Below are 71,265 nucleotides of genomic sequence, written 5' to 3'. Positions count from 1 at the left end.
AAAAAAAAAAGAGCCCTAGCTGGGTGGATCATTTTGTTGGAGCATCATCCTATATACCAAAAGGTGGCAGATTTGATCCCAGGTTGGAGCACGTACAGGAGGCAACCAATTGATGTTTCTCTCTCTTTCTGTTTCGCTTCCTCTCACTAAAAAATCAATAAACTTACTCTCAGGTGAGGATTAAAAAAAAACAGCAAGAAACAGGGGTCCAAGATGCTGAACTCACCTCCTCCCAAGGACACACCAAACCTACAGCTATCTATGGGTCATTTCCCTCTGAAAAAGATCTGAAAAGTAGGTGAACTGCTCCTCCATGACAGAAGATAAAAGGGCCACATCAAGATGGGTGGGAGAGTCAGAGATATGCTGTTGCCCCCAAAACCCCAACAGTGTGGTGTTTCCACACTGTTAGAGGAGCAATGGGTTTGTGCCCCACATCTGGCCCCACCCTTGGGATCTGCAATGAAGAGATGAGCTCCAAAATATCTGGCTTAGAAAACCAATGGGGCTGATGTCCAAGAGGCCCAAAGAATTATAGGGAACTGAGATTCTCCTTTCAGGGGACTTACCTATGGTCTCACTCTCCCCAGGACCCAGCGCAAAAGCAGAAGTTTGAAAAGCACTTAGGCAGTATGTGAAGGAGGCTCATTTGTTAAACTTAAAGCATCTGCTGAACCAGGGGACAGTTGTTACTCTTCTGAGACAGAGGTGCTTGTAGATGTCAATTTTTATACTTTCCACCTGCCCTCCTGACACAGGCACCCTCTCACTGCCTTGCTAGGGCAGATGGGGATGTGTGGTTGTGACACTTTCCCACTGCCTTGAGGAAACCAGAGCATGCATATTGTTGTGGTACTCTCCTGCTCCCTTGCCAGTGTTGGTGGGTAAGGGCAATCACAGCACTTCCCCACTTGCTGGCTGGCACCTGAGAGCACAAGTGATTACAACATTCTGTGGCTCCCTTCCTGAAGCTAGCAGGCAGGAGAGGAGACATTCCTGGTGCATCACTGAAACCTGAGGGTGTGTGTAGTCAAGGCATTATTCTGCTATCTTTCTGGAGACTGCAAGTTTACTCTACCCCCTGCACTCTCTAGCTACTTTGCTAAAATCAGTGGGCATATGCAGCCCGCACAGGAAGTACCCCTTGATCACCTGCCCCTGGTGGCTGATGGGTCTGGTGCTCTCAGGCTCCACAGAATGGTAATAATCAGGAAGACAGTTCTTGTCAGGCTACCAAACAGCAGACTGAAACACTCCCAAATCTCCCTGTGAAAAAAGCTTATCGACTTACTCTGGAGCTTCAGCCTGAGGGAAAGGCTTCTTGTTTCCCACACATCTAGAGGCTACAGAGGTGCTCCTAGGAAACATACCATATTCCCTAAGGAGTGCAGGGAGATACCATATTGCACACCATCTTGGCCTTGCTACAGTCTGATGATACCTCCCAGAAAGGAGCTTACAGACTCATCTGGAGCCCCGGTTTTTGTAACCATCACCCAGGGGATACCTCCAGATCTCCTGGTCTGGAGACTAGCAGGGTTTCTGATTGAAGCCCCACATAAATGAGCTGCTGCCTGAGGGTCTAGCTTCCACTCAGCCTGGAACTATGAACTAAATGAGATTCCTCCCCTTGGAATCCTGATAAGTCTTGCTTGGCACGTTTTCAACAATGGGGACCTATTAAGAATAAATCAAGCTGTTTAGACAATCAAAAAGCCTGGAGACATAACCAAGAGCTAGAACAAGGTTGAATGATAAATTTCATCACCTGCACAAGGCCACTTCAAGACAGAGGGGCAGCTGTTTCACCTAACACATAGAAACAATCTTGGATATCCACACCAAGACATAATATAATTAAAATGTCAAAAGTTAAAGGTAGAGAATCATAAAAGCATTAAGAGAAACACAACTTGTTACATGCAGGGGAAACCCCATAATGCTATAGCAGATTTTTTCAGGCAAAAAAATTTTTATATTCTCACCGGAGGACATTTTTTCATTGCTCTTTTAGAGAGAAGGGATGGGAGAGAGAAACATCAATTGGTTGCTTTCTCATATGAACCCTGACCGAGCTATGGGCCCTGACCAGGAATCAAACCCATGACCTTTTGATCTATAGGACAATGCTCCAACCAACTCAGCCACACTGGCCAGGGCTTAGCAAAAGTGTTGAAGGTCAGAAGGAGTGTCATTGCAAATTCAAAGTGCTGAAAGGAGAAAACTTCTACCAAGACTACTCTACCTAGAAAAAATGCCATTCAGAATTGAAGGAAACAGAGTTTTCCAGACAAGCAAAAGCTAAAGGAGTTAATCAGCACTAAACCAGCTATACAAGAAATGTTAAAGGAACTTCTTTAAGCTAAAAAAAAGTGGCACTAATTAAAGACAAAGAAAACATGCAAAAGTAAATTCTCTCTGGTAAAGGTAATATGTAGTAAAAGTAGTGAAATAATCACGTATAAAGCTAGTTTAAAGGTTACAAGACAAAAGTAGTAAATTTAACTAAATCTACAATAATTACTCAAAGGATACATAAAGAGATGTAAAATGTGACATCAAAAACATAAAACTTGAAGAAGAAGAGTAAAAAGATAGAGCTTTAAGGTGTGTTCAAATTTAAATTGCTATTAACTTAAAATAAAATAGCCTAAGTGCCCATCAATAGATAAACAGATAAAGAAAATGTAGTATACACACACATACACACACACAATCTAATATTGCTCAACCATAAAAAAGAATGAAATCTTGCCTTTTGTGACAACATAGATGAACCTGGAGGGCACCGTGCTAAGTGAAATATGTCAGTCAGGGGAAGATAAATACTGCATGATTTCACTTACATTGAAATAAAAAAAAAAAACAAGACAAACAAAACCGACTCATAAAGAGAATAGATTGGTGTTTACCGGGGGGGGGGGGGGGGGCAAACCAGGTGATGGGAATTAAGAGCTAAAAACTTCCAGATATAAAGTAAATAAGTCATGGGGAAATAATATACAGCATGGGGAATATGGTCAATAACAATATTAACTTTGTATGGTGACAGACAGTAACTAGACCGATTGTGGTGATCTTTAGCAGTGTATACAAATATTGAATTGCTGTTATACAATATACTACTACTGTATGCCATTATACTTCAATTTAAAAAAAAAGAGCAAGAAACAGTTTTAAATCCATACATCTCACCCATTTGAAACTGGTGACTTTCACAGAAATTCTGTTTTATTTATATTTAATAATTGTGTTCTTAAAGGTTGACCATGAATTTCAAGGACTGCAGTGGGCTCTTGTCTAGTATGCAGATAACAGGTGCTATTTTCACATAATTTTCCATTATGTGCAATTGCTTACATTCTTGATATTTGCATTTTTCAGGGCTCTATTGTGTTGTATTTTGTGATCTCCAAATCACAAAATTAATCAATGGCTCAAAAATTATTCATTAAAGCATGAAAGTTGTGATAAAAATAAAACCACTACTGCATCTTAGATCTGGACATTCATGAAGATCAATACTAAATGAGATTTGAGCACACATTTAGTACAGGGATGTAGGAATGCTGGGATTATTGTTTGTGAGCCAGATTGTTAAAATATATCAGGAAAATATTATGTCATCTGAAAATTGGGTTTTATTGAATCAGATATCTGTTCTTAGGCTGTTGTCCACTAGAAAACTTTATCAGTTGAGATCCAAGATGGTGGAGGAGTGAGTGGAAGCTACACTAACCACCTCCCAGGACCAATCTGGAATTACAACTAAATTGTAGAGAAACCATCCAGAATAACCAATGGAACATTGGCTAGAGAAAAGCCCTATAATCATGGACAGACAGAAGAAACCACTTCACCACAACGAGATTGGTAGGAGATGCAGAGGAGATATGAAAGGGCTGGCTAGGCTCCCACAGATGGCAGCTGAGATGCTGGAGGGAAATTCAGTGGTTGGGGGCTCACCATGAAAAGTGTGGGGTCTAAACCCCAAATGGGGGTCCCCAGCCTATAGCACCAGAGCCATAAAAGAACCCAGATAATACCCAGCTGTGAAAAGTGGCAGGGTTTCTGTCTGCTAGGAAGAGACACCTGGAATCAAGCCTTTTAAACGGCCAACACATATAATTTTGTTTGCAACCACTTACCCTGGGCTCTAATAAAGGGGGTGGGAAGAATGGACTAGAGATTCTGAAGGAGAGTCTGGAGATAGAGAACTGAGGGGGCAGTTGCCAGGACCCCTGTGGTAAGTCTTTCCCCATACTGCAGGAGCCATCTTGCTCAGGCAGAGCACTCTCTTCCAAATGGCATCAGTCTGAGGGGAAACAATAGCCCTGCCCACAGGAGTTACTCTGCCCCACCCTGTGGTGGGTAAGCCTGACTGTGGGTTACAGATTGGCTAGATTAAAAACAGAAGGAGACAGCCACAGACTGTGGATCACTGTAGCCTCAACAAGCTGCCTAGGGCCAGACTGGGACTCCATCTGACATCACCAAGGGTGGATCCAGAAAGAGAAAATAGTGAGACAAATTCCACCACGGTCTTCTTCATGATTTGTGCTATTTTCTCTTCTGCATGGCTTTTTATTTCTTGTCCTTTAAGTTTGTGCATATTAAGTTACTAGTTCTTATAGTTTATTTCAAATCTCATGTTTTGCTCCTCCCTTCTCTTACTCCATTTTACTTTCTTCTTTCCTCTTCCTATTTTTATTTTAAATTTTACTTTCTCTCTTGCTAAGACTTGTTTCCATTCCACACTCTATCTATTTCTCTCTGCTCCAGTCTCTCAAAACCATTTTTCTTGTCATTAGCCATCTCACATTCTTTTTCCCATTCTTAAAATACAATTATTCTATTTCCATCTTTAACAATCTTTGCTAATCAGTTGTGGATATGGTGGTTGTTGTTGCATTCTTCTATTTCCTTTCTAGATCATCAATATTTTTGTATTTCAAATCTCAAATTTTACTATTCCCCTCTCCTACTCCATTTTCCCTTCCTCCTGCCCTTTCTCTTTTTTGTTTTACATTTTAATTTTTCCCTGTCTCAGCCTGGTTTTCATTCATCACTCTCAGTATTCCTTCTCCCTCTATCATCTCAAAATCACTTCTCTTTCCTCTAGATATCTCTTAAGCTTTTCTTTCTGTTTTCCATCTTATTCACCTCCCACCATTATTAATCTTTGCTCACTGTTGTTGATAGCACTGTGGTGTATTTCACCAACTTGGTTTCTATTTTTTTCTATTCTCTCTCTCACTACTTTTTAATTTTTTATTCGTATTTATATTTTTAAATTTATGTTTAAACATAATACTATATGCTTCTTACTCCATTCAGTCTTCTTCCCTCCTTTTTTTTTTTGATGTAAAGGACAGTAGTTTATTGAGATGCCAGCCCTCTGGAAGATGGGGGACTCGTGCCACAAAGCCTCTTTCCTGGGAAGACGGAGGAGTCATGTCTCAAAGCCCATCTCCCAGGAAGATGGTGCACTTGTCACAAAGCCCATCTCCACCTTTCGGTGGAGGCAGGGGTTTTTATAAATAGGGAACAGAACAAAGAGATCAAGGAAGGGGATTGAGGAGTTCTTTAGGTGCACAGGCCATTCCAATAAGGGAAGTGATGGGTCAGTGTGCATCAGCCTGGTTTAGTCATCCTGGATTTACATCATCCTGGCTCCATGGTTGAAGGTCAGCGAGACTTCCAGAGCTGGGATGCCTGAAGGTTGGAGTCTGTATCTTTTTAAATTAGTTCCTTGCTCTGGCTGGTGTAGCTCAGTGGATTGAGTGCCAGCCTGCAAACTGAAGGGTCGCTGTTTTGATTCCCAGTCAAAACACATGCCTGGGTTGCAGGCCAGGTCCCCAGTAGGGAGTGAGTGAGAAGCAACCACACATCGATGTTTCTCTCCCTCTCTTTCTACCTTCCTTTGCCTCTGTCTAAAAATAAATAAAATCTTTAAAAAATGAGTTAGTTCCTAGGAATCTTATACAAGAATGCTGTTCACCTACAAGCTACATATGAGTCAGAGCCAGCACTTACCAGAAACAATGTCAGAAGAATGGTGAAGTGGGTTATAATTTCCCACTGTTATCACTCCAAACTTCAAACAAAAGCAAACTGATACAGTATTGGATGTGTTTTCCATTTAATTAGAAGTACATATATATTTTTGGCTTGGGCATGGGCTATATTTTGTTTGTTGGTGGGTATGTGCTTATATATTTACTTTATTGAATATGAAATACATTCACATGTCTTAAAATTCTTTTAATATATTTTATTGATAATGCTATTACAGTTGTCCCATTTTCCCCCTTCACTCCCCTCCACCCTGTACACCCTCTCCTGCCTATATCCCCCCTTTAGTCATGTCCATGTGTCATAAGTTCTTTAGCTTCTACATTTCCCATACTATTCTTACCCTCCCCCTATCTATTTTCAACCTACAATCTATACGACTTATTCTCTGTACCTTTTCCCCCTCTCTCCTCCTCCCACGCCCCTGTTGATAACCCTCCATGTGATCTCCATTTCTGTGGTTCTGTTCCTGTTCTAGTTGTTTGCTTAGTTTCTTTTGGTTTTGCTTTAGGTGTGGTTAATAATTGTGAGTTTGCTGTCCTTATACTGTACATGTTTTTTCTTTATCTTCTTTTCTTAGATAAGTCACTTTAACATTTCATAAAGTAAGGGCTTGGTGATGATGAACATCTTTAACTTGACCTTATCTGAGAAGCACTTGATCTACCCTTCCATTCTAAATGAAAGCATTGCTGGATAGAGTAATCTGGGATATAGGTCCTTGTCTTTCATGACTTGGAATATTTCTTTCCAGCCCCTTCTTGCCTGCAAGATCTCTTTTGAGAAATCAATGGACAGTCTGATGGGAACTCCTTTGTAGGTTACTGTCCCCTTATCTCTTGCTGCTTCTAGGATTCTCTCCTTCATTTTTACCTTGGCTAATGTAATTATGATGTGCCTTGGTGTGTTTCTTCTTGTCCAACTTCTTTGGGACTCTGTGAGCTTCCTGGACTTCCTGGAAGTCCATTTCCTTTGCCAGAATGGGGAAGTTCTCCTTTATTATTTGTTCAAATACGTGTTCAATCTGTTGCTTTTTCTCTTCCCCTTCTGGTACCCCTATAATTCAGATGTTGGAACATTTAAAGATACCTTGGAGGTTCCTAAGCTTCTCCTCGTTTTTTTGAATTCTTATTTCTTCATTCTTCCCTGTTTGGTTGTTTTTTTCTTCCTTCTGGTCCACTCTATTGTTTTGAGTCCCAGTTTCCTTCCCATCACTATTGGTTCTCTGTGCATCTTCCTTCATCTCTTTTATGGTAACCTGCATTTTTTCATGTAATTTGCACTCAAAATCAACCAATTCTGTGAGCTTCCTGATCACCAGTGTTTTGAACTGTGCATCTGATAGATTGGCTATCTCTTGGTCACTCAAAAGGATGAGCCCTGGGGCATTGATCTGTCTGTTTGAGACATCTCTCTCTCTCTCTCTCTCTCTCTCTCTCTCTCTCTCTTTCTTGGGGTCTGGTCGCTCCTGTTACTGTGAGGGGCAGAGCCTTAGGTGTTCACTGGGGCTGGGCACCCCAGTCGCAAGATTGTGATGTTGTATGTGGGGGCTTGGGCAGGGGCAGGAGGGAACAATGGCAGTAGCTCAGTTCTCCTGGGACCTCGGTCCCTTCCCTGGGATCCTGGGCCATGTGCTCTTCCCTGGTCCACAATCGCTGCCCCACTGGATCTACCAGCTGCCACCTGTGCACTCAGGGTCCACCCGCTGCGATCTTGTGCGACCCGGATGCCTTACGCACTCCCGGTGGCCTTATGCGCCCAGTTCTCCCTGTTCTCTGTGTGCCCAGCTGCTCCTTTCTGCCCCTCCTACCCGTCTGGATGAATGGGTCTACTTCAACTTCTTGGCTGTCTGACTTCCATTCAGATAAATTCTCTGTCAGTTCTGCGTGTTATTCTGCCTCTAAATTGTTGATGTTCTAACCTTGGTTGTGCGTGGAGGTATGGTGCGACCACCTATGCCTCCATCTTGCTGGAAGTCCTCCCTTCCTTTTTTTTTACAATGTAAATTTTTCTTTCTCCTTTCACCTTATTCCCTACTCTTATTATTGTTTCTCTCTCTACCTTCTCAAAATCATTTTTATTTCAGCTAGCCACTCATATTCATTTTTCCTTTCTTATAATAGTCTTAATCTCTTTACACCTTTATGAATACTGGCTCATTTGCTGTTGATAGTGTGATTGTGGATGGGGGCTAATTTTGTGGGTGTTGGTTTGTATCCTGGGCTGTTTGGTTTTGTTCTGACAGTACCTGTGCAACAGCATACAAGACGTGATGGGTGAAGTGACTCTTAGTCAGCCAGCCAGAGGGAAAGACCCATCAAAGAATGACCCAACAATAACCAAAACCCTATTACAACCACAGAGCCCACATAAATGGCATAAAGGGCATCTTAAGAGCATCATTCAGGAGATTAAAGAGGCTGAACCACTGGATCCCACAGGTCTCCTACCACAGAAGATCACACCATGAAGACAGGGAATCAAAGCAGACCAATCTAAGAAGCAGAAACAAACAAAAAGAGTCACCTAAAATGGGGAGACAAAGAAACAACTTCCAGTTGAAAGGACAGGAGGAATCCCCAGATAGAGTGCTAAACGAAATTGAGGCAAGCAAACGATCACATAATGAGTTCAAAATAATGGTTCTAAGGATGTTCAATGAGCTCAGTGAGAACTACAAAGAACTCCAGGGAAGCTACATGGAACTTACTGTGAAGTATACTACCATAAAAAAAGGATATAGAAACAATCAATAAAAGCCAGTAGGAAATGAAGAATACAATAACTGAAATAAAGAACACAATACGAGGAATTAAAAGCAGGCTAGATGAAACAGAGGATTGAATCAGTGAGTTGGAGGACAAGGGAGAAAAAAATTCTCAGACAGGAAAACAAAATTAATAAAGACTCAAAAACATGCAGGGCAACATGAAACATAATAACATCCACATAATAGGATACCAGAAGGAGAAGAGGATCAAGGGATAGAAAACCTGTTTGAAAAAGTTATGATAGAAAACTTCCCTAACTTGATGAGGGAAAAGTCACTTAAGCCCAGGAAACACAGAGGGTCCCAATCAAGATGAATCCAAAGAGGCCCACTCCAAGACACATCATAATCAAAATGGCAAATTTTAAAGACAAAGAGAGAGTCTTAAAGGCAGCAGGGAAGGAACAGCTAGTAACATACAAGGCAGCTCGGATAAGGCTATCATCTGATTACTCATCGGAAAACCACAAGCCAGAAGGGGATGGCAAGAAATATTCCAAGTAATGAAAAGCAAAGGCCTGCAACCAAAACTGCTCTACCAAGCAAGGCTCTGATTTAAAATGGAAGGTAAAATAAGGAGTTTCCCAGATGCCCCCAAAAAAGGTTAAAAGAATATATCTCCACCAAACCAGCATTGCAAGAAATGCTAATGAGTTTGCTTTAAGAAAATGAAGAGAGAGAAAGGGGGGAGGGTGAATACAGGAACAAAGGAAAAAAATGGCAATGAATAAGTACCTATCAATAATAACGTTAATTGTGAATGGATTATATGCTCCAGTCAAAAGACATAGGGTAGCTAAATGGATAAGAAAACAGGACCCAGGCCTGGCTGGTATGGCTCAGTGGATTGAGTGTCAGCTTGTGAACCAAAGGGTTGCTGGTTCAATTCCTAGTTGGAGCACATGCCTGGGTTTCAGGTCAGGTCCCCAGTAGGGGGCGCACGAGAGGCAATTGCACATCGATGTCTCTCTCCTTCCTCCTCCCTCCCATCCCCTCTCTAAAAATAAATAAATAAATAAATAGATAGATAGATAGATAAATAAATAAAACATTCATGGCATATTCCACAGATCTAGAACAAATATTCAAAACTTTATATGGAACCAATAAAGACTCTGAATAGCCTCAGCAATCTTGAAGAAGTACGACAAAGTAGGAGAGATCACAATACCTGGTATTAAATCATACTACAAGGCCACTATAATCAAAACAATCTGGTACTGGTATAAGAACAGACACATAGATCAATGGAACAGAGTAGAGAGCCCAGAAATAAATCTATGTCTCTTTGATCAATTAATATGTGACAAAAGGGGCATGAGCATACAATGGAGTAAAAATAGTCTCTTCAATAAATGATGTTGGGACTGGTACATGCAAAAAAAAAAAAAAAAGAAAAGAAACTAGACCACCAACTTACACCATAACTAGAATAAATTCAAAATGTATAAAAGAAAAGTACAAGTTATGATACCATAAATGTCCTCACAGAAAACATAGGCAGTAAAATTTCAGACATCCCTTGTAGCAATATTTTTGTCCATACATCTCCTAGAGCAAGGAAAATAAAGGAAAAATAAACATATGGGACTACATCAAATTAAAATTGTCTGCACAGCTAAAGAAACCATCATGAAAATGAAAAGGGAACCTACTGTAAGGGAGAACATATTTGCTAATGATACATAAGACAAGGGGTTAATCTCCAAAATATATAAAGAACTCATACAACTCAACACCAGGAAGGCAAATGATCCACTTAAAAAGTGGGCAAAGGTAATGAATAGACACTTCTCCAAAGGGTACATACAGATGGCCCATAGACATATTAAAAAACACTCAATATCACTAGCCATCAGATAGATGCAAATAAAAACCACAATGAAATACCATCTCACACTGGTCAGAATGGCTGTCATTAATAAATCAACAAATAACAAGTGCTGGTTGTTGGAAACCTAAACCTAAAAAAAGGGAACCTTAGTGCACTGTTGGTGAGAATGCAGACTGGTGCAACCACTGTGGAAAACAGTATGGAATTTTCCCCCCAAATTAAAAATGGAACTGCCTTTTGGCCCAGCAATTCCACCTCTGGGAATGCATGCTAAGAAGCCTCAAACACCAATTCAAAAGAACTTATGCACCCCTATGTTCATAGTAGCTCTATTTACAATAGTCAAGTGTTAGAAACAGCCTTAATGCCCATCAGTAAATGAGTGGATCAAAAAACTGTGGTACATTTACACAATGGAATACTATGCAGCAGAAAGAAAGAGGAAGGAATTCCTACCTTTTGTGACAGCATGGATGGAACTGGAGACTATCATGCCAAGTGAAATAAACCAGTTGGTGAAGGATAAATACCATATGACCTCAATTATAAGAGGAATCTAATGAACAAAATAAACTAATGAGCAAAACAGGACCAGAGACGGGAACAGACTGATAGCTGCCAGTAGAAAGCGGGGAGAGGTGGAAAGAAGGGGAATGGATCAGTCAAAGAACATGTATGACTAACCCATGGACATGGACAACAGGGCAAGAATGGACTGTGAGAGTGGGTGTGGGCTAGGAAAAGAAGGGCAAAGGGGAAAAATTGGGACAGCTGTAATAGAATAAATGAAACTAAAAAATAATGAAAATACAGAAAATTTTTAAAAATCCCATTTATAATTGCATCAAAAATAAGATAAAATGCCTAGGAATAAATTTAACCAAGTATCTAAAAACAGCCATACTTGCAAAATTGTAAGACACTGAAGAAAGAAATTGAGGAAGATACATATAAGTAGAAATATATACCAGGTTCATGGATATGAGGAATTAACATCGCTAAAATGTCCTTACTACCCAAAGCAATCTATAGATTCAATGCAATTCGTATCAAGATACCAATGGCATCCTGGCTGGTGTGGCTCAGTGGACCGAGTGCTGGCCTGTAAACCAAATCATCACCAGCTCAATTCACAGCCAGAGCACATACCTGGATTGCAGGCCAAGTCCCCAGTAGGGGGTGCATGAGAAAGAACCATACATTGATGTTTCTTTCCTCTTTCTCCCTCTTTTCCTCCTCTCTAAAAATAAATAAGTAAAATCATTTTAAAAACAATACCAATGGCATATTTCACAGAACTGGAACAAATATTCCAAAATTTTATATGGAACCAAAAAAGACTCTGAATAGCCTCAGCAATCTTGAGAAAGAACAACAAAGTTGGAGGAATCACAGTACCTGATATCAAACTATTCCACAAGATCATAGTAATCAAAACAGCATGGTACTGGCATAAAAACAGACACACGGATCAATGGGACAGAATGGAGAGCCCAGAAATAAACTCATGTTTTATGGTCAAGTAATATTTGACAAAGAAGACAAAAACATACAGTGGGGGAAAATAGTCTATTCAATAAATGGTGTTGGTAAAATCAGATAGATATGTGCAAAAGAATAAAACTAGACCACTTTCTTACACCATACACAAGAATAAACTGAAAAGGAATTAAAGACTTAAATATTAGACTCAACACCATAAAAATCCTAGAAGAAAACAAAGGCAGTAAAATTTTGGACATTTCTCATGACAATATTTTTTCTGATACATCACTTCAGACAAGAAAAGCAAAAGGAAAAAATGAACAAACTGGACTACATCAATCTAAAAAGTGTTTGCATAGCTAAGGAAACATCAACAAAATGAAAAGAAAACCCATTAAATGGGTGAACATATTTGCCAATGATACATCTGTTACTGGGTTAATATCCAAATATAAAGAACTTATACCAGTCAACACCAAAAAACAAACAACCTAATTTAAAAATGGGCAAAGGACCTGAATAGACATTTCTCCAAAGAGGACATACAGGTGGCCCATAGAATAGACATATGAAAAGATGCTCAACATCACTAATTGTCAGAGAAATGTAAATTCAAACCATAATGAGATATCACCTGATATCTGTCAGAATGGCTATTATTAATAAATTAACAAGTATGGGCAATAATGTGGAGAAAAGGGAACCCTTGCACGCTGTTGGTGCGAAAAAAGATTGGTGCAGCCACTGTGGATAGCAGTATGGAGTCACCCCCCAAAAATTAAAAATGGAACTGCTTTACAACACAGTGATTCCACTTCTGGGAATATATCTAAAGAAACCCAAAACACTAGTTTGAAAGAAGATATGTACCCCTATGTTCTTTGCAGCATTAATTACAATAGCCAAGATTTGGAAGAAGCCCAAGTAAGTGCCAATCACTAAATGAATGGATACAAAAGCTGTGGAACATTTACACAGAGGAATACTACTTAGCTGTGAAAAGGAAGAAAATCTTATTCTTTTTTTGGATAGATGGATGGACCTGGAGAGTATTATGCTAAGTGAAAAAAGCAAGTCAGAAAAAGACTACTACCATCTGATTTAACTCATACGTGGAATCTAATGAACAAAATAAATAAAATAGAAATAGATTCATAAATAGATAACAGACTAACAGCACTCAGAGGGGAGGGGGTGGGGGAGCTGGGTGAAAACGGTGAAGGGGTTAAGCTAAAAAAAAAACCCAAAACCTAACCTCATAGAACAGACAACAGTGTGATGATTATCAGAGGGAAAGTGGGGAGGTAGAAGAGGGTAAAGGGGGATAAATGGTGATGGAGGGAGACTTGACTTTGGGTGGTGAACATATAATGCAATATGCAGATGATGTATTATAGAATTGTACACCTGAAACCTACATAGTTTGATTAACTAATGTCACCCCAAGAAATTCAATAAAAATAAAAACCTTCACACAAGATGTCTAGTATAACCCTGGCCACTGTGTCATGAGGCAATTTGCCTTCACATGAGAGGGGCAACAATGAAACTTCCTAGTGCTTCCCCAAGGCTACTTGCACAGTTGCATGATATGTCATATGTCAGGTCTGTTCCTGTTCTCCTGCACATCAGTAAAACAGGCCCATTACACTGATGACACCATGTTAATATGTGAAGACTCGCCTCTGCTGCAGGAAACTTGGCAGGCTTTGCTGGGGCATTTGTGAGGGAGAGGATGAGCAGTGAACCCACAGGAAATTCAAGGCCCAGGCATTGCCCTAAAGGTTTTGGTGGTTTAAGCCACACATTGTCACAAAAGCTGTGCTTGATAAGGTACAGCCATCTCAACCCTCTGAGAATGTGTGAAAGGTGTAAGTAACCCTTCATAGGGATTTGGGGGTTTGGAGGACTTGTAGTCCCCACCTGGCACAGTGCCTCCATCCTTTATACTGCTGGTAAAGAAAGGGCAGGTGTGGGACTGGGGATCAGAGCAAGAAGTGTCTTTGGGAAGGCAAAAATACTTGCGAAGCCGATTGAAGCTCTGGCGTCTCCCAGGCAGGTCTACCATTTGAGTTAGCTGTGCCTGTGACTCCAGAAGGTATGGGTTACGCAATGTGGCAGAGACAACAGGAGAGAGTACCCCCAGGATTTTGGTCCCAGCTCTGGAAGGGGCAGAAATGGGATACACCCCCATAGAGCAGTAGCTTTGAGCCGTGTACACAGTGCTCCTCCAGGCAGAGCCTCTCACAAAGGAGCTTCATGGAAAGAACTTCCCTCCCTACCCAGGGGTGGGTTGAGAATATGTTTCATTGACCACCTCTGCAATGGCTCAAACTCCCACTTTGACTACAAGTGGCATTCCTATCCCTAGTAGAGGAGAACCCTGTCCACCAGTTTACTGACTCTAGAAATGCAGGGGCTGCTAGGTCCTGGAGAGTATGTAGATCCTCCAAATGCCCCCCCCGCCTCATTCCTGTGGCAGCCCCTGCAGCCAGCAGAGAGGGTGTGAAGGAAATTCCCCCTAAAGCTTGCTACACCTGTGGCAACAAGTCCACAGGGAATGCAGCTGCTATTCAGCACAACACTGACACCATCTGGATGAAAACAGAACAAACCACAGAGGCTGAACAGTTGGGCTGTTCTAAGGGAATTGACCCTATGGCTTGGACTATTGGAAGGTGAGGGGTGGATGATCAAGGTGAGGGGTAGATGATCATGAATAAGCTCTTGTAAGGTCAAGGTTTGTGAAAAGATATTTGGGTTCACCTGTGAGAGTCTGAGGTTGTCCTCTCTGACTTTTCTGTCCCAGATCATGAGGAGCTGACACTTTGGAAGGCAGGAAGCTGTTGCCCTAGCTCAGGTATAAGCCCAAACACTGGACTCTTCAGTAGACACAACAGATTGGGCACGTAGGAAGAGTGGCCACCAGAGCACCCAGGTAGGGTGGCATACTGCCACGGGTGCTGGATGGCCCTTGAAATACAGTGACTTGGGTAGTGTAGTAGTAGCATGTCCTGTGTTTTCTAAACAAGCCCAAAGCAACTGCCAAAGGAGTCCAGGACTGTCCACTGGAGTTCTCAACAGGTTAGTGGTCGGAAAATGGATTATATTGCCCTGCTGCCTGTGAGTGAGGGTTCTAAATACACCTTGGGTTGTGGGGACACTGCCCCTGGCCTAACTCAAGCTTTCCTCTGTCACCATGCAAAGCAGGCTGCCACCATTATGGTGTGAGAGAAACTGAGTATCATATATGGATACCCTTTTCGAATAGACAGTACTCCAGGGTCACACTTCAAAGGTCATGATATGCAAGACTGGGCAAAAGAATATAACATTGAAGGGAGAGTCTATGTTTTCTATGACCTGCAAGCAACAGGGTGGGCAGAAAGGAATAATGGAATATCAATGCATCAGGTTAAATTATCAACAGTTAAAACCACCTTGGCTGGATGAATTAAAAGAACTGTCCATTTGAATGGTCAAGCAGTAGGGCCTGTTGCCCCATATGCCAGGTTGGGATCCCTGTTGAGACACCCAACACCATACAGGTATGGAAGTTGCTGGATACAGCCATTGCTCCCTCTCACAGTGAATCAACATGCTGTGCGCTGATAACACCAATCCCCATCATACCCGGGAAAGGCATTATCTACAGCAATTTGCGATGGATGTCCTGCAAGGATCGGTGAGTTGCTTCACACCCCTGGGTAAAAGGGTGCAAACTGCCATTTTCCAGATCATTTCCTCAATGCATTGAGGTTTTGAATCCTGGCAATTATTGTCAGTTTGGCTCAAATAAACTCCTAATAATTCTTACAGGCTTGAACATTTTTTTATGTTGACAGCATTAAACCCTAGGATTACATCTAGGCCTCAGTTGTTTCTCAGCTCCAGGCCCAGAAAAGCAGCAAAACCAGACAAGCAATGCTGTGGCTGACATCTGTACCAGCTGCATTGACTCATGACCCCCTGCCCTGGTGCTGACTAGTCACTGGAGACCACAACCTTGAAAGGATGCACCTGGAAATCTGATGACTATCCATCCTATTGAGATCCTCCTCTGAGGCCTCCCCTAAAATCTCCACCTTTAAAAGCCCAGAGGACAGAGGACCCAGTAGCTCTCCCTTTCAGGAGCACGCCGGTGCCTTCCTGATCCCCCTTTTCCCCCAGGTGCATTCCTTTGGCTTTCTCTCTCTCCTAAACTCTGAGGACTCCATTCATTGCCTCTGTAACTTGTTTCCTGATCCCATTTCTTCTACCACTGTGACTTTATGAATAAACTTTCTTTTTATAGTTTGAGTCTTGCCTTTGAATTCTTTCTTAGCTAGACCTCAAGTACTGAGGTTGCTGAACTGAGGTCCATTTTGACCTCACCAGTCTAATATCTGGTACCATCATCACCACCAACGAAGAGTCCATTGTCCAGAAAGATCCAGTGCTGAAGCCCGTTTATCATAAGTGGCCAAGTCCCAAAGCTCTTATCAAAACCTACCCTGACAGCACTTCCACACACTATCCTGTTCCCCCAAGCCCCTTCAAATTCATCTAAACTCTGGATCAGGGAGACAGAATTGAGTCTTGTCTCCTTTCTCCTTGGTGGTCAACTTAGCAATAAGAGCGTTCCCCCCACCCCCCAAAAGCCAGTGCCATAGTATTGGCTCCTATAAATGTCAAGCAGCAGGCCCTTGTTCTGTAATGAGAGCAATAAATATATCTCTTGTTACATTAATGAGGTGACTGAAGAAAATACCTAACCATGTGATTAGAGGGTTGGATCTTTCAATCCTGCCCCCAATCTCCAGGAGGGAGGGGCTGAAGATTGAGTTCAATTGCCAATGGTTATTTTTTTAATATATATTTTATTTATTTATTTTTAGAGAGAGGAAACTTGAGGGAGAAAGAGAGGCAGAGAAACATCAATGTGTGGTTGCTTCTCACACGCCCCCTACTGGGGACCTGGTCCACAACCAGGCATGTGCTCTGGTGGGGAATGGAACTGGTGACCCTTCGGTTCACAGGCTGACACTCAATCCACTGAGCCACACCAGCCAGGGCACCAATAGTTACTAATTTAATTAGTCATGCCTGTGTAATGAAGCCTCAATAAAACTCAGTAGAATAGGGTTCAGAGAGTTACCACTTTGGTGAATACATACAGATTTGTGGCAAGTGGCTCACTCAGAGAGGGCATGGAAGCTCCAGGTCTTTTCCACATACCTTGCCCCAGCATCTCTTCCATGTGGCTGTTCCTGAGTTACACTAAACAGATAACCTAAAGTAATGTTTCTCTGAGTTCTGTCAGTCATTCTGGCTAAATTAACCAAATCTAAGGAGCATGGGTCATTGGAACTATCAGTCTATATAGCCAATGTCACAAACACAGGTGATATAACCCAGGCTTGCAATTGGCACTGACTGTGGGTGCGGAGGCAGTCTGGCAAGACTGAGCCCTTAACCTGTAGAATGTGACGGTGTGTCTGGGTAGATAGCGTCACAATTGAGTTGAATTGTAGAACACCCAGCTGGTGTTGAAGAATTGTTTGGTGGTAGAAAAAACACTCCCCTATTGTAATTTGGGTGCTTGGAACCATTAAAGTTACAATACATGTAATGATTTTTTCATATCAGTGTGAAGAAAGATATTTTTGCAAACTTTCATCAGGATGATCCATGCCTGCCTCAGTAATAAAAGGCATAAGTACAGCTCCTCCCAGCTTAATTTCTACACCCAGTGGTTTTTTTTCTTTCTACTCCTTATTTTGATTAAACAAGAAAATTCTAACTCAAGATAACAGGTCAACGGAATGGCAGCATGTGTTGACAGCTGTGTATGATAGTTCTGGATGTTCAGATAAAACATGAAACTGTGAGTGGTGGAGAAGTATCTCAGATTGCTTTCAGAATTTCATCAGGTGCTAAGTCAATGAACATTCCAAAGAGGGGAGCTTGAATGCTGAGATTCAGGGAGAGTAGCAAATGGATTCCTAGTCCTTTCTTTAATTGCATTTGATCAGAGGCTCAATACGCCATGCAGTTTTAAGATGTGGTTTTCAATTATGCCTATCATTTGTTATTTGTTTTTCTCTGATGAATAAAGAACATCTTAAAGTCAGAGAGAAAAATTGTAACACAATATGGTCTTAAGAAATCCCAATAGCTTTTCCTTAATATTTAAAATTGTAATATTTTGGCCCTATAGAGACATGTTTAAGCTACTTAAGATGCTGAAAAATTTATTGTTGAGATGTGAAGTTGAACAAACCATTTAACATTTAAAAACTGCATTTATGGTCATGATCAGAGTCTGATAAAGTGTTTTAAATCTCATTAGTCATTTTAAATTCTATGTGATTTGCATGAAATACTACTCAGCAATAAAAAGGAAAGAAGTATTGGTGCCCTAAACAGTATGAATGAATCTCAAAAGAATGATCCTGAATGAAAGAAGCCTAACCAAAAGGTAGCATATACTGTATGATTCCATTTGTAGAAAATCTTTTAAAATGTCAACTAACCTATGGTAACAGCAAGAAGACCCATGAATGCCTGATGATGGGGAGAAGAGGGATTAAAAAGAGGTACAAGGATGGGAAAACTGGACATCCACAGGCCAGGGAGTGAAGTTGGACCCTTACTATATACCATACACAGAAATGAACTCAAAATGTATCAAAGACCTAACCAAAAGTACTAAACTATGAAACTCTTATAAGAAAAATAGGAGAAATTGGATTTGGCAAAAACACAGACAACAAAAGAAAATATAGATAAACTGAACTACATCAAAATTAACTTCTGTGCCTCAAAGGACATAATAAACAGAGTGAAAAGATGGAATGGGAGAAAATATTTGCAAATCATATATCTGATAGGTGGTTAATATCCAGAATACATAAAGAACTCCTATAAATCAACAACAAAATCAAAATTTTTAAATGGGCCAAGGGCTCATTTAAATGAATGGGAAATATATTAAATGAATATATGTATATATATATATTCAAAGATATACAAATGGCTAACAAAAGATGCTCAACATCACCAATCATTAGGGAAATGAAAAGGCACATGAAAAGATGCTCAACATCACCAATCATTAGGGAAATGCAAATCAAAACCACAATAAGATACTACCTCATATCCAATAGGATGGATATTATATTTTTAAAAAGAACCCAAAACACACACACACACAGAAAACCTGAGAAAATAAGTGTTGGCAAGGATGGGGAGAAATTAGAATCCGTGGCTACTGTTGGTAAAAATGCAAAGGTGAAAGGATTAAGCAAAACAAAGAAACAAACAAACAAACAAAAAGCCCCAAAACTTATAGACACAGACAACAGTATGGTGATTACTAGAGGAAAAGTGTGGGCAGGGGAAAGTAGAAGAGAATAAAGGGAGGATCAGTGGTGATGGAAGGAGACTTGACTTCGGGTGGTGAACACACAATGCAACATACAGATGATGTTAAGGGGGGCCCCAGAAACCTGGAATTTATTTCTTTAAAAATGTGTATTTATTCTTAGATATTTAAACTTCAGTCACCTTCAAAGTACTCTCCATTTGATGTAATACAAATGTCAAGTCATTTTTTCCACTGCTCAGAACAGTTTTTGAATTCATTGAATTTGAAGCCTTTGAAGCCTTTTAGTGCTTCTGCCATTTGTTGTTGTTGTTGTTGTTGTTGTTGTTGTTTCACCTCTTCCACATCAGCAAAACATTTCCCTTTGAGGACTTTTTTCATCTGGGGAAACAAAAGAAAGTCACTTGGTGAGATCAGGTGAATATGGAGAGTGGGGCATGGGGTTCATGCCATTTTGGTCAAAAACTACTGAACACTCAGTGAGGTGTGGACAGGTGCACTCATAAATCACCCATCATGAAATGGGCAAACGTGTTGAAAGAGTTTTCAAAAAAATTCGCTGAAGCCGAATGCAGCCTCTCACAGCAACACCAGCTGGTACACTGATGGGTTCCTAGAACACACACCTATTGGGGGAACTACAGGGGGCCTCAACTCCAGAGGATAATTCTGCTTTTGGGGGGCAGTCCCCCATCATATTATAGAATTATACACCTGAAACCTGTACAATTTTATTAATCAATGTGACCCCAATAAATTCAATTTTAAAAATATTCAAGCCCGGGCCAGTGTGGCTCAGTTGGTTGGAGCATTGTCCCATGGACCAAACATTCAAAGTTTCAATTCCCGGTCAGGGCACATAGCCAGGTTACAGGTTTGATCCTCGGACAATGTGCTTACGAGAAGGCAACTGGTTGATGTTGCCTTCAGAGAGAGAGATGTTGCCTCTCTCTCTCTCTCTCTCTCTCTCTCTCTCTCTCTCTCCCTCTCTCAGCAACTAAAAAAGTGTCTTTGGGTGAGGATTTAAAAAGTTAAATTAAAATAAAAAAAAGAATATTGAGAAATTAGAATCTGTTGGTAAAAATGTAAAATAATGCAGCTACTATGAAAAACAGTATAGTGGTTCCTCAAATCATAAAATAGAATTACCATATGATCCAGCAACTCCATTCCTAGGTATATACCCCAAAAATATTGAAAGCAGGCTCTTGAAGAGATATTTGTACACCCATGTTAATAGCAGAATTATTCACAATAGCCAAAATTTAGATGCAACACAATGTCCATCAATGGATAAATAAAATGTACATAAATAAATTTAAAATTTATACAAATATAAATGTAAACATATATAATGAAATGTTATTCAACCTCAAAAAGGAAGAAAATTCTGAAACATGCTATGACATGGGTGGTCCTTGAGGTCATTGTGCTAAATGGAATAAGCCAGTCACAAAAAGACACACACTGTTGCCCTGGCTGGTGGCTTGGTTGGAGTGTCATCCTGTGCACCAAAATATTGCAGGTGCACTCCCAGGTGGGGTCACATATTAGGTTGCGGGTTTTTCCAGGTTGGGGCATGTGCAGGGTGGAGGGGCAGCCAATCAATGTTTCTCTCTCTCTCCCCCACCCCATTTCTCTCCCTCTAAAATAAATTACATATATATATATATGTAAATGCAAAGGGCATTTTACATATATGTAAATATATATAAATTTTATATATATGGAAAAGGGCATATATATGTATGCTCTTAAGTCAGGATTTAAATAAAAACACAAACACTGTTATGATTCCACTTAAATGAGGTACCTGGAGTAGTCAGGTTTTACAGAGACAAAGGAGAAGGGTGCTTCCCAAGGACTAAGGAGAGGGCAGACAGGGAGTTGTGTTTAATGGGCACAGAGACTCAGTTTTTCAGGATGAACAAGTTCTGGAGTGAATGGTGGTGATGGTTGTACAATCAGAATGTGCTTTGCTGAACTGTACACTTAAAATGGTTAAGGAGGTAAATTTTGTGTTTTGTGTGTTTCATCATAATTTAAAATAAAAATAAAATCTTAAGCAACCATATTTCTCCCTGACATTAGTATGAAAAGCAGCCTCCTACTTCCCTATTTCTCCATACAGCACTGCAAAGATGAATACCCAGTGGCCATAATTTGATCAGATTCCCAATTCTCTCTCTTTGCTTCAGCACTGAATCCAGGTTGAAACTGCATGGTTAAATGCCCTTATCCTCTGCAAATAAAATGTACACAGACCACCCTCTTTAGGCCAATGCTCCACCAGTAGTGATCCCACCCTTTCTCGCCAGTCACAGGATGAACATTCATTACAAACAACCAAATCTCATTTTGTGATACTCAGGTGTGAAGGTGACCCTGTCCCCTGGAGTCAGGGATGGAATGAGACTACCAAGACATGATCTGCTTGGGGAGAAAAGGCTGGCTAACCTCTCAGAGGAGAAGAGCCCCGAGGTCCTTTCTCCTGAGGCTTTTACTGAGAACGATGTGTGCAGGAGTATACAACAGGCATGTAAAGCTCATCAATCAATGTCTAAAGGCCATAGTTACAGAAAACAGATATTATCTATAGGTATAATAAACAGGTATTATCTATAGGTTTCCTCAACTGTTACCTATAGATAACAGTTGAGGAAACACAGAGATGTGGCTCAGGTCAGGATCTGTTAGATATTGCTGACACCAGAGGGTCATTAAGGCATAGTTTATGAGATTAGGAGTTCACTCCTTCTGCTTTGGATTTAGGTAACAGATTCATGGAAACAGGGCTATCCAAAGCAAAGCAAGCCCCAAGGGGTATAATGCATTCTTCAGGCCAGACTTCCCAAGGGAAACCTTGGTGTTAGCATTGGGTCATGCCTGCCTCCCAGCATTCCCAGTGTTCTGGTCAAGACTTACAGTCCCTTATTCAAGGCCTGGTTTGTGCAGGGCTACAATTTGCGATACCACACAAAGTGGTCCCCAACACAGGTGCTCAGCAAAAACCAAAAATTCATCAGGTGCTTATTCCTCACACGTGCATTGCACAAAAGCCTAGGGCTGGTTCAGACTTCCCACCTCATTGACTTAATCCAAATGTAAAGCAACATGTTTACTCCACCACACACAAGTGAGCCATTGCTGCTCCACTGAGTACCTTTGAGATTGCACAATGTCCAGGTGACTCCTTGATAAAGGAATTTTGTCCACATTCTTCCAACATAACATTTGCCAGACATGGTGGGTTGTCTGTTCAACAGCCAACAACCCAGCCACCTTCTTCCTGCTTGCTGCAATCCCTTCTACCATTAAGCCTGCAAAAGGCAGATGCTTACTTTCTCAGCACTCTATGTAGTCAGGGTATGTAGTTTAGCTTAGTCCTGGTCAATGGGACCTAAGGGAACATTTGAGGATCTATGGGAAGGATTTACCTCTTTGATATAGAAAGATGGGAGGAGGCATTGGGCTGGTTTTCAACCTTGGGAGGTCCCTGGGTGAGATCTGAAACCTTGCCAGCCTCCCTGTCTCCTCCTTGCCCACCCCCACACACACAGAGGGAAAGGAGAGACTGAAGAAAGAGGCAGACCACACCAGATTTGTAGGTGGCAAGTGTAACAAGCCAGGGGACTTACATTTGAGGCCACAGGGAGCAGATCTCTGCCCCCACATGCCAGAATCTTAACACTACATACAGAGGTGTGAACAGGGTTCAGTCATGTGTACCATCCAGATGGTCTCAGCAATACGTTGCTCTCTCAAGCCTGCATCCTTGAATTAAGAGGACTAGTCCTATCTAGTTATTCCTTAATGTAGTGCTTTAGGGCCTTCTAATCCCCTCCATGGAGTGGTGACACCCACTATGTCAATCCTGATGAGCTACAGAGGAGAAACATACCCAACAGCTGGGTTGATTTATTTGCAGGTACATGAGCAGGGCTGCTGTAGAAAAGTATTTTCATCATCTTGTGACCAGACACCATGGGAACAGCAGAAGTCTAAAGTCAAAAAGAGAGATGTTTACTAGGAACTTGTATGGGAAGGTCTCCCCCTTCTATAAGAATTACACTTGTGGCCTGACCCTTAGTTGGCTACAGCTTTAGGAATCTGATGTGCCTGTGCATACCATACATGTTGGCCAGGGGAGGCAGCACTGTCAGGCCTAGGAGATGGAGCAGAGGCAAATTATGGCAGACTGGGATCCCCCCCATACCCCTTTCAATGGATCATGTTCCACCCTAGGGATAGTGCATTTGCACAGGTCCATCTTGCTCAGCACAAGGGAGAGACCTAAGCAGGTTACATGAAATCTATCAGTGATAGATTAAGGAGGTAGGAGAAAGCAAAGTGGGGAAACCCCTGAGATTGGATAAAAAGTAAAATGATAGACACATACTTTTTTACATAGGTGGGTACAAGATAGTTAACAGTCAACAATTAACTCAATAACAATGAGGGGATTTGTGGTCTCTGCTCCGGTGCCCTGGTGCGGTGTCTGTGCTTTGAAGGGCCCTGAAAAAGGAAATTATTTTGACATTCTAAAGACACGTTATCGTAGATGTGAAAACATGTTAGACAGTAGACATGTTACCAGGGAGATCTGAGTTAGGCAGTTCCCCTTCCTCGGTTCTTGCCTCACTCGTGAGAGAAGAATTCAGGCGAGACAACACGTATAGCAGAAATGAGATAGTAAATTTATTTATGAAATACATTTGAGCACAAAGCTGCAAGTGGGCACCCACCTAGTTCGACTGCCATGCCTATTGAGGTTCTAGGGCTTTCATGCTTGTAGCCAACCTCCAGGCTCCCCCTCTTCCTCCCTTCTCCAGACCTTGGAATTAACATATAGTTTCAAAGGCTTTCTTTCCCAGATAGTGGGAGCAAAGCACACAGAATTTCAAAGGCTCTCCTCGTCCTGCGTTATCATGGTCTCTCTTGTAATCTTCGGAACACCTGGCAATCTTATCTGACCAGGCTCAGGATTGCTGAATTAATGAGTGAAACGTGTCTCCCTTCCCTTCCTGCCTTGGTTTGTTATCTATTAATACTGCCTGACAGACAGGCTTAATTAAGATAAAAATTGACTTTTATCAGGGAAGACTCTGGTGTAGGACATAACTACCTGCCATAAACGGTTTTTAGTTACTAAGTTTTAATTTCAGATCATCCCATGTGGTTACTTTCCATCTCTGAGTTTGTAAGACCACCATGCAGACCTCCCCTGAGCTTGTCAGGTTTAGTATGTGGCCCCTTTTCATCCACAATGCTTCAGGGAGTGGTAGTGCAAGGGCCCACATGGGAGTTGCATGAGGCTACTCTTTGGCCCCTTGTTTCTCCTGTAAGGGGGTCTACCACATGACTAGAGTCATGCCAGGGGAAGAAAGGTCAGGGGAGGGTCCAAATCAGCGATATGAAAGGTCAGGGGTATAAACCACATGAGCAGTGATATGAAAGGTCAAGGGTGTAAACCACATGAGCAGCGATATGAAATGTCAGGGGTGTAAACCACACGAGCAGTGATATGCTAGGAAACGAAAGGTTAGGTTACCCTGAAGGCCAGGTCCTTGTTTTCCTAGTTTTGCCCATTACTAGGCACCCAGGGCTTTCTACGCTGGTGACCTTTTCTACCTGGCGGATCATCCTTGCTCTGCTCATGTTTGCCTAACAGCCTACCACACCTTCACTGCTGAAAGGGTTCCAATGTGTTAAAGTTCCATTCCTATCCTGGTCCTTTGGTTCCATGGGCCGAGTGCGTTGAGCTTTTGTCCTACAACTGGAGGTCAAAGTTCTTTCATTTTTGCAAACTTCAATCCCATGGCTTGCAGTTTTGGTATGTTGTTTCTGAAAAGCAACTCAGGATCTTGTTAGAAACATGACAGGGCCAGTCTGAGTGTGTTCTGCATTATACTCTTGTCACTTAGGAAACTCCAAAAGTTCTAGGGTCTCTGTGACAGAAACAGGACAAAGACAAAATATGTATTTCTTATTATAAATGACAACATCACAAGCTTTAAAAATATTTAGAGAGTCGCAGGTTCCCCTAAGTGTGGTACCCCCATTACATGCCCCCGAGGGTAGCCAGGGCTGAGGACCATCACATGCCCTGGGGCAGTCGGGGCCTTGGCACTGTCAGCAGCGAGTGTGGGAGAAAGACACTTTCATGGTACTGTGTGGTTTTGGCATGTATTTGCTTATCTTTTTGCAATTCACCCTTATTGTTCTTTAAAAATGACTAGGAAACAAAAATCTTTTGCTGAGACAAGTGATAATACAATTGAAGCAAAGATGGGAATCTTTACAACTGCTGAAATCAGCACAGTTAGTTAGCCTCAAGTGTTGCTTGTGAAGGGAAGTCCAAAATTAAAGATTATGTGTGAAAGGTAATATCATTCAGGATTGTGTCTATTAGATGAGGTATGACAAAGGTGAGGGACATGAAGAGATCTTTAAATTTGAGGATTTAGGAAAATCGTCAAAAGTTCTTTTGAGGTTCTAGACACAGAGATCACAGACCCACAGAACTGACAACAGGTTGCTGTTTGCTGTAGACCCCTCAGCACAAGGAGAAAACTACTGTTCAAATCAGCCTCAATAGTGTTAAAGAACAAAATTCAACAAGGCACATTTGAAGGTCTAATTAGCTTTATTAAGTGATTCATGAATCAGGCAGCACCCCCTCTAGCAACTAGAAGTATGGAGCAGTTGTACAAAACTCAAAGTTTTTTTATAAGAAGAAGGGTGAGGCAGAGGAGTTATTAGCAAAAGAAAAGAAAGTATTATTTTTAGACCAGGACTTCTTTTGAGAGTGTAAGGGAAAGCAAGGAGGGAGACTGCCCCTTCTTCCTTTTGGAGGGATGGAGAAGGCCCATGTGACATGTTACCTTACTAGTGCTTAACCAGAAAATTCCAGACTGGTTCATTAAGGATATGTATCTGGGAGAGGTTGAAACTGCAATTAAATCAGGATTAACTCTAGATTTGGTATCACAGGCTTTTGGCCCATGGGATTGAGGCCTGCAGTTGTCTCAACAACAGTCTTTGCAGGAGGTAGGAAATCAGCCTCAAACCAGCAGTTGCAGTCTTTGGCCCCTTCCCTGCAAGGGCACCATCAAGGTCCTTCCCAGTGTCTAATTGATTTCTTCTGTCCATTAAGTAGCAGCTCAAGTAAACTGAGCTAAAATTTTTATTTGGAAAACTATCTTATATTATCTACAATTGATGTTTAATCTACATTTTAACTGTTAGAAATAACATATACATATAATACTTAAAATAATATGCCATCATTATGGGGTTTTGTCATCTATTTTAACCTTCTAAGTCTACTCCTGGGCTTTTCTACATCAAACCTTTTTTCATGTTTTTACAAAACATTTATTTACACTTAATTGTGTAATACTGAAATCACACAGAAAATTATGGAGAAGAGATAGCAACCACCCATTTATCTACCCCTCTCTGATTTAACAAATGTTAAAATGTTCAGTGCTATATGTTAAATTGAAAAAAATATTAGAAGTTTCCTCCCATCCACAGACACAATTACTCTTCTGATTTGTACCTTCATAGATTAGTTTCACCTGTTCATATGAAAGGATTCATCCTCTATGCATTCTGGTATCTGGCTTCTTTCGTTTATGATGATGTTGAGATTAATCCCTGTCGTTACATGCATTGTTACTTCCTGCTCCCTAGTAAGTCAATTGTATGAATTTACCGTTTTGGTTATTCATTCTCCTCTTAATGGGGTCCACTTTTTTAAACAACACCATCCCCTATGTCCTTCCTCCCCTCGCCCCATAACCCCACTACCTGAGGGGTGTTTCTGCCACTCTCCAGGCTCACATCCATGTAGTAGGGCTTCAGCCGTTCCACCACTTCACTCATATGCCTCCTGGTTTCTGAGGCTGCCAGGGACCTACCAGAGAGCTATCCCCTGGCTACCAACTGAGTTTCAAGGGCTGGGAAGGGTGGTCTTCTGGGACAGCCAGGCTCTGGAGAATGAAGCCAGAGACCTAGAGGTGGTGGTGGTAGGAGAATATGGGGGATTTTGTCCAAGGGTGTCTTTGGCTTTTTGCCTCTGCCTGTTCTGTGCTGAACCAAGGACTTCCTCAATGTGCTCTTCCTCCTCCCACTTCAAGGCCTTGAGTAATTATTTTAACTCTTGCCCAGGACACCGAGCACCCTTCAGCACGCTGTTGCTCAGCCCTGCACTCCTCCTTCAGTGCACTGCTCTGTGATGGCCCTTGGAATTATGCTCTTCCTGAGTGGTGAGTGGGGGCCTTTGGAGCTGGGAGAAACCTTGGGTGGGGGGTGGGTAAGGCAGGGTGGGGGCTGGTGGTCAGCTCATGTTACTCTCAAAAGGAGCTGAAGGCAGGGGAGCCACTTAGTGTCCATGGTCTGGTGTGGAAGGAGGAATGGCTTGGAATCTGGGGAGGGCCATGACCTGAGTGAAGGTGAGCCAACCAATGGGTTGGTGGGTTGTTCTTCGCCAGAGGATGGGCTACCTCTCCACATTCCCCAAGGCATTCCTCCCTCTCTCCTGTGGGACCCTTGTGTGCATGCTATGTGGGCAAGAGGAGTCAGCCCCACACCGCATGGAGAAAGAGAGAAACCACCAACAAGGGGAAAATGTTGTGTATCACATCTTTGGTTCTGCATTTCACCAAGTCTTGATTTCATGTTGGCTGTCCCACTGCTGCCAAGACAATACTTTGGAAGTTAAAAAGTGTGTCAGAACCATATTCATATGTCATTTAAAAACCAGTTGTGTGCCACTTAAAAATCAGATTTCACACAAAAATCCAGATTTTCAGCTTCTCTTGAGGAATGCGAGCATTGACAGCTCTGGCAGTCTGGTGATGGCTGTCCCCTTCAGAAGGGCCACAATGTTTAAGTGCCGGTCATTCTTTGGTGCTCACACCCACCCACTTGACTCACTGATGTCACCTGCCTGGCCCTGAGGCACTTGAGATGGAGACCCTTGGTATTCTGCTACCAAGGGGCTGCTTCCAGACTCAGAAGCAGAGTCATTCTTTGAAAGGAAGACATAGGATGTGAGGCTCTCTTGCATGTGGTCATAGTAGGGTCCCAGAGCCCTAAACATGTGGCCTCTTCCCAGAACCCCAGGGTTCAGGCATCTGGACCCTCCTTGTCACTGCCCAGCCTCCTGCTTAGCCTTCCGTAGAGCTTCCCTTGTCTTGGAGTTAGAGTCTCTCAATCCAGAGAGAACTCGAAATTCTGGGAGAAATGGGCAGGAAAGGTGGTTGCTTGGGAGTGGAGGAGTAAGAAAAAGCCCTTTATGTAGAGGGTTTTCCCCTGAGGCTTTCGAGCCTAGCCACCAGGGAAGAGCTAGGGATCAGTTAAGGATCAGGAGAGAGGGCGGGAGCCTTGGCTGTGCTGGCAGCTGGGCAGCTGTGGGTCAATCAACAAGTAGTACTTTGTCACCTGCCAAGGGGCAGGCTGTTGCGTGGGTCACCGGCCAGCAGTGATCACGGAACGCTGCGGATGGCTCGCCGAAAAACACGTGAGAAAAAACATGCACAGAGAAAAACTAGTTTCTGTGGAGAAGTAGGGACGGAATGGCCACCCCCTCTAGTGAGGAGCGAGCCGATTTACCGTCCATACCTGCTTTTATTTGGCTCATTTTGCATAATAATTCCGGTAAAGTACAGTACTCATTAGGGGGAAGTAAGGAACCGTAGAAAACAAGGAAGTCTGAGGGTCTATTTTGAGTCGGGGTCAAAGAGCTGTAAGATTTTGAGGAACAAACTAACTTCCTCCTAGGACCCTTCTCATTCAACTGAGATCATTCTAAACAAAGAAGGTTTCACAGTAATTTACATATTCTTTCTTAGGCCTGATCACCCGGGGAATCCACCCTTTTCAGCACAGAGCTGCACCACTCTGTCATTGTTTCAGGCTTAGGTGGAGCAAGGGAACTAAGGCAACCAAGAGATAAGGAGATTTTCTCCCAGACCATGAGAACTCAGGCTATGTCAAAGCCGAGGAGTGAGGGTCCATCACCCCCTTTTGCTGCAGCCCCTCAAGTCCTTCTTTTGGGGGACTCCCAAAGTGATTGTGCCTGTCTTAGGTCGTTCCCCCCTTGGGGAATCTTACCCGTCTTTGGCTAACCGACCAAGCTTTTGGGGGTTCAGTTATGAATAAAGCAGCAGAAGCAGCATTCCTGCCAGGGAGATAAGCTTTTGTTTCCTTGCTGGCTTACGGTTCCAAGGGCGTTCCCTTAGCCTTAGCCTAGGTGGGGGTTTCAGCTTCTGATACCAGTCAGGGCGGTTCCCAACACCAGGCACTGCACCAGACTCTGAGAGGGACAAGGGAAACATAATTTCAAATAATGAATCACAGAATTCCACGTATTTTCTCCGATCTGGACCTTAAGGGTCTCTGTATGATGAAAAGACAAAGCAGGACAGTATTTAAACATGGTGACCATGTGTCCTGCTTTGCCTGCGGCAGTTCCAGACTCCCTGGTAAAATTATTAATGGCATCCCCTTTACTTTCAGAAGGTCTCCATTTAGATAGTAAACTGTGTGGTCACTTATTTTTAAAAGACATTCCTAATCTAACATACCAGGAGGTGATGGACCTAATTTCAGATTATGCATATCCTTCGAATTGTCCCTGAAGAGACTTTTTTCTGGGTTGTTTTCTTTTGCATTGTTTCTGATTATTTTTAAGGGACAGAGAGGGGCAGGAACCACACAACTGGCAAGGCAGGAAACAAAGAAGATGGGCAGAGGGGAAACCCAGCCAGAGTAGGGTGGCATCAAGATTTCAAGAAGTCAGGGATCCAGAAGAGTGGGGCTTTTCTGACTGTCTTTCCCACCTACCTCCCCATATTCCTCAGTTCTGGCTTCTTATCGTGGATTCAACCTGGATGTGGAAGAGCCCATGGTCTTCCGAGAGGACGCAGCTGGCTTTGGACAGACCATGGTCCCTTTCGGCCGATCTAGGTAGGCCCCACCCACTCCCCTCTCTTCCTCACCCTCATCCTACAGGCAGGTGACTGTATGCAGCAGCCCAGGAGGAGTCCTGGGGGAAGAGCAGCATAGGTGAGAAGCCTATTCTCTCAAGGCCCCTGACACCATTACTAACTATTTACAATCCCAGGACAGGCTGCAAACTCTGGGCAAGATATGACCCTGGGAGAGACACCTTGAATCTGCCCTCCAAGGCTGGCTTCTTGGCATGCGTCCAGTGCAATTGCCTCTGCACTTGGGTCCCTGCACTTGAAGTACTGTTTTTCTGTCTCCCTCTTAAAATAATTAATAATTTAATCTTTGCAATTGCAAAGTGTGTTTTGTAAGTTAAGATCTGTGGAACAGTAGAGATGCACTGGGAGCTTTGGGGCCCTGGCTCACAAGTGGCCCAGTCTCCCACAGACTCTGGGGTAGGGGTTCTCAGCTGCCTGCTTCATCACCCTCACCTAGTGACTATTGCTGACCTCAGCCCCTGGCATGAGCTGGGCTAGGTCCCGATGGGTTTTGCCAGGCTTGCCCAGTCCTCTGAGGATCTGCGCTGGCCCTGTGAGTATCCCTGGGCCAGAGGGAGTATGAAATTAAATAGCAGACAGAAAATACAGGACAGGTAGAGAGAGAAAGACCTCAAAAAGAAGGAAAAAACCTTTTTTTCCAAGAAAATAGACCTTATATTTTAATTTTACAGTGGGACTGGCAAATTTTATACCTGGCCCTGACTCAGGAGCACACATTCCCAGGGCCCAGAGACAGACCCAAGGAGCTGAAGTCACAACTTAATGCAAGCATAACCAAAGTCTGGACATTTGGTGATTATATCTAAGTATATTTCCAATCTGGACCTTGGGGTCTGTGTACAATGAGAAGATGAAGGGAGAGACCAAATCCAGGAAGGAATTCCAGGAAGGCTCCACAGAAGAGGTGGCATTGGCAATGAACCCAAGAGCACAGGCAGATTCAGTTGGCTAAGAAAGGGTGTAGAGAAGTCACTGAGTTCTAAATGCCCATCCCTCCCCCTTTCTCTCCCAGCTGGCAGACTGGGGACAAAAAAGCAAGTGCCAGGCACCAGAGTTTTGTTTTTGGTTGTTTTGTTTTTTGTTTTTTTGGGTGCTTTGAAAGATAACACATAGACTGAAAAGTAAAAATCTAAAAGGTCCAACTCAATGACTTTTGCATATGTGTGTACCCAGGTAACTGTCACCTAGATCAACATGAAGAACATCTCCAGCCCCACCCCACCCCTGAGTCCCCCTGGGAATCCCTGTGCCCCTCCTGATAAACTCAACACCCAACAAATCTGATGATAGCCACTGTCCCACTCCCATCACCATCGGTCTTTGTCCAGGCCCTCTGCCTTAAAGAATGAATATGAAACTATTGACTGGACACTGTTCTCCAGTATTTATAATAAAGTAATAATATATATTAGATGACATTATGATTGTTACAAGGTTATTGTTTTTCCTGCTTTCTGCTGAATTGTAGCCCAAATACTAAAACGATTGAGCCCATGTATGAGGAATAAATTGGGATAAAGAAAAACATGCAGAATAATAGTTTAAGACTAAACCTTCGTCATGCGTTTATACCAGCGGGTCCCAAACTGCTACATCTGTTTAGGTTTCCATCGGCAACTGTAGACACACAGGGGTTTCAGCTTTCCATGGAAGAATGGCTCTGTAGAAGGGACTTTAAATACCAATTTAACTAAGCCTTCCTTGGTTAATTAATTAAAACACACCAGTATTTGTCTAATTTTCTCATCTAAGTTGGAGAGGTTGTTGGTAGTGATAAATCTTTTTCCAAAATTCAAAAATTCTCTCTCAAGGAGTTTTGCAAATAAACTATTGCATTTATGTGACTGTAGGTGTAGATATGGATCCTGGTATAGCTGTTTTAAATTGTCCAATTTAAATTTTTATATTATATTTTTATCTAATTAATTACAGTCATCTATTTATTTTGAAAGTTTACTACATCAGAAACTTTTTCCATTTAGCTTGAAGTGACCTGTTTCTTGGGTGTCTAAGAATGACGGTGCCCCCAAAAACAAAATGCACATACTCACAGTTGTCATAATTTTGCATAATTTTGTTTTGTATAATTTTGGTTTGCATAATTTTGGTTTTGGTGAATGTTTAAGAAATTTGTATGCATAAATATACATATATTCATGCCCCCCCCCCACGAAACAGTGTGGTCCTTAGCATTTGTGAGTTCAACTCAAGCCCTGGTTTTTGAATAGCCTCACAAGTGCCAGATGCCAAGAGCAGAGTTTCACTTCTCCTTCACACCCCGGAGTGCCCTGTGCCCCCAGCCCACCTGTGACTGTCTGTCATGGTGTGCTTCCAGACTCATTGTGGGAGCCCCCCTGGAAGTGGTGGCAGTCAACCAAACGGGACGGTTGTATAGCTGCGATGCTGCCTCTAGCCTATGTCAGCCCATTTCACTGCACAGTGAGTGATCTGGCCCAGGAATTGGGGCCCTCAACTCTCCTACACATGAGTCCACCCTCCTCAGCCTCCAGCCCAGATCCTCCCCACAAGTGAGAGTGTGCCTGTGAGTGTGACCATGTGCACCTTCCCTCTTAGCCCCACTACAGGCTGGGAACATGTCCCTGGGCCTGTCCCTAGCAGCCTCGATCAACCACTCCTGGCTGTTGGTGAGTTCCCTGGGCCACAGGAGGGTCAAGAAGGGCTGGGGCCAGAGAAGGCTGGGGTTGGGGGAGAGGAGGGGCAGTGTTCTGGGGCCCCCCTTGCCTATACAGGTCTCTGCACCCAGGCCTGTGGCCCGACCATGCAAAGAGCCTGTGGGGAGAACATGTATGTAGAAGGTTCCTGCCTCCTGTTGGGCTCCCAGCTGCAGATTATCCAGAGAGTCCCCGCTGTCCAACCAGGTAAGTCTCTTAGAGATAGCAGTTCTGTGGGAGCACATGCTGGCACTGAGAAGTGAGTAGAGCATGGGGTCTGGGCCTCTGCTTCTTTAACTGAAACAGCCTTCCCAGTGGCCCCAGCCTGCTGAGCTGCCAGGAGTCCCCTAACAAACTCTTTCTCTTCTAAGGGCAGCAAACAACAGGGCTGTAGGAAGTGCACTGCAGTTTTGCCAGCACTGGCATCTTCCACAGAGTGGTGCCTGGACACACTGCAGAGGCATCTCTCTGCCTAAGTTCATCTTCTGTGTCCTTGGGCAAGTGGTTTCATTCCCTGGGTCTTAGTTTCCTCATTAGTAAAGTGACACTATATAATCAAGGTGTTTGCGAGGATTAGAAGAGTTAACATATATAAAGTGCTCAGACCCCTGCCTTGCACAGACTATATGATGGTCATTAGGACTCATCTAGCTGAGGACAACATAGACTAGGAGGGAGATATAAATGGCCTCCTCTGTGGCATCAGAGGGGATAACAGGCCCCGAGTGAGGGCCAGGACCACTCCAGGTGCTGAGAACATGGCTGATGCCAGGCGTGGTGGGCTTTTAGCCAAAGGAGAAGCAGCAGCAGAAACGCCCCAGGCCACACTGTGGGAGCAGAGTCTGTGGAGGGAACAAGGAGTGGCAGAGGGGGTTCAGGACTCTTGGAGCACTGTGCTCTGCCTGGGATGTCTGTGTAGCTAGGGAAGGGATGTGGCACTTAAACACTAGGAGGTAAATGTCTTCCAGATGTCTCTGGAGCTCGTGAGGTGGGGTGCCTGATGAAAACGGGACACAGGCACATAAACCTGGTGTAGGCGATGCAAGTTTGCCTGGGAGCAGAAGGAATGGTGTGCCAAGCAGTGTGGGTACCTGACCTTGTGGCATGCTCACACGGTCCTGGGTGGTGGGCGGGAGGATTCCCGCACACAGATGAGGAAACTGGGTCAGAGAGGGGACTTCCCGCTGTTAGGAAGTAGAGTTCAGAGTTTCAGTCGACTGCACCTGACTGGCTCAGTCCTTTTTCAGAAGACACTCAACAACAGCCTACTGTTGGAAGCCCAGTGGGTACACTGAAAGGAGCAAGAAACTGAAGTGACTTTGTGAGAGAGCTTGCTTGGCCTGAAAGAGGGTGTGAGGGGTAGTTTCATGATGCAGCTAGAAAAGTGGGCAAAAGTGCAGGATATGGTGACAGGGAGTACCAGCTACCTAGCTGTGGGAGAGTGACAGTGAGAAGGGGGTGCTTCTGAGCTTGCCATTTGGATGGCTAGATTTCCTGGTCCTGAAGGAAGTGGGGAGAGAAGTGATTTTCCTTTCTTCTCAGCACCAGCTTGCTGAGTGGGTGCACTGGGGGAGGAGCTGCCACAGCTCTGCCTCGGCCTCAGTGCTGTGGTCCTGACCTCCCAGAACCTGGGAGCAGCACAGGATGTGGGGCCCTGCTGCAGCTAACCACCAGGTCTTGCAGACAGGACCCAAGGCCCCACATGGGTGTGGGAACAATCGGAAATGTCTTATTTGTGCTTATGGCAGGGCTTCCCATTCCAGTGTGGACTCCACAAAGGCTGGGACGATGTCTGTTTTTAAAGCTATGGTCTTCTGTCACACTTCCTGTAACAGTGTGAGGAAAGCAGGCCTGGGCAGGGGGAGAGGGTGGACTGCAAAGCCATCAGACCAGAGGCCTCAGCCTGGACCTTGGAGCTTGGAGTCTGGAGTGGAGTGTGGCTGGACACAGGTTGCCCGGAGGAGGAGGGGATACAACTGTGGACAAGGCAGCTAGCTCCCTTTGTGACAGCGGGTGGTTCCTGCGAGAGACTCAGCTGGGCACCATAGACAGCCAGTTCCCTGCGGCTGGAAAAGCGCTTCTGTCCTGGTAGGGATCGGGTCTTGGTGCACACCCAGCATCCCTTGCAAGTGTGTCCTTCCTTGGGCCTAGAACAATGCCTGGCACATGGTGCTGATGGCATAACAGCTACCCCTGTCTTAGACACTTTGTGTTTGTGTACATATAATGCTTTTTATCCTTGCAGTAATCCCACATGAAAGGCACTATTATTAACCCTATTTTGCAGATGGGGAAAACTGAAGCCCAGTGAAGTTACATAATTTGCTTGAATTCACCCCTAGTAGGTGGTGGAGCTGATTTGAGCACAGGCATGCTGGCTTCAGAATGCACACTCTGAATAACTCTGCTGAATTGCCTTCTCCTATGCTCTATGACATACTTAGACTGTGTCTTCAATAAATGTTTGTTGGGTAAATGATTGAGGAACCCACTGGGCCCCTGTCCTGTACTTTCTCCTTCCCCATTTTGGGCCTTGTGGGAAGAGGGCAGAACCAAGGACTTCCCCGAGGGGAGAAGGGGCTGGGAAAACAGATTTGGGTCTCCTTTGTGGAGAGAGTGGGAAACAGGGTGGGAATTGACCCTCATGATAAGAACAACTCCCTGACTCTGTGGAGTGGGTAGGTGTTCTGGGTCCCAGGAGATGATTGGGATTCACACATGCATCTCCGATTTTTCTCTCCCTTTCTGCAGAGTGTCCAAATCAAGAGATGGATATTGTCTTCCTGATTGATGGCTCTGGCAGCATTGACCACAGTGACTTTAAGCAGATGAAAGACTTTGTCAGAGCTGTGATGGGCCAGTTTGAGGGCACTAACACCCTGGTGAAGACTGGGTCCCCCTAGGCTAGGGAAGTAGGGTGGGGAAGGGTCTGCTTCTGGCAAAAACAAGCTGGGCAGGGGGCACAGCATTGCTGGGGCTAGCTGGCTCAGTGGACCTGTACCATGGTGAGGCTAGGGTCCAGGGTCAAAGTATGGTTCCAGCTCAGGGCCAATATGAGCCCTGACTCGAGGGTGTGTCCCCATTGCATTTTGTAGTTTCCCACATGATGTAGCTGCTGTTTAAAAGCCTTGAAAAAAAAAACAGTAAAATAATTTTGGTGTGAAATTTGACTGAAGGTAACTTGGCCAAATAATTGATGATTCTTTATTATGTTTTCCATGTAACTCATGACTTCCTCATCTTATTATTTTGTTTCCCAGTGATTTGTGTATATGTTCTAACAAATTCTTTTTAAATATATTTTATTGATTATGCTATTACGGTTGTCCCATTGCCCCCCTTCATTCCCCTCCACCCTGCGCACCCTCTCCCACCCACATTCCCCCCTTTAGTTCATGTCCATGTGTCATAAGTTCTTTAGCTTCTACATTTCCCATACTATTTTTGCCCTCCTCCTATTTTCTACCTACCATCTATGCTACTTATTCTCCATACCTTTTCCCCCTCTCTCCTCCTCCCACTCCCCTGTTGATAACCCTCCATGTGATCTCCATTTCTGTGGTTCTGTTCCTGTTCTAGTTGTATGCTTAGTTTCTTTTGGTTTTTGTTTTAGGTGTGGTTGTTAATAATTGTGAGTTCACTGTCATTTTACTGTACATGTTTTTTATCTTCTTTTTCTTAGATAAGTCCTTTTAACATTTCATATAATAAGGGCTTGGTGATGATGAACTCCTTTAAGTTGACCTTGTCTGAGAAGCACTTTATCTGCCCTTCCATTCTAAATGACAGCTTTGCTGGATAGAACAATCTTGGATGTAGGTTCTTGCCTTTCATGACTTGGAATACTTCTCTCCAGCCCCTTCTTGCCTGCAAGATCTCTTTTGAGAAATCAGCTGACAGTCTAATGGGAACTCCTTTGTAGGTGACTGACTCCTTATCTCTTGCTGCTTCTAGGATTTTCTCCTTCATTTTAATCTTGGCTAATGTAATTATGATGTGCCTTTGTGTGTTCCTCCTTGACTCCAGCTTCTTTGGGACTCTGTGAGCTTCCTGGACTTCCTGGAAGTCTATTTCCTTTGCCAGAATGGGAAAGTTCTCCTTTATTATTAGTTCAAATAAGTTTTCCACTTGTTGCTCTTCTCCTTCTCCTTCTGGTACCCCTATAATTCAGATGTTGGATCGTTTCAAGATGTCCTGGAGGTTCCTAAGCCTCTCCTCATTTTTTTTGAATTCTTATTTCTTCATTCTTTTCTGGTGGTATGTTTTTTCTTCCTTCTGGTCCACTCCATTGATGTGAGACCCAGCTTTCATTCCATCACTATTGGTTCCCTGTACATTTTTCTTCATTTCACTTATTGTAGCCTTCATTTTTTCATCTAATTTGTGATGAAAATCAACCAATTCTGTGAGCATCCTGATCACCAGTGCTTTGAACTGTGCATCTGATTGGTTGGCTATCTCTTGATTGCTTAGAAGTAGTGCTTGTGAGGCTTTCAATTTTGTTTGGGCCATCTTTTTTTTTTCCCTTTGGTCTGGTTGTGCCTGTTATATATGAGGGGCGCAGCCTTAGGTGTTCACCAGGGTGGGGAACCCTAGTCACTGTGTTGTGACACTGCATGTGGGGGTGGGCTCCGAGAGGGAACAATGGTGCTTGCTCCGCTGTCCATCGGACCTCAGTCCCTTCCACTGCTTCCCCAGAGCAAACTGGGTCCCTCTGGTGCCAATTCCCTTGTGGTGGGCTTGTGCATATCATGGGACTTTCCAAGGACCTCTCCTGTGAGGCTGGGAGTCTCTCCCTGTGCCTCAACCCCCACAGGTGTTTTCAATCGGTGTCCCAAGGCTCTATTTCCCAGCGCTGATATCCTGGGTTGCAGGCAGTGCCTTGCTTCGCAATCGCTGCCTTGCTGGGTCTGCCGGTTGCCACCCCTTGGCCAGGGTCTGTCAGCTGCTGCTTGCGCGCTCAGGGTCCACCGATGCGGTCTTGTGCGCCCCAGATGCCTTATGCACCCGGTTTCAATGTTTTCTGCTCTCCTCACGGTGACCTTCGCCCCAGCTGCCCGACTTCGCCCCTCCTACGATTCTGGATGAACATGTCTGTTTTAACTTCTTGGTTGTCCGACTTTCAATCAGATATTCTCTGTCAGTTCTGGTTGTTATTCTATTTCTAAATTGTTGTTGTCCCTATCTTGGTTGTGCAAGGAGGCACAGTGTGTCTACCTATGCCTCCATCTTCTATACAAATTCTTTTTTTTTTAACTGAAGAAAATTTATTATTTTTTAAATTTTATTTTAATCATTGTTCAAGTACAGTTTTCTCCCATTTACTCCCATTCCAGCCCACCCACCCAACCCTCCCTACTTCCCTCCCATTACCCCCCACCCCTAGTTTTTGTCCATGTGTCCTTTAAATTTGTTCCTGTAAACCCTACCCATTCCCCCCTGAAATTCCCTCTTCTCTCCCCTCTGGTCACTGTCAGTCTGTCCCCTATTTCAATGTCTTTGGTTATATTTTGCTTGTTTCTTTGTTTTGTTGTTTAGGTTCCTGTTAAAGGTGATATCATGTGGTATTTGTCTTTCACTGCCTGGCTTGTTTTGCTTAGCATAATGCTTTCCAGCTCCATCCATGCTGTTGCAAAGGGTAGGAGCTCCTTCTTTATTTCTGCTGCATAGAATTCCATTGTGTAAATGTACCATAGTCTTTTGATCCATTCATTTACTGATGGGCATCTAGGTTGCTTCCATCATCTAGCTATTGTAAATTGTGCTGCTATGAACATTGGGATGTATAGGTTCTTTTGTATTGGTGTTTCAATGTTCTTAGGATATAGTCCCAGCAGTGGAATTGCAGGGTCAAAAGGCAGATCCATTTTTAGTTTCCTGAGGAAGTTCCATACTGCTTTCCATAGTTGTTGTACCAGTCTGCAGTCCTGCCAACAGTGCACTAGGGTCCACTTTTCTCCACAATCTCTCCAACACTTGTTGTTTGTTGCTTTGTTTATGATGGCCATTCTGACTGGTGTGAAGTTGTATCTCATTGTGGTTTTAATCTGCATCTCTCTGATAGCTAGCGATATTGAACATCGTTTCATGTGTCTTTGGATTTTCTGCATGTCCTCCTTGGAGAAGTGTCTGTTCAAGTCCTTTTCCCATTTTTTAATTGGGTTACTTGTCTTCTTAGAGTGGAGTCATGTAAGTTCTTTATATATTTTGGAGATTAAACCCTTGTCTGAGGTATCATTGGCAAATATGTTTTCCCATACAGTTGGTTCTCTTTTAATTTTGATACTGTTTTCTTTAGCTGTGCAAAAGCTTTTTATTTTGATGAGGTCCCATTTGTTTATTCTTTCCTTTATGTCCCTTGCTCTAGGAGACATGTCAGTAAAAAAGTTTCTGCGTGAAATATCTGAGATTTTCCTGCCTACGTTTTCTTCTAGGACTTTAATGGTGTCACGGTTTATATTTAAGTCTTTTATCCACCTTGAATTTATTTTTGTATAAGGTGTAAGTTGGTGCTCGAATTTCGTTTTTTTGCATGTAGCTGTCCAGTTCTCCCAACACCATTTGTTGAAGAGGCTATTTTTATTCCATTTTATGTTGCTGCTTCCTTTGTCAAATATTAATTGACCGTAGAGACTTGGGTTTATTTCTGGGCTCTCTGTTCTGTTCCATTGGTCCATGTGCCTGTTTTTATGCCAGTACCAGGCTGTTTTGATTACAGTGGCCTTGTAGTATAGTTTAGTGTCAGGTATTGTGATCCCTCCTACTTTACTCTTCTTTCTCAAAATTGCAGCAGCTATTCGGAGTCGTTTATGGTTCCATATAAATTGTTGAAGTGTTTGTTCTATGTCTGTGAAATAAGCCATTGGTACTTTAATAGGTATTGCATTGAATGTGTAAATTGCTTTGGGTAGTATGGACATTTTGATGATATTAATTCTTCCAATCCATGAACACGGTATATGTTTCCATTTGTTTCTGTCTTCCTTGACTTCTCTCCTCAGTGTTATGTAGTTTTCTGAATACAGGTCTTTTACCTCTTTGGTTAGGTTTATTCCTAGGTATTTTATTTTTCTTTTTGCTATTTCAAATGGTATTTTTTTCTTGATTTCTGCTTCTGCTGTTTCATTGTTGGTGAAACAATGCCTATTGGTGTACAGAAATGCCTTTGATTTCTGGATATTGACTTTGCATCCCGCTGTTTTGCCAAATTCATTTATTAGGTCAAGCAGTTTTTTGGTGGAGTCTATAGGATTTTCTATGTACACTATCATGTCATCTGCAAACAGTGACAGTTTTGTTTCCTCCTTTCCGATTTGGATTCCTTTTATTTCTTTTTTCTTGTCTGATTGCTGTGGCTAAAACTTCCAGTACTATATTGAATAGAAGTGGTGAAAGTGGACAGCCTTGTCTTGTTCCTGATCTTAGTGGAAAAGATTTTAATTTTTGCCCATTGAGTATAATGTTGGCTGTAGGTTTCTCATATATGGCCTTTATTATGTTGAGGAATGCTCCCTCTATTCCCACTTTGCTGACGTTTTTATCATAAATGGGTGCTATATCTTATCAAATGCTTTTTCTGCATCTATTAATATGATCATGTGGTTTTTGTCTTTGCTTTTGTTTATGTGATGTATTACATTTACTGATTTGTGAATATTGTACCATCCTTGCATACCTGGAATGAATCCCACTTGGTCATGGTGTATGATCTTCTTAATGTACTGTTGGATGCGGTTTGCCAGTATCTTGTTGAGGATTTTAGCATCAATGTTCATCAGCGATATTGGCCTGAAGTTTTCTTTCTTTGTTGTGTCTTTATCTGGTTTTGGAATTAGGATGATGTTGGCCTCATAAAAAGAGTTTGGGAGTCTTCCATCTTTTTGGATTTTTTGAAATAGTCTGTAAAGGATAGGGGTTAGCTCTTCCTTAAATGCTTTGTAGAATTCTCCTGTGAAACTATCTGGTCCAGGGCTTTTGTGTGTTAGGAGTTTTTTGATTACTGCTTCAATTTCTTTTGCTGTTATTTGTATGTTCAGGCTTTCTGCTTCTTTTTTATTGAGTTTTGAAAGATTATATTTTTCTAGAAATTTGTCCATTTCATCTAGGTTTTCAAATTTCTTGGCATGCAGTTCTTCGTAGTAATTTCTTACAATCCTTTGTATTTCTGTGGTATCTGTTGTAATCTCTCCTCTTTCATTTCTGATTGTGTTTATTTGGGTCTTCTCTTTTTTTTCTTGATGAGTCTGCTTAAAGGCTTGTCGATTTTGTTTATCTTTTCAAAGAACCAGCTCTTGGATTCATTGATCCTTAGAATTGTGCTTTTAGTCTCTATGTCATTTAATTCTTCTCTGATCTTGGTTATTTCCTTCCTATGCTTGCTCTGGGCTGTCTTTGTTGTTGTTCCTCGAGTTTTTGTAGACGTAGGGTTAGGTAGTTTGTTTGAAATGTTTCTAACTTTTTTAGGTGGGCCTGTATCGCTATGAACTTCCCTCTCAGGACTGCCTTGGCTGTGTCCCATAAGTTTTGGATTGTTGTGAGTTCGTTTTCATTTGTTTCCAGGAACCTTTTGATTTCTTCCCTAATATCATTCTTGACCCATTCATTGCTTAATAGCATGCTATTTAATCTCCATAAATTTGAGTGTTTTGGGTTTTTTTCCTTGGGGTTGGTTTCTAGTTTCAGTCCCTTGTGGTCTGAGAAAATGCTTGGTATGATTTCAATTTTTTTGAAATTGTTGAGGCTTGTTTTGTGTCCTATCATGTGGTCAATCTTTGAAAATGTTCCATGTACATTTGAAAAAAATGTGTATCTAGCTTCTTTGGGATGGAGGATTCTGTATATATCAGTAAAGCCCATTTCATCTAGGGTATTGTTCAATGCCACATTATTTTTGTTGATATTTTGTTTGGAAGATCTGTCCATTTTTGATAGTGGGGTGTTAAAATCCCCCACAATAATTGTGTTGCTGTCAATATCTTTCTTGAAGTCCTCTAAGATTTTCTTTATGTATTTGGGTGCTCCTATTTTGGGTGCATATATATTTACAATATTTATGTCTTCTTGGTGGATTCTTCCCTTGAGTATTATGAAATGACCTTCTGGGTCTCTCTTTATGGTCCTTTTTTGGAAGTCTATTTTGTCAGATATAAGTATTGCTACCCCAGCTTTTTTTTCCTGTCCATTTGCTTGGAAAATTTGTTTCCAGCCCTTCACTTTCAGTCTGTGCAGATCTTTTATCCTGAGGTGGGTCTCTTGTAGGCAGCATATGTGTGGGTCATGTTTTCTTATCCAATCAGCTATTCTATGTCTTTTGATTGGAGCATTTAATCCATTTACGTTTAAGGTTATTATTGATAGGTAATATCAATTGCTTATTCATTGCCTTTTATGTACGTGTGTTACTCTCTCACTCTCTCTTTTCCTTTCTTTCCTTAAAGCAGTCCCTTTAGCATCTCTTGCAGAGCTGGCTTAGTGGAGGTGTATTCTTTTAGACTTCTTTTGTCTGAGAAGCTTCTTATTTGGCCTTCTATCTTGATTGAGAGCCTTGCTGAGTAAAGTAGTTGTGGTTGCAGGCCTCTGGTTCTCATTACTTGGATTATTTCTTGCCATTCTCTTCTGGCTTGGAGTGCTTCCATTGAGAAGTCAGCTGTTAGCCTTATTGGGGCTCCCTTGTATGTTACTTCCTGTTTCTCTCTTGCTGCCTTTAAGATTCTCTCTTTGTCTTGAAATTTTGCCATTTTAATTATGATGTGTCTTGAGGTGGGTCTCTTTGGGTTCCTCTTGATTGGGACTCTCTGTGTTTCCTGGATTTGTGTGACTTTTTCTCTCATCAAATTAGGGAAGTTTTCCATCATTACTTTTTCAAATAGGTTTTCTATCCCTTGTTCTTCTTCTTCTCCTGGTATCCCTATCATACGGATATTATTACGTTTCATATTGTCTTGCATTTCTCTTAATTCCTCTTCATTCTTTCTGAGCCTCTTTTCCTTTTTTTGCTCTTTCTGGATGTTTTCTTCTACTTTGTCCTCTAGCTCACTGATCCAATCTTCTCCTTCATCGATCCTGCTTTTCATTCCTTCTACTGTGTTCTTCAGATCAGAAATTGTATTCTTGCCCTGGCTGGCATAGTTCAGTGGATTGAGCGTGGACTGGGAACCAAAGTGTCCCAGGTTCAATTCCCAGCCAGGGTACATTCCAGGGTTGTAGGCCATAACCCCCAGCAACCGCACATTGATGTTTCTCTCTCTCTCTCTCTTTCTCTCTCTCTCCCCCCCTTCCCTCTCTAAAATAAATAAATAAATAAAATATTTTTAAAAAGATTTGTTTGTTTAAAAAAAAAGAAATTGTATTCTTCATTTCCTCTTGGCCCTTGTTGAGAGTTTCTATTTCCTTTTTTATGCTGATGTAGTTTTCAGTGAGTTCATTGTAGCTTCCCTATAGTTTCTGGTAGCTCATTGTGAGCTCATTGAGCTTCCTGACAATCATCGCTTTGAACTCAATATCTGATAGTTGAATTGCCTCTATTTCATTTAGCATTCTTTCTGAGGCTTCCTCCTTTCCTTTCATTTGGGGATTGTTTCTTTGTCTTCCCATTGTTTGTGAGACTCTTCTTGTTTGCCTCAGCTTCTTATATGGATCTGTTCTGGGTCCCTGGGTTTATGTTGTGAACTTCTTTAGTCGAATAGCAGTGAATTTCAGTGGTGCTGTTTCCTTGATCTCCCAAGCTCACTGGTCTTGGGCTGTCGTTTAAGTTAGTTTTGTGTTTGCCTTTGGGTTTTGATTGTTGTTGAGTCTTTCTTTGGTGGTTCCTTCCCACCAGCTGATTAAATGAGGGTCACTCTGTCCACCACCTCCTGTATTTTGTTGTGCCTGTGAGGGCAGGTTGTGTTGAAGCTGGTTCTTCTGTGTGTATAAGGTTTAAAGAATTCTTGTTCAGTTGTTTGTATTGGGTACTGTCTCTACTGTTTGTTTGTATTTCCAGATAGGTCCTGGATTGAGGTTTGTGTAGTTACTACTCCCTCCTTCACCTTCTTCTGTTGCTATCTGTTAGTGGTTCCTTTGTTGTTGGGTTTCCTCTTCCAGTGGGTATCCTGGTGTTCACCTCCTCCACCTATTCTTTTTTGTCACCTGTCTTTTCTGCTCCTCTCCAGAGTCCAAAGGTACCTGCCCTTACAAATTCTTAAGACATGAGGAAATATAGCCTACAAATTGATTTCATTGTTATAATTTTTTAAATTTAAGTTTAACAAATATTGTGGTTGGCAAGGTTATTCTTGCTTTCTAATGAAAGAAGCATTGTTTGATTTTGATTTTCTAGTTTTCTTTTTGGGTCATTTTCTTTTCTTCTGGGTTTCAGTGTATATTTGCTGGCCTCAAAAACACATGGGCCATGGTTTGTAGACCCAAAATTATTCCAAAATAAAAAGCTTGTTAAACACAGAAATGACAATTCCTGAGCCCAGGGCCCTCCTCTTGGCTCTGCAGTTCTCACTGATGCAGTACTCGAACCTCCTGGAGACCCACTTCACCTTCACCAAATTCCAGACCAGCTCGAGCCTTCAGAGCCTGGTGGATCCCATCATCCAACTGAAAGGACTGACGTTTACAGCCACAGGCATCCTGACAGTGGTGTAAGCTCCCCTCCTGCTGCCTGTGGGACCCTGCCACACCACTTCCTCATGCTGGGGCTGCACAGCCCTTCTTTCAGGCTGAGGGAGGCTCTGGGGAAAGGGACACCAAAGGGAAGTGAGGGGGCTGCAGGCAGAGTCCTCCCTGGAGTGTTTTTGTTCTCCTCACTTACTGCATTCCCCCTGGTACAGGACAGGACTCCTCTGCCCAGTTTTTCCTCTTTGCCTGGCCTTAAATTGGCTGGATCCAGAGCACACCTACGGCAGCCAGCTCATGGGCTGTGGTTCAGGCACATCTATGTTCCCATGCTGGCTCCCCACTTACTATCTGGGCAACTCTGGGAGTTATTGACTCTTTCTATCTCAGTAAATTGTCAAATGAGCATAAACTCACAGCTTGATTGTAGGATTAAATGAACTAACATGTGTGAGGTGCTCCTGCCCAGAAAGTGCTGGATAAATGGTTGGGGTTTTATTCAGAGAATGGTATAGCCCCTCTTTGCCTCCCTGGCAGCGACTCAGGAATTGTTGCCAAGTGTCTTATTTGTGTCTTTGTCCTCAAGACACAAATAAGACACCCTCCCTCCCTTTGCTCCTCATCCACACGTGCCCTCTTCATTAAGTGGGTGCTTATCGTGTGCCTGCTCAGCATTGGGTGCTAGATGGCCTGTGAAGAAAATGGCTTAGGTGGTGAGGCTGGAACAGAAGAGAATGTGGTTCTTGTGGGAAAGAGTGGGGCTGGATGTCTGGGGCCCTTTACTCCCTGCACACTCCTGGGTGCTGCTCTGGAGATATGCTGAACAAGGGATGTCTCTGCCAAATGCACTGTCTTTACTTCTGGTGGCTCTTCTGCCTCGGGCACCGGCCCTTTGGGACTGGACCACCATGAGAAAAGCCTCTGTCCCTACAGTTAGACTTTGCTCGTGTTGGTGTCCTTTTCTACTCTGGAGCTCCTTCTAGTGGTGGCGGATGGTGTGGTTTTCATCCATGCTGTCCTGCTCCCCATCTCCCAGAACAGCAGCCTCCTGTTCCCCAGAGTCAAGCCCATGGCAGGGCTGGACTCAGCTCCTCCCTACCACTGACTGGGGGCCAGGGACGGGGCGGGGGGGGTAGGGTTAGACATGTTCTTACAGAAAAGACAAACTGTCAATAACTTTAAGGAAAAAATGGGGAACAACAGTTCCCTCTAGCCAAACACCTCATGGTATTTTAGCAACAAAAAGAAGTAAGAACAAATGAATGAATAAATCCCCCCTGCAAAGCAGTGTCATTCCCATCCTTGTGTTTATACAGATATATTTTATATAGTCATGGTCAGGATAGAAACTATTTTCATCCTGCCTCTTTTTCATGTGTATAAATCTTTTCCACATGCCTCTACAGCTTTTCTTGTTTTCTTTGAAAGGGCTGTGCACTTTCCCACCAAGGACCTGGGTCATGATTCGCTAAACACCTTCCCTGACATTGGACCTTTAGGTTGTTTCCGGTATTACATTTGGCATGTGTGTGTAAATTCTGAGTTTGTAGAGCTACATGAGCATACAGTTACATTTTTAATAGTTTGTAACAACTACCATAGAATTAATGCTTTACCTCTAGGCCATTCACTATTGTAAAAGCTTGACCTTATTTAACCCTCAGAATAATATGATAGTATTTGTCTCCATTATCTATTGTTGCCAAACAAACAACTCCCAAATTTAGTGGTTTAAATGACAACTTTTATTATTGTTTGCTTGATCCTGGGGCCCAGCTGGCCAGGTGGCATCTGAGGCTGGTACACAGGAACTTCGTTCCTGTCTTGGCAGGATTGTCCAGAAGGCTGGGCTCGGCTGGGCTATCTGGGCCTCTAAACTGCATGTGGTCACTCCATGGGGGGTCTCCGACAGGGTAGTTAGACTTTTCTCATGGTGGTTCAAGGGCTCTCCAAAGCGCAAAAGCTACTAAGTCTTCTTAGGCCCATAACTGGCATGGTGTCACTTCCATTGCATGCCACTGATTAGAAAAAGTCACAGGCCACGTTCAGTATGGGAAGGAAGGCGAGTGAGGCTCAGTGGGGGCCATCTATGGAGACCACCTGTGGCATACTTACTATTCTTGTCTTGCATGGAGAGAAGCAGAGGCTCAGAGAGATAAAGTAACTTGCTCAAAGTGTGTCTGACTCCAGAGCTCCTACTCAGAACCATATTGCCTCCTGGAATGAGGTTCCATAGTGGATGGAATTTTAGGAACAAGGAATAGAAGTATCTTTATTATCAGTCTTACTAATAATTGTCAGTATGATTTTCAAAAAGGGCTGAATTGATTTCTTAATATGCCTGGCCGTATGAGGGTACCAGGACTCCCCGATATCTCCAGATGAGCTTCTAGTGCTGCAAACAATTTCCAGAATCAATCCCATCTCAGTAGAGCCATCTCCCTTTCTCCCCTGACAGGAAAGAACTATTTCATAGTAAGAATGGAGCCCGCAAAAGTGCCAAGAAGATCCTCATTGTTATCACAGATGGACAGAAATACAAAGACCCCCTGGAGTACAGTGATGTCATCCCCCAGGCTGAGAAAGCCGGGATTATTCGCTATGCCATTGGGGTACGCTCTCTTCCTCATGACTCCCCCTCTCTCAGCCTGCACCTCACCCAGGCAGCAAAGCTGGTGGATTTCTCATCTTCAGCTGCCTCTCTGCCGCAGGTGGGTGATGCCTTCCAGGAGCCCACTGCCAAGCAGGAGCTGAACATGATTGGCTCATCACCCTTGCAGGACCATGTGTTCAAGGTGGACAACTTTGCAGCACTTGGCAGCATCCAGAAGCAGCTGCAGGAGAAAATCTTTGCAGTTGAAGGTAAATGAGGAAAAAGCTTGGGTCTTGGAATTAAAGTGGTCCCAGCCCAATTGTACCCTGCAGTCCTGAAGGTCCATCCCTATTCATAATTCCTCTCAAATTGCTCCCAAGAACCCAAGCCCCAAGCCACATTCTCACTCATCTGCTTTGAATCCTTGTGGTCTCATGGTTTCTGGGACCCTAAGTGACCTGTTTCCTCACAGGAACCCAGTCGAGGACAAGTAGCTCTTTCCAGCATGAGATGTCACAAGAAGGCTTCAGTTCAGTACTCACAACGGTGGGTGGAGCATGTGCTTGACAGACAGGTCTCAGGCACTAGCCTGGGCTGGCCTTTGATCGGTAGGTAGCTAGGACCCAGAAGTAAACAAGAAAGCAGACCCTGTCTTGAAGCTAACCATCTATTCAGGGTGAGACATTCAGGGAATATATGTAGGTGCTGGGAACAAGGTAGAGAACAATATAGCCAAGGTTCCTTCTCTAATGGAGCATTTATCTAGTGGGAGGAGATGAAAAACAACAAACAAAAGACTTTCAGATTGGGACTCTAATTGTTGTGATAGAGTAAGAGAGGTGATCAGAGGAGGCCTGAGGAGTAATAACTGAGGCTGAATGATGACAAATGACCAGCCTTGGGAGAATCTGGGAGAGGTTGCTCCAAGTACAGGAAAAAGCAAGTGCAAATGTCCTGAGGCAGGAATAAGGTCACTGCAATAGTGAGTTAGAAGGGTCAGCATAGCTGGAGCACAGTGAGCTAAAGGCAGCATGGAAGGAGATGGCCATGACAGGTGGGAGAGGCCAGACCATGCAAAGACATGACAATATAGCATGCCTTCTCCAATGGTAGGGGTGTGTCCAAAATACCTAGAGGGATTTGTCTCCAAATAATTTGAGGAGGGAATGAGGGGAATGTACAAATGAAATTAGTTTGGTCATTAATTGATCAGTGGTATTTATGAGTTCATTATACATTTCTTTCTACTTCTCTTTATGTTCTAAATTATCCACAATCAAAAGTTTGTAAAGTGAACAGTCTCTGCAGAGTAGGAAATGCCTATCATGTCCCAAGGGAACTGAGGAAGCCCCACAGAGGAGGGACTTGGGACTGATTCTTCCAGAGAGAGGAGTTGAGTCTCAGAAAGAGGAGAGAAGGGTCCAGGTCACAGGCTTGATGTATTTGGGAGCAGAGGGTAACCCAAATGTTTGATTGGGATGTATCCCAGATGCCATCCGAAGGGGCTTGGTGACAGAGAGCCATCTCGCTTTGCCAGTAGGGTGGGACTGAGGCCGTGGGTGAGAGGTGATGGATTGGACTGGGACAGGGGCAGTGGGGATGGACTGACAGATGGTAGCAGGCAGGGACACAGGCAGTTTGTGGGGGCCAGGGAAGTAAAATAATTCCAACCAATGACAGGAGTCAGCAGCAGGGATTGCTTTGGAATTGCTGTCTCTCCTCGCTTCCCCTGCTCAGCCCCAGAATCCTTTCTCCACAGGATGGACCAGTTCTGGGGGCTGTGGGGAGCTTCAGCTGGTCTGGAGGTGCCTTTGTGTACCCCCCAAATGTGAGCCCCACATTCATCAACATGTCTCAGGAGAATGTGGACATGAGGGACTCTTACCTGGGTGAGAAAAGGCTTTGGTTGTGAGGACAGGTGGGACATGAGCTGCCTGGGAGGGGCAGCTTGGGGGGCAGGAGCATGCAAGCCTTTGTGCTGAGGTCTGGCCCCCCTCAGGTTACTCCATTGAGCTGGCCCTTTGGAAGGGGGTGCAGAGCTTGGTCCTGGGGGCCCCCCGCCATCAGCACACCGGGAAGGCTGTCATCTTTACCCGAATGTCCGGGAAATGGAGGCCGATGGCTGAAGTCACAGGGACCCAGGTTGGGTGTGGAGGAACGTGAGGGTGGCAGGGTCTCCAGGGCTGGAGAGGGAGGAGATGAAGGGGTTTGGGGCTTGTGCCTGGGTAGAGGCGGAACTTGGCCAGAGGGATGCCTCTCTGGTGAGGGCAGACAGGGTGACTTCAGTCTCTACCTTCCAGATTGGCTCTTACTTTGGGGCCTCCCTGTGCTCCGTGGACATGGACAGAGATGGCAGCTCTGACCTGGTCCTCATTGGGGCTCCCCATTACTATGAGCCGACCCGGGGGGGCCAGGTGTCTGTGTGCTCCTTGCCTCGGGGGGTGAGTGGCTGATGACCAGACCTGGGCTGGGTGGGGCTGGGTGTGGGGTGAAGGAGTTTCCCAGGTTGAGGGGTTGCATTGGTTTTGTTCTGCAGAGAGCTAGATGGCAGTGTGAGGGCATTCTCCGTGGGGAGCAGGGCCACCCCTGGGGTCGCTTCGGGACAGCCCTGACTGTGCTGGGGGACGTGAATGGGGACAAGCTGGCAGATGTGGCCATCGGGGCCCCGGGAGAACAGGAGAACCAGGGAGCTGTCTACCTGTTTCATGGGACCTCAGGACTGGGCATCAGCCCCTCCCACAGCCAGGTGAGGCCCTGTTGCAGATCCCATCACTACCAACACCTTCTCCTTGCTTCTCCTGGTCTTCCACACTGCCACCTAGAAATTCTCTGTTATCACATCTTACCTCCTTTGCCCACTGCTGGGCATCTTATAGGCAGCAAACAAAATCTATGGGATTCTAGAAATGGAAGTATGGACTGGTACATTCTCTGCTTTGTATAGAGACTTGATACTTGAGTAGGTTCTCCACCCAGGGCTTTTAATCCCCCAGCAGCTTTACAAGGTACATAGGCCAGGCATTAGCAAACACGTTTTGGGGATGAAATCTGGGGCCTAGAGAAGATAAGTGCCTTGACTTGTCCAAGGTTTGTAGTGGGTCGGGAATGGTGATGAGAGGCTCCGTTCTTCTGACCCACTGGCCCAGACTCTTGGTGGCTCCCTGTTGCCTATCAGTTTAGGTCTGGTTGCTCAGCCTGCCTGTCCACTCACCCCTGCATCTCCCTGGATGCTGCATGATTTCATTCCCTGTTGCCATCAGTAACCCTGCCAAATGCCCATCTAGTCAGGAGCCTTCACCCAGTGGGGCAGAGTTCCCTGAGAAGAGAGGGCTGCTTCCCTCGGCAGAAGTCAAGGAAGCCCCAATTCAAACACAAAGGATCTGAGTAGACATTTCTCCAAAGATGATCTACAAAGGACCAATGTGCACATGAAAAGATGTGGAACATCATTAGTTGTCAGTCATCAGCAAATTGAAAACACACTGAGATGCCGCTTCACGCCCACTAGGATGGTTAGAATACAAAGACAGATAATAACAAGGGGAAGATGTGGAGCATCTGGAGCCCTCATGTACCACTAGTGGGAAGGTGAAGTGGCGCAGCTGCTTTGGAAAACAGTCCCCTAAAGGTTAAATGTTGGAGTTACTGTGTGACCCAGCAATTCCACCCCAGGGAACTGAAAACATATGCTCACAAAAGGTTACAAAACAAAAGGTTACACACCAAATGTTCTAATAGCGCTATTCATAAACACTGAAAGGTGGGAGCAATTCAAATGTCTATCTACTAATGAACAGACAGATAAAACGTGGTACAGCCACACAATGGAATGTTCTCCAACATGAAAAGAGATGAGGAACTGACACACGCTACAATACAGATAAAACTTGAAAACATTATGCTGAGTGAAAGAAGCCAGGCGTGAAAGAACACTTATTGTAAGACTCCACTTATACTAGATCTGCAGGGTAGGCCAATCCATAGAGACAGGAAGTAGATCAGTGGTTGTCAGAGGGTGGGGGTGGAGGGGAATGAGGGGCAAAGGCGTGACCGCTAAAGGGAAGAAGGTTCCTTTTTTGGGGTGCTGGAAATGTTCTAAAATTGCTTTGTCGATGGTTGTACGACCCTGTGAAATCCTGAACAACAGTGAGGTGTATACTTTAAATGGGTGAATCATACAGTATGTGAATTATATCTCAAAAAGTTGTTAGAAAAAAAGGCACAGGAGATCCCTGAGTTCTTCACTTGCCAGCTATGTGATCTTGGTCATTACTCAGCTGTCTGTGCTGAGTTTCCACACTGGTGCAATGGTGGTGGAAATAAACCTTATCAGGCTGCTTCTGGGAGGATTAAACGAGTTAGGACATATACGTACATATAGTGCATACATAGCACACACGTACATATGTGCCTGGCCATAAGAGCTGTTACATCATAATCAATTACTGTTGATACTGTTTAACACCTGAATGGGGTTTTCAAGAACTTGGAACTATAGGAAGAGGGCGAAAGGCTTTGTTGAGAATCATGAGAATCTGCCAGTTGCCATGAAACTCCATTCAGTGCACAGCAACTTCTTTAACTTCCCCTTGCTGCACTGGCTAAGAGGCACATCTCCATAGACCCTTGATTGCTAATAGTTCCTGGGTTATACCCACGAGTCCTGATCTCAAGAGGAGGCCTTTCCACATCCATGGCTAATCATGGTCTTCCTTCTGCACTACGAGCCGTGTGACACCACACACTTGACTGGGAAAGTCTTGCCTTGTTCCCCAGGCTCCCACGCACCAGCGTGAGGATATGGGGGTGAAATTAGTTTTCCTGAGGGCAAAGCCATTTGACTGTGTCTATGCTGTTTCTAAACCCCTTTTCCTCTCTATACTCCCTTGGGAATTGATAACTTCCTGTTTTATTTTATTACTACTGCTCTTAATGCCTGCCAGTCCCAACAATGCCCAAAGATTTATAGGGCACATCCTCCAAGGGAGCACTCCTCATTACAGGAGTGATGGAAATAAAAGGGACCCCAGGGGAGGCAGGGGCCTGGAGCACAGAGTCTGTGTGTGGGAGTGGACATCCCCATCCCTATTGATCCCTCCTTGTCTTCTAAAGACACAGGGACCAAACAGAGGCCTTGGGCATGGGGTTGGAGGATCAGATTTCAGGGCTGGAGTTGGCCCTTTAAAGGCTGTGTGGCCTTGGCATTGTCTGAGAAGAGGAAAGTGGGACTGGATGGGCTCTGAGGTCTCTTTCAGCCCTGATACTCATCATCATCAGTACTGAACTGTGACCACCTTGCAGGTGCTGTTCTAAGACAGGGAAACTATAGGAATTCATTCATTTGCTACGAACAGCTGAAGTTTGAGGTATTATTATCCTCATGTGAAAGGTGAGGAGAATGAGTCCCAGAAAGATTGAATCCGGGCCCATGGCCTCACTCATGGCTCGTAAGTGGAAGAGCCAGAATTGGAACCTGACACTAGATGAGTGAAAAAATGCAATTCAGGTCACCAGGTCAGTCTTTCCATCGCCACTGCTTCTATTATGTCTTAGGAATCTCTTTTTCTCCAGTCCTCATTACCCCACCCCACCTCCTCATTTTCAGGCACTTTTCTTGGTGATCTCTTTTCACTACTCACCCCTTCAGTCTCCCATGTTCCTACTTCCCCATTCCTCTTGTTGCCGACTTCCAACTTGTTCCTCTTGCCCCCCCAAACTGGCTTGCCTTTCCCTGTCTGTCCAGAGGATCACGGGATCCCAGTTCTCCCCCAGACTCCAGCATTTTGGACAGTCACTGAGTGGCGGTCAAGATCTCACCCTAGATGGACTTGTGGACCTGGCCGTGGGGGCCCAGGGGCATGCACTGCTGCTCAGGTGAGAACCCCCTTGCCCAGACACTCTCCAGATGGTCCTGAGCTCTACCTAGGGCACCGGTCTCCACACTCCCACCCCAGGTTGCCCCCCTGAGACCAAGGGCTTGTCCTCAGCTCTTCATTCTGCCCACAGGACCAGACCTGTGCTGAGGGTGTGGGTCAACATCTACATAACACCTGCAGAGATTGCTAGGTCTGTGTATGAGTGTCAGGAGCACCCATCCTCTGTCCAGGAACTGGGGGATGCCAATGTCTGCCTTCACATTTATGAACGTCCCAAGAACCAGCTGGGTGAGTCCTCTCTGGCTCAGGACTACCTGATCCCTGGTGTCCTCCAGCTCAGAACTCCTGTATCATGCCATGCCCTTCTGCCCACGTGGGGAGTTCCTGGTTCTTTCAGCACCCCCCATTCCCTACTTTCCCCTATAGGTGACCTCCAAAGCACTGTGACCCTTCACTTGACCCTGGATCCTGGTCATGTGAATCCCCGTGCCATTTTCAAGGAGACAAGAAATCGAAGTCTCACTCATGTCAGAGTTCTTGGGCTTGGACGGCATTGTGAGGATGTGAAGTTGCTCCTTCCGGTGAGGGGGTCTGGGAGTCCTGGGGATGGAGGTGATTCTGAGGCTGGCAGTGGGCTGGGCAGGGAAAGGACAGGCATGTTCTGGTTCTCATGCTGGCTCAGCACGAACAACGCACCTTGTGTGCAGGAGGGGCTTAACATTTGTTAGTCAAATGAGTGAGTGGATTAGCAGGTGGGTGAATGAAGGGATGGATGGGTTGGCTGCAACTGCTGGAAATCATACAGCTGTGTTTCAAGAAACAGTATGGCTGCTTCAGAGAACTACCTGGCAATGGGCTGGGATTCTTGTATGGAGTTGTTCCTTTGAGACAGACCCTGTCCTAGGTGCCAGGGACACAGCAGATGACAAAACAGTGCATGCCGGCTGGGGGAGAGCTGGAGAAATGGCAAAAGCAATCAATTTTCTAGATAAGAGGTATGAGGTAGTGATGAATGCTGGGAAGAAAGACAAAGCCAAGGAGAGAAGAGAGGAGTGTCCAGAGGCCTCTGGGAGCAGGTGAAGTTTGAGCAGACCCTGAACAGAGTGAGCCTGTGGGAGGCTGGGGAAAGGGGAGCCGAGCCAGAGCACAACCACAGCAGAGGCTCTCATGGCAGGATCAGCGATGAGTGTTTAACGAATGCAGGTAGGTGTCATTGTGACCCCATTTTACAGGTGAGGAGACAGGACACAGCTAGTGATTGTGAGGCTGTCTTCCTTAGCCACCTGCTCTCTTCACTGTCTGTCTTCTAGGCTTGTGTGGAAGACTCAGTGACCCCCATCAGCTTGGGTCTCAATTTCTCCCTGGTGGGCAACCCCATCTCTTCCTTTGGAGACCTCCAACCTATGCTGGCTACGGATGTCCCCAGATACTACACGGCCTCTGTGAGTCCTGGGGTCGGGCTCTGCAGGAGGGAGTGGAGGTGTGGACTCCAGACCTTGGAGAAAACTCCACTTTGCCTTCCTTCTCAGCTCCCCTTTGAGAAGAACTGTGGAGCTGACCACATCTGCCAAGATGACCTGGGCATCTCCTTTGGTTTCTCAGGGTGAGCTTCCACCTCGGTAGGCCTGCCCTGGTCTCCCAGCCCCACCTCCTGGAATCTAAAGCTCCTGCTTGGCTATCCCTAACACTTCTATCCTGTGCTCAGAAACCAGACACCCTACCCCCCATGTTTCCCCACCTCCCCACTCTGTGTTTTATCCCCCAGACCATTTCTAGCCCTAGTCACAGAGTCCTCTCCTGCCCTCTACCCCAACACCTAGCTTGAAGACCCTGGTGGTGGGGAGTAACCTAGAGCTGAACATGGAAGTGAAAGTGTGGAATGAAGGGGAGGACTCCTATGGAACCACAGTCACCTTCTCCCTACCCACCGGGGCTGTCTTTTCGACGTGTGGCAGGGAGCCAGGTATTGTTGCCTCTGGGGAAGGCAGTAGCTTATGACTGGAGATCAGCAGAGACTCCTGTGCTGGGTTAAAGCTCTGGCTGGGGCTGCCATTGCTTAGCAGTCTCTCATAAAGCAGGAGGTCTGGGCTGATCTGGTTGGACACACAGGGTTGTGCAATCCAGGGCTTGCTTCAGCTCACGTTGTGTTCAATTCTGGGCATCACATTTTTAAGGAATCAGGACCATGAGGAATGAGTTCCCAGGAAGCTGCTGATGTGGACAGGGAGGGGACTCTGCCTTCAATTTCTTTGTATTCCACATCATATCAATATTCTTCTTTTAAGGGAGAACGTCTCTTGGCCTTCAATTATTTTAAAACACTGTCCCGTTAAATTTATCAGTTACTCTAGCAGGGGCGCTCAACCTTTTCGCATCTCTGTGCCACACTGGAAGAAGAGTTGTCTTGGGCCACACATTAAATACATTGCAACACATAGTTACAAAAAACCTCATAATGTTTTAAGTAAATTAATGATTTTGTGGTGGGCCACATTCAGCTCCATTCTGGCCTGCGTGGGGCCTGCGGGTTACAGCTTGGACACCCCCATGAGTCTAGATCATGTCTTGGCATACCTTTTCTATTATGGGCTAGAATATAAATCTTTCGGCTTTGTGGGCCACACACTGTCTTTCACATCTACTCAGCTCTGCTGCTGCAGAGGGAAAGCTGCCACTGACAATTTGTAAATGAATGAGCATGTCTGCATTCCAATGAAAGTGTACCTGTAAAAACTGGTGGTGGCTATCATTTAGCGATCCCTGTTCTAGAAGACAGGACTAGGACCATGGCAGTCAAACTGAAACAGATTTTTAACAAAAATTTTATGAAAAATGTTAAACATCTTCAAAAGTAGAGAGTACATCAACACACCTCTCCAAAACCTATCTCCCAGATTCATCAGTTATCAACGTTTTGCTATGTATATTTCATCTGGCTTTTCCCCCTCTTTGCTGAAGTATTTTGACACAAACCCCAGACATCACGTCAGTCCTCCCTATTTCACCCCATGGTTCTGGATAGTCCCCACATCCTACATGGCCCAGTGCCAATATCACACCCAATGAAATGAATGAGTCCTTGGTATTTAGACCAGAATAAAGTTTCTGTAATGGACTCAAAAGTATCTTTTACACCTGATTTATTTGAACCAGCATATAAACTAGGCCTACTCATTGCATTGGGTTGGTTGGCCTCTTACGTCTCTCTTTGGCTAGTACTCCAAAGGGATCGTAATCTGATTAACCTTTGAAGGAATGCACTAGAAGTGGCAAGGCCTAGCTGCATGGGGGTGAGTGCCCTATCACTGAAAGTACTTCTAGACATATCAGCCTTGACAAATGCATATGTGCAGCTTTGTTGGATATTTACTTCACAAATGAGCTGTAAAGTAACAGTTTTGGAGACAAAGTACGGGAGACTGAGCATGACCTGGATATTACTGACGTTAAGGAGTTATTGCTAATTTTGCTGCGTGTGATCTGTTGAGTCTTGTGGTTATGTCAAAAATGCCCTTATCTGTTGGTGGTATACGTGGAAGTATTTCTGAATGAAATGGTGCAATATTCAAAATGTGCTTTAAGTTGTCCAGAAAAAAAAAAAAACGGAGAGCAGCTGAATAAAACAAAAGTAAAGCTGTGACCAGTATGGCTCAGTGGGTTGGGTGTCGTCCTGCAAAGCAAGGGGTCACTGGTTTGATTCCTGGCCAGTGAACATGCCTGGGTTGTGGGTTCGGTCTCCAGTCAGGGTGGGTATGAGAGGCATCCACCTGACATTTCTGTCTCATGTCGATGTTTCTCTCCCCATAAAGGATGAATTAAAACACAAGTAGAAAATGTTGGTAATTTAAGCTGAGTGATAGGTACATGGGGGTTGATTTATCTAGCCTCTCTACTTCTTAGTATGTTTGAACATTTCCACAATAGAAAGCCTTTAAAACATAACAATAACTAAAAAGGGGGAAACTTTAATAAATCTGAAATTCTACATTAGGAAGAAGTTTGACCAGATAGTGTCTAAGTTCTAAGGATTTTTTGAAAATATGACCTCAGGGCAGATTCCAGGAAACTGTCACTACTTTATGGAGTCTCTTTGGAACACTGACAAATGCTCACCTGCCTAATTTCACCTGCCTTTGCTTAGAGCCAGCTGCAGTCACGCTCCCTGCACCTGACCTGTGACAGCGCCCCAGCCAGAGGCCAGGACAGCTGGAGCACCCACTGCAGCATCAAACACCTTATCTTCCGTGAGGGGACTCAGGTCAGCTTTATGTCCCACTTCCCTGCCCCCTCCCAGTGTCACTGCTTGGTGACCTCCACACTTCCAACGCCCCTGCCTGCCTCTTCCCCAGATCACCTTCATAGCCACCTTTGACGTCTCCCCCAAGGCCATGCTGGGAGACCGCCTGCTTCTAATGGCCAATGTGAGCAGGTGAGCAGGGCCAGGTGAGCAGGCCCAGGCTCGGGCCACAGCCCCTGGAGCCCAGCCTCCTCTTCAGGAGCACTTGGCAATGGTTCCTCCTCTTTCTCCAGTGAGAATAACACCCCCAGGACCAGCAAGACCACCTTCCAGCAGGAGCTCCCGGTGAAGTATGCTGTCTACACTGTGATCAGCAGGTGCCACACCAAGACCTGAAAAGGGTCTTCTCCATCATTCTGATGGGTACAGGGAGATTCTCCATCCCTGCAGCCCCTGAACGTCTGGGACATTTAGGTTTTATCACTACCCTTTCAATCGTTAGGTGATAAGTGTAGTAGCACTTACTAATCAATCATTGAGAGTTATTGTGCGCTAGCTGTGACAATAATAAGAGTGATATTATCATGACACTCTACAGTTAATAGAGGTTACAGTTCTTCTCAGAATCCTTTCTCCAAAGCCCCAAGATTGTGCTGGATTCCAGAAGAGATATGAGAGATGTCTCTGGCTTCAAGGTTTTTACAGCCTTAGTGGGGAGCAAGGTTGTTCTGCAGCCTGAGGTGGTTAAGGCCTCCTGTCAGGAGAGGCCTCAGCTAAACATTGAAGGGTTCTGTGGCTCTGGACTTGGCCTTTGGCATTTGGGTGGGACAGTTCTTCATCGCAAAGAACAGATTTACAACTTGCAGGGCTTTTAGAGCTACTCCTCCTCCCCTTCCCAGTCCCCTTTGTGAGGATAGGAAGAAATAACATGCCTGCTTCAGAGGTGGGGTGTCAGGAAGAGCTTAAAATGCTGCCAGGAAAGGTGGATGAGAGGTAGCTGAGGTGTTTGAAACTGGGAGTCAAGAGTGTGTACAGATGCCTTCCTCGTATTTGTATGTTTCAGGCACAGTGCTGTGGTTGCTTTCCATGAATGTATTTGACGTTAACAAAGACTTATTGGGCCTTCATCTATTATGTGTAATCTAAACCAGACACAAACCTCTGCCTTTGTGGGATGTACGCACTCCCGATATGTAATAGGCCCACATGACAGCCCGGGTATATTCCCCCGCTACTTGCACACCTGTGCCTCTTTGGATATCCTCCTGCCCAGAGCTTCACACTGTCGTTGTCACCTACACATTGGGGTCTCTTGGCAGTCCAGTCGAGAGAGTCTGTTTCCTGGAGCTCTTAGTCTGTTTCCTGGAGCTTGCACTGGGGTTAGCACAGCTGGCAGGGCACTCCCAGGGAGAGCACACCATGTCTAGACATGTGTGGCCCCTACAGCTCAGCTGTCCTTTGCAGGCGTGACTCTATAGGAAGGGGCATTCAGAGGGCGCCCAGGATGAGACTGGGCATCTTGGGGGAGCCCTTGGCAGAGCCAGATGCGACTTCAGAGTAGGAGTGGTAGCCTAGACTTTGGACTGCCAGGCAAAGGACAGGGGCCCAGGGAACAGGGAGGGGCAGAGGTGGAATCAGCCACCCAAGTAAGGGGCCATGTTGGCCACTGGGTCTCCAGGCACGGGCCTCAGCCAGCCTGAGGAGATGTTGTTACACTGAGACACAGTAAAGAGCCCGCTGTGGGCTCTCCCTCCCTCACCTCTAAGCCCCAAGTACAGAAAAGCCAAGGAAACAGCAGAGAAGGGCCCCAAGGAAGGCCCCTGGGAGACCAGACAGGTGCAGTGACCAGCAGACACTTGTCAATAGTGTCAGCCTGAGTCTCCCCAAACCTGTGCTGTGTCCCACACACCCAGCCACACCCTCCATGCCCATGAAGGCCTGGAAGGAAAGCAGGCACAGAGAGGGAGGGCAGGCCCTGGCTGCCATTCCCCCAGTGAGTCAGTGGCATAAGTCTCAGTCCCTTTCATGTACCCCCTGCCCAACCAAACCTGGCAGTTTCCTCTGAGGGCAGCTTCTTCAAGCACCTCATACCCAGCTTGAAGCTCAGCCCTGCTCCCTTAATCTTCCCAGTACCCCAAGTCAGACACAGACCTCATTCCAAGGCACCCCAAGGCCCCAGTGAACACCTGTCTTGTCATGCTGTCAGTCAGAGACTCCCTCAGGAGGCCCCTATAGGCTTCAAACCCACTCATGTGTCTTCTCTCCCCAGCCATGAGGAATCCACCAAGTACCTCAACTTCTCTGCCTCTGAGGAGCAGGGAAGCAGCCTGGCCCAGCACAGATACCAGGCGAGTAAGAGCATGGTGTCTCAAGAGAGATGACAACTCAAGAGCATGGGCTGGGGCCCTGGCCCAGAAGCCCGAGACGGGGGAGGGATGTGGCATTTGGCATGGTCTTCGCCCTCACTGCCCTCTGTGCAGGTGAACAACCTGGGACAGAGGGACCTGCCTGTCAGCATCAGCTTCTTGGTGCCTGTGGAGCTGAACCAGGTGACTGTGTGGACAGGGCTGAAGATCCTCCACCCCCCAGGTACTCAAGGACTGTTCATGGCTCCTTCTCTAAAGCCCTTCACCTGGATTTCTTGTGACCCTCATGAATCTCTGATGTCCCTACTGAGATGCTTCTCTCTGTGTCTTCCTAGAACCCATCTATTCAGTGTTCTGCAGAGAGAATGGTGCCCACGGAGTCCAACTTCCTCACCCACATTCAGAAGAATCATGTGCTGGTGAGAAGGCTGTCCCCCACTTTAAACCACACATCAGAGGAATCTAACTCAGCAGTCCATGCGACATTCAGATGGATGTCTGCTGAACAGCTGTCCTGCATTCAGATGTGGCTGCTCCCCTAAATCAGACAGTTTAATGCTACCCTCTGCCTTCAAACCCATCTCTCTGGCCTGATGCTATTTCCTGGTCCCTAGGACTGCTCCATTGCTGAGTGTCTGAGGTTCCACTGTGACATCCCCTCCTTTGGCATCCAGGAGGAGCTTGACTTCATCCTGAAGGGCAACCTCAGCTTCAGCTGGGTCAGCCAGGTGTGTAGGCCCAAAGCACAGTCCCAGCCCCGGACTCAGGTGGTACCTGTGATGTCTGTGCCCATCCCCCATCAAGCTAGGACATTTCTCTGACTCTGAGCTTCCCCCAGAGCTAGTTCCCCAGCTCTCCTGCTCTCTTTTGCAGACATTGCAGAAGAAGGTATCGGTCGTGAGTGTGGCTGAAATCACGTTCAGCAGATCTGTGTATTCCCAGCTTCCAGGACAGGAGGCGTTTCTGAGAGCCCAGGTAGTGACTGTGGTAGACAGTAGCCTGGTTGGTGAGAGGGCTTCTGATGTTAAATCTGTGTTGCTGGTTTGGGGGCTCAGAAGCCCAGAGAGAGGAAGGGTGAATGTCCCTAGGTGGGACACTTGCACTTAAACTCGAGTGCTTCTGTATCTCGCCTCTTGGTGTTTGGCCTGGGGAAGCAGGGGAGAAAATTAGAAGTTGGAGAACCTGAGTAGAGTTTGGGATGGCAGAAATCTGATACTTTCTGATCCTAAATCAGATGGAGATGGTGCTAGAGGAGTATGAGGTTTATGATCCCATCCCCCTCATTGTGGGCAGCTCTGTGGGAGGACTGCTGCTACTGGCTCTCATCACAGCAACACTCTACAAGGTGAGTGTTTTCATCCCACACTTGACAGCATGCAGCCCAAGCCTTCCCACAGTCAGGATTGTACGTATAGCAGGAAAAACCCAGACAATGGAGTCAGGCAGGCCTGCGTGCACATTTTGGCTCTGTCTTACTGTTTAATGTTAAGCAATTTGCTCAACCTCTCTGGGTTTTTTCCCCATTTTTGAAATCATAATAATGCATAACTCACAGAGTGCCTGAAGCAAGACAGAAACGAGACCACAGTCTGTATGCATTCCTGCCTGACTTCAGAATCTATGCTGTTCTCTGGATTCTGTGTATAAGCACTATTCTTGGAACACAGTGGACACTCTAAACGTGACAGCTATTGTTCACATCAGTGTTCTGGCACACAAATACAAGTCGGCTAAGTTCCCCTCTTCTCTCTCAGCTTCTTCCTTATCCCAACTTTCTTCCCTGCCCTCTTACCTAGATTTTCTGATTAACTTCCCTTCATAGCTTGGATTCTTCAAACGTCAGTACAAAGAAATGCTGGATGACAAGCCTGAAGACAGTGCCACATTCAGTGGGGACACCCCAAATTTGCCTTTGTCCTAATAATCTACTTCCCTGTTTATCTCTAACCCTGTGGGCTGGTCTTGCCTTAGGCTATGTATCTACTTCTGTGGGAATAACATCTGCACAGATCTGGACTAGCCCGAGCAACTTACAAGGTGCTACATTACCTTCCCAGGGCCTTCAAAGACTTTTGTGTTTTTACATATCTGCCAAACTTCTTCAGTGACAACCCACTTTTTACCGGAGCAGGCATGATGCCAGCATAAATTTTCTTATGTATGAGAATTGTCACATTAAACAAGGATGTTTATGGTATATTTTCCTTGTATGGAATAGCTCTAATCCAGGGTCTGAGTGCCATTGTAGGAAGGGCTGGGTAAACCTATTTGTGGGTATCAAGAACATTCTCGCTCTTTCTCAGGTGACCGAGGCCTGTGATCATCTTCTCTTAGTGGTGCTGTGAGTAGTGTCAGGGAAGGAGGCCAATTGAAGTTTTTTATGTGTGTCGGTAATGGGTTTCAGCCCAGGCTTCACCCTCCTTGGCAATCAGTGAGCGGACTGTCTTAGAAGGTGAATGAAATGTCCAGAGCCAGTTGAACCAATGTCCCCCTTCAGTTGGGTCCCCAGAATCTAGGAGAGCCAGGCTTCCAGAAAGGAGCATCTGATTTCCCAAACGAACACAGGAGATCTGTTAAAGGTGGTCATGAAGAACGACGCGACCGAAATATCCCACATTGTAATTATGTCGTGAAGCCTCACAATATAGGGTTGCAGACCCTATGTTTGAAATCAGGATGGTTTCCAGTTAGTCGGAGTTTACACATTCATTGTGAAAGCTGTTTAGAGCCCAGAGCCCTACTTGCTAGTAGGCGATCAAGAAGGAACCATGTTCCCCCAGCCCCTAGCAAACCAGGCCCTGGGAAGCGCGGCACGAAGGCATTAGCGTCACCTGGGGCACAAGGACACCGGTTCAGCTCCCGCCCCCAAGGTCCTCACCGAGCCCTCGGACACACATCTTCCACATCTTTATTGAGCCTGGGGCCTCCGCCCAGGCCTCAGGGCCGTTCATAGCCCGTGGGCAGAGGGTTGACATGGGGATTGTGGAAAAGAGTGTGGTTTCCGTCTCCCCAGGAGTAGGGCTGCGGAGAAAAGAACGGAGAGGGAGTGGTCAGCCCCGGGCCCCTGAACCCCGCCTGCTCCCACCCAGTGCCAAAGTTTCGCCCGCATACCTTGGTGCGGATACGGAGATGGTGGTAGGGGATGAATTCGGGGCGCTCGTGGTGGCCCGCGTGGAGCCAGCAGTTGACAGTGCACAGCGCCACACTCGGGAGGGCCAGCACGAAGGTCAGGAAGCGCCAGGTGCCGGCTGCAAGGGGCACAGGCAGGGGTGAGAGAGACGCGGGGAGGGCCTCAGGAGGACTGGGGGTGGGGAATTAGCCGGTGGAGGTGTCGCAAGGTCGAGAAGTCTGTCCCCACTCACCTCCTGCCCCTCCATGGTCTCCCTTGGCTGTACTCGCCAAGCCCCGACTCAAGATCTTCAGAGGCAGAGCCATCTCGGTGACAGAAGCTAGGAACAACAGCACTGTCCTTTCACTCTCCTTCACTGAGGCCTAAGTTCTCGTCCCTTCTTTTGGGGACCAATCACCTGTTGAGACAGGGCGGCTATTTTTAGGAGTTTTCTATATTTAAAATGAAGCCTGATTGGCTGAGGTCCTTCTCTCCAGACAGCTGCTGTACTGTGCCTTTTATTTTGGTAAGGGGACATTTAAAATACAATATGCCATTCTTTTTATAGTCGCAGGGAACTATTTTGTTCAATACTGTAGTCCCAGTGGCTGGCACAGATTAGGCCTTTAATAAATATGTGTAGAATGAATTGTGTCCTTTTAAATCTCAGTTTTTTAAATCCGTAAAATGTATAATAATGTGTGCTTTAAGTTTATGAAGTCTGCATAAACATAGGATAGCCCTGACCGGTGTGGCTTGGTGGGTTGAGTGTTGTAGTCCTGCAGACCAAAGGGTTACGTGCTCCATTCCAGGTCAGAGCACATGCCTGGGTTGCAGGCCAGGTCCCTGGCTGGGGGTCTATGAGAGGCAACCAATTTGATCGATGTTTCCCTGTCTTTCTCCTTCCTTTCCCCTCTCTCTAAAAATAAAATCTTAAAGTAAACAAATATATAAATAAATAAAGTAACATAGAATATACCAGCTTAGAGTCTAGCACATAACAGTAGCTCAATATATGTATTAGTCATATACTAATGACTAATTAGTCATTCTTTGCAAAGAATAGAATTCACTCTAACTAGTCTTTAAAAGAGAAGCAATTGAGAATCTCAGGTAGCTCACAGTATCTCTGGTATGGCCAGAGAGGCCTACAATATGCACAGTCAGACACAACCGTTCCATGTGCTGGCTGCAGCGAGACACCACCACACTTCACACTACTGGACACTGGGTGCCAAAAACGTCGTCAGTGCTCCCCAGACAGCCAGATTCTTCCCCCTCTTGAAAATGGAATCTTTGTGAAGCTTGTCTCCTTGTTCTGCTGTCTGCTGAATCAGAGTCATATGGGCCCCAACTGGCAACACCTAGGCCACCACATATGCTCCAGTTTCAAGAAAGTCTATATAATTGAGTTTGGGTTTCTGCCTCAGGAAGGCAGGAATTGTATCTTGGAGAAAATCCCCAAATATAAGAGTGCCTAAAAGGTGCTGGGCACTCACAAATTTGACAAGTGTCTACTGCAAGTATGTTATTTCAATCTGAAAAATCTGACATCTTGAAAGAAAAAGAAGAAATCTGAGGCAGGCCTGAATGAACCCTATCTCTAAGTAGGTCACTAGAAAGCAGCAGGACAGGGCTGGGCTCACGTCTGCCTTGGTCTCTGCCCTGTCCTCAGCACCAGCAGCTGGCATGACGCAGGTGTTCCACAAATCTGTATTCAATTAATGCTTGAACCACGTTACTTTCATTAACCATGTAGAAATGCCTTTTCAGAACTACAGTCCAACAGGATGCTTCCAGCTTCAAGCAAGACCTGTTGTACCTAATATGAATGTATAAAAGAAAAAGGAATTGTATATACCTAATCTAAACATATAGAAGAAAAACGAGGAAGGTACATTTCCAAAGTAAATTTAAACAGAACTTAGCTCTAGTTAATGTTCTTAGGCTTTTTTTTTCTTTTTTAGTAACTTCATGGTGTAGTCAAATGTTATACAGTGTTAAATTACTCCTGACTCCTCACTCAGCTGTAATGGAATTCTTCCTACAATTCCTTTCTCCCAGTCAGACTTGGAATTGCTGCTGAAAAGATGGGGGCCAAACTTCAGTTAGTTACTTGGCATTTCTCTCCACATACAGTCCCCTCAAAGCCCTCTTCAGTTGTGATATGGCTTGTGGAGAAAATAGAAATGTAGAGTGGTGTTTTTACCTGAAGAGGTTCTAGGCTCCCCTCTGTCCACTCAGAGCTGTTGGTCATTGCCACACAATTCCCTGGGGATTCCCTCCCCTTTGTCTCAGCTTGGAAGTTCCCACTGAGAGCTTTGCTTGCTGGTACTTAGTGAATGCCCTGAGGTCTGCCACCACCTTCTGCTGCTGTCACCCTCCTGTGGTACCTGCCTAAGCACCCAGAGGCTTCTACTTAGATAGTCTGTGCTTTCCTGGGGTGGTCATGGTTTTGTCTTAACTGCCTGTGTGTAGAGAGAAGGCAGAGCTGACTCCTGCACTCTTTGTACTCACCATTGTTTCTTTTCTTCTTTCTTTCCCCACTCACCTGAGGACAGTTTTTCATTGCTTTTAAAGATTTTATTTATTTATTTTAGAGAGAAGAGAAGGTAGGGAGAAAGAGAGAGAGAGAAATATTGACATGTGAGAGAAACATCAATTGGTTGCCTCTCACACGCGCCCCAACTGGGGACCAGGCCTGCAACCCAGGCGTGTGCCTTGACCAGGAATCAAACTAGCAGCATTTGGCTTTGCGATGCTTAACCCATTGAGCCATGCCAGCCAGCACCACTTTTTTTTATTGTTTTAGAGAGAGGAAGAGAGAGAGAGAGAGAGAGAGAGAGAGAGAGAGAGAGAGAGAGAGAGAGAGAGAAACATTGATCAGTTGCCTTCTAGTATGTGCCCTGACCAGGTATAGCACCTGTGACCTCTCAGTCTATCAGGAGGATGCTCCAACCAACTGAGCCATACTGGCCAGGGCTCACCATTGTTTCTTAAGTTGTCTCCCACATAATTTATTAATTGGGCTGCTGCCAAAGCTTCTGGTTACTAGAGGTTTAGGTTTTTCTTTGCTTCAGGTAGAGTGAAGAGCAAGCTTACTAGTTGTTAAGTAAACCCCATGGGTAGCATCCCAGCCCCTTTCAAACATTCCTGAGTTCTGGTGGTGAAGAGTGTGGAGGGATGCCTCCATGTCACTTTCTCTTGTGCTTCTTTCCTGAGATGCTACATATCAGCAACATATTTTCCAAAACAGAGAGAAATCCAACATGTAATCTACTAAATATAAATTGTGTTTGTGGGGGCTCTAGGACAGAAGATTTGAATTGGAATTGTCCCAGAAAGGCAACTGAATGATGATACAGAACATGGGTTAGCTACAATGAATGGTGAAGGGAGTTGGAGATAACTCCAGAATCAGGGTAGAGGCCACCAGGGAACTAATGGCAAGAGGATGATAGGGTCTAAAAGGGGGCTGTTAGCTCCCTCTGCCCTTGGAAGGGGATGGAAGTGTCATCTGCCCAATACACCTATGCATTTTTCTTCTCATAATAACACACTGGATTTTCTTTGTGAAATCACCCCACACCCTCTCATTTTCAGTTCACAGTTCAGATGGGGTTGACTCCCTCCTCCAGTTCCAAGAAGGTCCACATGATCCAGGCCTAGCCAATCAGAACATTCTGTTCTCCTGGCCATAGTGATTTGTTTGGGAAGGACATAGGTCCAAGGCTCTCAATATGGGGACTTCGTTCTTGGACTGAGACACAGTAGTACTTCAGCCAGACTTAGAGTTGCAGGAGCCTCAGAAGTTGAAGTTCAATTCTGAAGCCATTTTTCAGAGCATACCTGAAAGATGGAGAGAAGTCTGGCCTTATTAATATTATTTGAACCCCCTGGATCAAGATGTGCCAGAACTGAGAAAGATCTTAGATTTTTCAGTTACATGAAATAACAAAAGCCAGTTTGGTGTGGGGTTTTAAGTCTTCATTAATTGCTGAACATTTTTTGTGAAACTATATGTGTCTCTAAACTTTTGCCAGCAAATTTCCAATTTCTGTTCCCCTGTACTGAGATCCATGTTGAAATGTTTTTTGAAAACCTTTTTGCCTTGAGGATATAATAGCTATTAATGTCCTTAATAAACATTGTGTAGTATGTGTGGCTTTAATGAATTAAACAGGATAGACACTTGAAGTGAAGGGATCTGCTATTTATTAAAATGAAGTTAGTCAAATAAATTACACATTGAGATATATGAGTATTCAAACTTGATAAAGGTTAAATGGTTGACTGTATTTTTATTTTCTTCTTGCATTTCATAACAGTGTATTGTTATGTATCAAAATAAATCTATGTGCTGTGACCTGATGTCTCTAAAATATGTACCTAATGCTGGGGACACTGAACACTTTAGGTAGGTGCACTTGCTCACAGTTGGCCTCATCTCCTATAACTCAAGCCCAGGCTGCAGTTTTACCACGGGCCAGAGTCTGAAGTTGCTGCTCCCACATGAGACTTTCACTTCACATCCTATGCGCTGTGCTCACTAGGCCAGCTGGTATATAAAGAGGTCCTAAAATGGTGACTTATTAATCTCAGATTTTTCCTAAACCAGTATTTTGCCACCACAAATGCCAATTATTGAAAATACCGTTGAAGGCCTTTCTGCACTCTCACTGATGCTGCTGAAAATTTAATGAGACCATCCTGGCAATTTGTGGTAATCTTATTACTGCAAACAAATGTGGGGTTGAAATTTCCTGGACACAAGTAAACAGCATTGTTTTCAGTCACTTTTCTCTTTTATTACTATAGAAATAACCATTGAATCATTGAATGGCAGGCAAAGTGACTGGGAAGACAAAGATCAGGTGTGACCACTTTCATGATCACTTCCGTTAACTTTCCAAGTGCATCCACATTGTATCTTAGGAGGACAATAAGGATAAAATAAACCAGAGTCAGCATAAAAAAAAACAAAACTTGAGCAACTGGAAGTGGTTCCTAGGTTCAGCTAGTATTTATTAAGTGCCTTCTGTGAGTCAGGCACTGTGCCAAAGTCCCTGCTGTCATGGCACTCAGTCGGCTGGGGGAGACAGACATGTGACCAGACATTCGCAATGGCTCACAGTACTACTACTGCAGTCACCACATCAAGTGGGATATGAGAGTTTGGGAAAGCTTTCAGTGGAGCTGGGGCTTACATGATAATTTGGACAAATGTAGGTGACAGAAAACAGAGAGAGCACTCTGGGCAGCTGAGAGAAATAAAACCAGTGCAAAGGCACAGAGGTATGAAAGGCCATGACTGGTGAAGCTGCAGTGGTAGGGCAAAGCTAAACTGAGAAGCTATGCAGGCTGTACTGAAGCACTTGAACTCTATCCTGTAGGCTATGCTGGGGAGTGGAGTGGGTGGCAGGCACGGCTGCTTTAAAGTAGGGAAACGATACCAGATTTAGTATTGGAGTTGAGGTTTAAGGAAGGAATCTAACTAGTGGATTACGTGGATGATGAACCAGAATACATAGACTGGAGGGGAGGCTGATTGAGAGTTCTTTGCAATAATCCAGGTAAGTGATGACAAGGATTTGCACTTAAGGCAGTAGCACTGACAACAGAGAGGAGTGCTGGGGTGGGGTGGGGTAGGTGGAGGAGGAAGGAGGGAGGGCTGATGAATACTGGACAGAAAAAATTGATGCATAAGAGAATATGATGGGATATGGTGAGGTGAGAAATCTGGGGAGAGGTGGGCATGATCAGAGGTCAGACCTGATTAGGGTGGGATGAAGAATCCATAAAACCTTCTTGTTTCCATAGCATGCCAAAACCACGCGCTCTCCAAAAGCCTAGTAGCTGTCAGTATAAATGTTTGCTGTCAGGTCTTTAGCTAGATCACAGGCCCAAGTTAACGCAGTTAATACATCCTGTTGTGCTGATTTTATTCCTGGCAGATAAAAGCTTCCATTACATCAACTAAAGAGGTAATGGCATACCCAGAATGATAATTTCCCTGTTTTTCCTTTAAATAGAATACATCTGTAAACCAAATTAGGTCTGTATTATCAATAGGTGTCTCCCTTCAATCATCACTAAGAGTCAGAAGACAATCAAGTAAGAGAACACACAGTCACGGTCATCTTTGTTCTGTGGGGAAGGAAACAAAGCACCAAGGTTAAGACTATTACATGGAGCTAAAGGAACATGGGAACAGAAAGCAGCAATACTTCACATGAGGCTAATCAGCTGATTGACTAATGATGAATATGGTGAGAGTTTCAGCGAGTCTCAAGTGAATGTGGGGCATAGATAGTTAAGGGGGCTCCCATGACAATTTCTTCAGTAGTCTTGCATAATAGACGGCTCTCATCCTCGGGGACAGTCCTTTGGCTAGTGAATCTACTTGTTGACTATACTACCCTATAGGCCAATGGTGATCACACTGTTTGGGGGTAATCGTTTCTAAAGTGTTTCCTTTATTATTACATATAAAAAGAAAAAATGGCAAATCATAGTTAGGGTGTCCAAAAGCTGGGGCTTGAGTTGAGTTGGTTTTTAAAGTACTTACAGCATTTTAACCTTCTGGAGTCCATTCATTAGGGTCAGGTGATCCAATCTGAGTAGAGCACGTAAGGTTGAGCAGTAAGTAAAAAATTTGGTACCTAATTGCTGCAATAACCGGTTAGTCATAAAAATCCTCGTTTGTTTTTGGAAGAGAGAAAGCTAAAGTTTCTTTGATTTGTTCAGGATTAATTAACAGTCCATCCTTTTATATTAACTGTTCGTTACTGAGCTAGGCAAAAATGAAGTTTGTCTTTAGAAATCTTATGCCCCCTTGAGGTCAATTGTTGCAATAAGGAAAAAGTATCTTGAGAGTCCAACAGCTTCAGAACATAGAAGCAGATCATCTACATGTTGAATCAATGTAAAATTTCTTAGAAATTTAAGGTCATCTAAGTTCGTTTTTAAAATGTGAGAAAAATAAATGGGACTGTCAGTATATCCCTGGGTCATAAAACAATCCACATATATTGGTGTTCTTCCAAGGTGAAGGCAAAAAGATATTGTCTGTCTTTGCTGACTGGAATGCTGGAGAAATGCACTACATAAGTCTACTAACGAGAAATAATTACTATTTATTGGGATGGCAGAAAGTAAGACATGTGGATTAAGGACTACTGGATGTAGAGGAACTACTATATTATTTATAACCCTTAAACCTTGTACAAATCTCCAGCCTTTCCAGTTTGGCTTTTTTACAGGTAGAGGAGGCATATTACAAAGAATTATTAATTCTTTCTTAAGGTAGTTCTAGATAATGGCTCTAATTCCAGTTAATACTTCTGGTATTAACAGGTATTGTGTATATTCAGCAAAGGTTTGATCATATTAATAGTTACTTTGATAGGAGTGGTTGATTTGATTTTTCTTATTCTGAAATAGAGAGGACCCATAATTTGTCAGGCACACTTTGTAATATTTGTTCATTTTCCAACCTTTTTCTTTTTCATTGGTTTGTTTCATAATTACTATCCTTTCATTTGTCTGATCATAGTTTGAGTCTGAACTCTCTAATTGTAAGAACATTTCATCTTCTTGTTTAAAAAAAATATGAGCACTGGCTGGTGTGACTCAGTGGACTGAGCGCCGGCCTGCAAACCAAAAGGTCATTGGTTCGATTCCCAGTCAGGGCACATGCCTGGGTTGTGGGCCAGGTGCCCAGTTGTGGGTGTGCAAGAGGCAACTGATCACTGTATCTCTCACACACTGATGTTTCCCTCCCTCTCTTTTTCTTCCCTTCCCCTCTCTCTAAAAGTAAATAAATAAAAAATAAAAAAAGTTTTGGGCATCATGAGTTTCTAAAAAGTCTTGGCCTAGTAAATGTACCAGAATACTTTCAACTATGAGAAACACATGTTTTCTTGTTAGATTTCCTAATTGAAAGTAATAGGCTCTGATTTAAAAACTGACATGGGCAAATTTGGAACCCCTACCATTTGTACTGTATTTTTACTCCAAGGGAGAGGGCAACAAAGGAGGTAGGGTTAAAGACAGATAGTGTGGCTCTGGTGTTGATGAAAGCCATAGTAGTTTCCCCTCGTTTAGTTATTTCTATCTCTCCCAAGGTATCAGTAAGGAGGAGGAGAAATGCCCCTCTCTGTTCCTCAGAGCAGCCCTAATCTTGTTTTATTTCTTTTTTTTCTCAAGATCCCATTTTAGTTTCTGGCAATCCTTGAGGTGGCCAGGCTTGTTACAATAA

General features: G+C 44.4%; 2 protein-coding genes and 1 long non-coding RNA gene across 3 annotated transcripts; 1 reads left to right on the top strand and 2 right to left on the bottom strand.

The window, feature by feature from the left end:
• Positions 1 to 19,852: 19,852 nt before the first annotated feature.
• On the bottom strand, positions 19,853 to 27,593 carry LOC123825590. Its single transcript, XR_006786925.1, has 3 exons — positions 27,346 to 27,593; positions 23,432 to 23,531; positions 19,853 to 19,911 (listed from the first exon to the last, which is right to left on the bottom strand). It is a non-coding gene; the product is annotated as an uncharacterized LOC123825590 (long non-coding RNA).
• A 103-nt stretch (positions 27,594 to 27,696) lies between these two features.
• LOC123825589 (integrin alpha-D-like) lies at positions 27,697 to 62,091 on the top strand. Its single transcript, XM_045849127.1, is given in 31 exon segments — positions 27,697 to 27,803; positions 30,402 to 30,507; positions 32,884 to 32,987; positions 33,123 to 33,193; positions 33,313 to 33,427; positions 35,972 to 36,102; positions 44,705 to 44,850; positions 47,283 to 47,436; positions 47,536 to 47,686; positions 47,890 to 47,963; positions 49,177 to 49,306; positions 49,417 to 49,559; positions 49,718 to 49,858; positions 49,954 to 50,163; positions 53,161 to 53,291; positions 53,424 to 53,581; positions 53,720 to 53,874; positions 54,604 to 54,735; positions 54,823 to 54,896; positions 55,114 to 55,213; positions 55,215 to 55,256; positions 57,435 to 57,551; positions 57,643 to 57,722; positions 57,824 to 57,907; positions 59,800 to 59,878; positions 60,011 to 60,116; positions 60,230 to 60,315; positions 60,511 to 60,624; positions 60,770 to 60,871; positions 61,131 to 61,241; positions 61,719 to 62,091. Coding segments are annotated over 31 exon segments (3,477 nt in total). The 5' UTR covers positions 27,697 to 27,772; the 3' UTR covers positions 61,818 to 62,091.
• A 697-nt stretch (positions 62,092 to 62,788) lies between these two features.
• LOC123825588 (cytochrome c oxidase subunit 6A2, mitochondrial) lies at positions 62,789 to 63,419 on the bottom strand. Its single transcript, XM_045849126.1, has 3 exons — positions 63,259 to 63,419; positions 63,008 to 63,144; positions 62,789 to 62,917 (listed from the first exon to the last, which is right to left on the bottom strand). The coding sequence occupies exons 1-3, from the start codon at positions 63,329 to 63,331 to the stop codon at positions 62,834 to 62,836; spliced, it is 294 nt and encodes a 97-aa protein (XP_045705082.1). The 5' UTR covers positions 63,332 to 63,419; the 3' UTR covers positions 62,789 to 62,833.
• Between the last annotated feature and the right edge of the window lie 7,846 nt (positions 63,420 to 71,265).

This window comes from Phyllostomus hastatus, unplaced genomic scaffold, assembly GCF_019186645.2.
Source record: "Phyllostomus hastatus isolate PE091 unplaced genomic scaffold, TTU_PhHast_1.1 phas_contig_64, whole genome shotgun sequence".
In the NCBI taxonomy this organism is placed as follows: domain Eukaryota; kingdom Metazoa; phylum Chordata; class Mammalia; order Chiroptera; family Phyllostomidae; genus Phyllostomus; species Phyllostomus hastatus.
This window is presented reverse-complemented; position numbering and strand designations above follow the sequence as displayed.

Coding starts and splice junctions, on each gene's coding strand:
- LOC123825588 (XM_045849126.1), bottom strand. CDS start 63,331: ATGGCTCTGCCTCTGAAGATCTTGAGTCGGGGCTTGGCGAGTACAGCC. Junction 63,145..63,258: donor AGACCATGGAGGGGCAGGAG/GTGAGTGGGGAC, acceptor TGCCCCTTGCAG/CCGGCACCTGGCGCTTCCTG. Junction 62,918..63,007: donor ATCTCCGTATCCGCACCAAG/GTATGCGGGCGA, acceptor TTTTCTCCGCAG/CCCTACTCCTGGGGAGACGG.